Source organism: Notolabrus celidotus, chromosome 7 (genome assembly GCF_009762535.1).
Source record: "Notolabrus celidotus isolate fNotCel1 chromosome 7, fNotCel1.pri, whole genome shotgun sequence".
Lineage (NCBI taxonomy): Eukaryota > Metazoa > Chordata > Actinopteri > Labriformes > Labridae > Notolabrus > Notolabrus celidotus.
This window is the reverse complement of record NC_048278.1, coordinates 35547353-35619193: the sequence shown is the minus strand read 5'-3', so window position 1 is coordinate 35619193 and position 71841 is coordinate 35547353. Positions and strand designations below refer to the sequence as shown.

Here is a 71841-nt window from a genome sequence, read left to right as displayed (position 1 = left end):
CAATGATGTCATTGCTTTGCTGAGTGGGCCTTAAGTTAGCAGAGCTAGCACCACCACAACTCTAACCCTATCTCCATTATACCCAAAGTTGTATGAAGGCTGTATCTGGTTAAGGCTGATTTATACTTCTGCGTTGAATCAACGGCGTAGCCTACGCCGGGGGTCCGCGTAGCTCCCGTACCTACGCCGAGGCCTACGCACGTAGCTGACGTGCACCTCCTCCAAAATGTAACTCCCCGTAGAGCCGACGCGGGCCGCAAGCTCTGTGATTGGTCCGCTCGGCGGCTTTGTCTTTCCCGCATTCACAACACTTCCTGGATCCCGGACATCGGCCGCACATCGGCCGTGTATTTCATCTCCTCCTCTCTCTTCTTCATGTAATCATGTCTGTATGATAAACAGCAACATGTATCAGCTGTAGATTAGCATAACACGCTCTGTATCTCTGTGGAAAAGTAAACAGAGATCGTAGCGGGACCGGAAGCAGGCGGCCGGCTATCAGAGAGACCACACTGCCCTCAGGCGTTTCGGCGGAGAGTTGCTGCGCGACACGGACACACCGACGCACAAGTATGTGGGGCTCATGTCCGCGTCAGCCCCTGCTGCCTAGGGGAGACGCAGAAGTATAAATCAGCCTTAAGTTAGCAGAGCTAGCACCACCACAACTCTAACCCTATCTCCATTATACCCAAAGTTGTATGAAGGCTGTATCTGGTTAGACTGACATATAACCACTCAGCTGCAGGAACGTGTAACCGGTAAGGAGGACTGAAGGCTGGTGGTGCTAGCTCTGCAAGTGTTAGCCACACACTTCAAACCAATTTGACTTCACCTGCACACTGTGTGATCCTGTTTTGATGAAGTTGTGCTCAATTTTGACTGTTTTCTGAGTGTTTTCTTAACTTTACATCAGTCAGTTAACTTGAATCTACAATTTGACACTTCCAAACATTCCTACGTTGGAGAAAAAAACAAGGCACACACAATTAATAAAAATGCATGAATAAATAGAAACAGAATCATCAGCTCCAACTTGAAGTCAACAGAGTAAACAAAGAGGCAGCAAAGCGACGGGTCAGTCCTGTTTGTTAAAAACTTTTTATTAAGATATTCAGATTTTCCTCATTTTTAATCAGTCTGGTTTCTTTTTCTCTTTACAGTAGTTAATGTGCAATTATCTTTATTACTGGGTCACAGTTAGGAATTCACAAAGTTATTGGCACTTGGAACACATGGGGGAAACACTGGCATGTACACGGGGCGGGGCAGGGGCAGGGGGCGGAGTCAGGGCGATCATTTGGATGGGCGGGGGCTGGGCGGGGTCACACGGGGGGGATTTCGGGTTAAGGGATTCGGGGAGCTTGTGTGTTTGTGTGTGTGTGTGTGTGGCAGGGGGGGGTGAGGTCGGGTATCTTCTTTGACATCAGTAGACGCTACTGCATTGTTTGTTTTTGTTTATTTTTATATCCTTTTTTTTTAAGTTTACTTCCAAAAAGCTCTTCTTTATTTCACTTTTTTTTCTGGGTTATGAAGAATAGTAAAGAATAATACCTCATGCTGCGAGTGCACATCTAACAATCAAACTTCGATAGTGCTTCTATGTCATAATGTACAGTTTATATATTTATATATTTATACTGGAAAAAAAACGAGTCAAAGAAAAAAAAAAAAAAAGAGAAGTTCTGCAGAGATATTTTCACCCGACGACACCAGAGACAAAGGAGTAATAAAAAATAGTCATTCACGTTTGCTATGATTGTATATGTAAGCCCCGCCCCCTTCCTGTTCTGTAGCATGATACTGAGGTAAGACTGTGTTGACATGGAGTCCCGTTTCCTGTAAAAACCCTGCGTTTGAATGCATTCAAAATGGTCCGGGTGCGCTCTGCTGAGGCTCCCGGTTTTGTTCCTGAAAACAAAATATGTACCTGCTTTGTAACGGCAGCCACAGCAGTTCAGAAGCTGCTGGCAGCGCTGACATATCTGAGGGGATTAAGGTCTGCTATGGCTGAGAGCTCCCGAGGTAAACTGGTACTTTTTTTTTTTTTTTTTCTTCTTAAAACTGCATCAGTGACACGAAGACACGCACACACACGTCCCGCGACTCGTCCCGAGCGTGCCGGCGTGTGTGCGTGTGAGTTTCCATATCTCAGAGGTTTGCCCGTTTTTGTATTCATTTGTACATTTACAGTATAATTGTGAGTGTATGAGTTGTCTCTGGTGTGTGGGGGGTGGGGTTTTTTGAGGAGAAAGCGGCGTAAATGGTTCTGGATAGAAGACTACAGACCTGCAGGCGGCAGGGAGAGGGAGGGTGAGGGGGGAGGGAAAGGGGTCTGGGGGGGCGATTTTGAGGTTGATGAGGTCGAGCCGCAGCGCCGAGGAAGAGGAGGAGGAGGAAGGCGGCTGACGGGGAGAGGGAGAGATAAAAACACGATCTTTCTTGATGCAAAAGATCAACTTCCCCTCGCTCCTCTGTTCTCAAGTTTAGCCAGTTGTTTTTTTTTACACACACTTAATGACACAGCTTCGTACATTCCTCCAGGGTCTCAGCAGGGTTCCCACACAGGAATACTCCACCCTCTGATTTCACTCTTGTTGCATTCAATCCCTCGCTCTCTGGGGGTTCTCTACATAAACCAGAACTCTGAAGCAGAAAGCTTTTGAGTTTTTAGCTGAGCCACCAAATTTTCCATATTTGGTGGTGGAGACCAAAACGCAGCTAAAAGGGAAGTAAATGTTCCACTTTCACTTCTTTTGATGGCCATAAACACCACGATACGAGTGCTGCAGAAAAAATGTTGGATTTTTTTTTTAAACCAGAACTCTAAAGCTTTCTGCTGCCAACATTTAGCTTCTTCGTTTTTGTTTAATGACCCTTCAAACTCTCTATATCAGTAAAAAAAAACTGGCGCTCAAATTTAGCTGAGCCCCAATTTTTTCTGTATTTGGTGGTGGAGACCAAAACGGAGCTCAAAGGGAAGTTAATGTTCCTCTCTGACTCTTTAAGTGGCCATAAACAACAAGAAACTAGTGCTGCTTCACTACTGGTAAAAAGGTTGGATTTTTTTAAAACCAGAACTCTAAAGCTTCCTGCTGGCAACATTTAGCTTCTTCTTCTTTGCTTAAAGCCTCCACCAAAACTTGATTGATCAGTAAAATAAGCTTAGATGAACTCAGGCTCAAATTTAGCTGAGCCCCAAATTTTACTGTATTTGGTGGTGGAGACCAAAACGGAGCTCAAAGGGAGGTAAATGTGCTTCACTACTCAGAGAAATGTTGGATTTTTTAAAACCAGAACTCTACAGCTTTCTGCGGCCACCATTGAGCTTCTTCATCTTTGTTTCATGCCTCCCCAAACTTGATGTATCAGTAAAAAAAAAGCTTGGATAAACTCAAGCTCAAATTTTGCTTAACACCAAATTTTCCTTATTTGGTGGTGGAGACCAAAACTGAGCTCAAAGGGGAGGAAAAGTTCCACCCTCACTCTTTATGTGGCCATAAACACCATGACATGAGTGTTGCTTCACCACTCAGAAAAATGTTGGATTTTTTAAAACCAGAACTCTAAAGCTTTCTGCTGCCAACATTGAGCTTCTTCTTCTTTGCTTAAAGCCTCCCCCAAAACTTGATTGATCAGTAAAAGAAGCTCAGATAAACTCAGGCTCAAATTTAGCTGAGCCCCAAATTTTCTGTATTTGGTGGTGGAGACCAAAACGGAGCTGAAAGGGAAGTAAAATGTTCCTCTTTCACTTCTTTTGATGGCCATAAACACTGAGTGTTGCTTCACCACTCAGAAAAATGTTGGATTTTTTAAAACCAGAACTCTACAGCTTTCTTCCAACATTGAGCATCAGTAGAAAAGGTCTCACTCAGACTTGGCTGAGCCTCAAATTTTCTGTATTTGGTGGTGGAGACCAAAACAGAGCTCAAAGGGAAGTAAATGTTCCTGTTTCACTCTTTTAGTGGCCATAAACACCACAACATGAGTGCTGCTTCACTACTTGGACTAATGTACGAGTTTTGGTCTACCATATAAATGTCATTTTCTGGATTCAGGGAATGTTCTTGTTCGGATTGTGTCGCCTCATCTCAACTTTGGCAAATAAAACCCTAAACTACGTAGAAAAGGCCACATCGTTCTGAAGATAGAGGCATACATATGATATCTTTTTTTGTGTGCATCTTCCAGAAAAAGGGTGCAGCAACGAGGGAGAGACACCAGATCTCGAGTGGGGCATAAGTCGGGATTGATAACAGCAGTTTGAGTGTTGGAGGGTGGATTCTCCTTTAACATTTTGACTCCTTTGGGGAAATTGAAAAAGGGCAATGTGATTGCAGAGCAGATCGTACATTTCAATACACATAGAGGTTGAACCCGGCAAGCATTTTGATGGCAACCTGACGCAACGTCAAAGTCGTCCATCTTTGTTTCTTTACTGATTTGGGATAGGACTTCAAAATCTGTAAAGATGTTGATTTTAAGAGAATTGTGATTGCTTTGTGTTCTTTTAGAGGAAATCCTTTAATCCGTGAAATGCTTGCAGGGTCATCCGACACACTGTGGTGATTTTTTCTCCCTCAAACCATCACAGGGACCCTGTCTGAACTATCTCCTACCTCCACCCTTCACTGCTACCTCCCACCCTCCTAAACTCTCCCCGTCCCCCCCCCCTTTAGCTCCTCCCCCACCCCCATGCAGAGGAGAGTTTGCACAGTCTTTGCTCCCCACTTCCCACCTGGGGGGAGACAGGTCAATGGGCACATCATCATCATCATCATCATAAACATCATCATCATCATCATCGTTGTCTTTACAGTAAACAACCAATAAAGAGAGAGAAGAGAAAACATACAAAATAAGAAAGGGAATAAAAGTACAAAAAGATAAAAACAACAGAAATAAAGAACTTACAAAAAGAACCCTCACATTACATCTCAACCCCGCCCCTTTTTAAAAAAGTCAACATAAGCCCCGCTGTGTACACCAGCATCCAACCCACAGACAGGAAGTGACACAGTGAGCGTGCTCAGAAAGGTGCAGAGGGCTTTGGCTCTACTGGACAGTCGAGCTCTCGCCCAAAGGTGCTTTTTTTTTTTTTTTAAAGATTATTCCACTCTCTCTCTGTCACTTCTTTTTTTTCCTCTCTGTGGATCGGCAGCTAAGGCGGAGATCGGATGCCGAAAAAAAAAAAAATAGTTCGTGGATGGACGAGTCGGAGAACGAGAAACCGCTGGAGGTGCTCCTTTTGTTGTTGTTTTTTTTTTGGAAGTGAAGTCGGCATTTTTTCAATCTGCCGACAACTCGATCTTTTGGCTTCTTGGTCCGCGTTTGTCGGACGTTGTTTTCTGCGGGTTTGTGTCTGATTTCGTAAGAATGAGCAGCAGAGGCTTCGGCCGTCCGCTGATAAGGTGCTCAGATGCGTACAGTGATCGAGACTCTTTAGTTACAATCGCAGCTTTTTTGTAGGATCACTGCTTCTTGGGAGATCATCGCCCTCTGGTGGAGCTGGCAGGAACTACAGCTCGTGAGGAGCCCCCCCCCCCGCACTTCTCTTAGCTGTAGTCGCCGTTTTCAGCCACCAGGGGGCTTTTAAAAGAAAACATTCAAGCAGCAGTAGCTTATTCTTTGTAAGAAGCTGGCACAAGAACCAGGTCAAGTAAACTTACTTTTGGTCGATTTTTTATAATGGAAGTTTTTGTTTTCTGTGAAGACTTTTTTTTAAAGAGCAGACATTCAGACTTGTAGTCTTTAAATGATGTGAGCCCATCAGCGTTTCATCCGTCTCGACCGTCCATCCACCTGTCAGTCGATCACTTCTCTCTGCAGATCTCACCTCGACAACAGCTGCAGCATCAGTACAAACCAAAACATCTGGTCCAGCATTAAAAACCCCTCCCCTCCCCGCCCCGCCCCCCCAAACAGCACCTCAGTCATACAACAATGCAAAAATATGTGGTTCTCTTTCTCTAAACTATTTTACAGCTAAACATGTCTCCGCCTCCACCTTCTCTTCTTTTTATCGTTTTCTTTTACACAAACTTGGCAAACTCTACGTACGGGTGTTAATGTTTCAAAAATGTTAGTAGCATCTGTCTTAAAAAATAACTCTGGAGGACTACAGTACTCTAAGCTCAAATGTAAAAACAAAATAATATAACAGCAACAGAAAATGAAATGCAAAAAAGAATAAAAGAAATGTGTACAAAGCTCTTCTTCTTCTTCTAAAAAAGCACGACCAAATACTCTTTTCATCGGCTCTGGCCCCGCTCGCCGTTTTTTTAGTCGTACAACTGTGCTCAAACGATAGCTGCCCTACAAAGGTCAAAGGTCACATGAAGGTTTTTCTCTTTCGTTGTTTGATTTGTCAGTTGTTTTTTTTTGCTCTTTGCAGGGCAGTGGAGTGTTCACAACCCTCTTCACACTCGCTCCTTTATTCCTCTCAGCAGCATCGGCCACTGACTTCTAACAACTACCCGCTAACCGCTAACCGCTAACGCTTCCTCTGAATCAAAGAGGAAACTTAAAAACAGGCACAGACGCATGTTCAACAAAAATATTCCTTTTCTCTGTGCTTTAAGAGTACGCCCAATGTTTCTCCTATGAAGCAAGCTCAAAGCCTCGCGCGCACGGGCGACGACCCGAGGTCACGTGAGAACAGCGAAAACCTCCGATTCCTCTCATTATTAAAACACACAGTGACTTTCCAAGATTATAAAAGTGTTTCAAAGTTAACTCTTTTAGGTTTAATACTTCTGCTACAGTGGTTCCCTACCTGTGAAATCACTTTAAGGTGTCGTCAGATTATTTAGAAACCATTCTGGTTTGTTGTTTTGGTCCATTCAAGTCAAATAAAATCATCACATCTCACACTTTCTCACCTCTCTGATCCTTCTAATAGTCTAAAAGCCCCAAATGTAATCTGTGTCATAGAAGACGAAATGAAAAAAGGCGAATGTTTACATTTGGGAGCAGAAGCAGGCGATTTTTTACGACGCAAATCCAGCATCTTCTCTCTTGACTGATTGTATGCAGAACGATGTGAACCACGTTCCTTCCTAACATGCATTTCAACGATGCAGACAGCTCGTGTAAGTTTGATGTCGGAACGCAGCGCTCCAACAGGACAGTGGGGTCAAACATTCGGCCACATGTGCGGCGGAGTTTACAGGCCGGGGGTTAAGAAAAAGAGAACGAAGAGGAGGAAGGTTCGTTTGGGAAGTTTGAGAGTCAAGTTGAAGAAGTCAAACTTTGAGTATTCGTGCCAGGAAAGAGAACGCAAGATCGTGAGCCCATGTCCCGACTGCTGTTTCAGTTTTTTTATCGGGCTGATGACGTCTCCAGTTGAACGAACTTTGGCGTCACGGTCAAGAAAAATACGTGCTCACGAAATGTTTAAATGACGCTTCAAGAGGAAGGACTACGAAACTATTTAGAAGTTTTGGGGCCTTTTAGCATTTTACCTATAAGGACAAAAAGTCAAGATGAAGTCAACTAAGATACATTTCAAATAACGTGATTTTTTTTAAATCTGGAAATACTCCAAAATCCTGGAGTTGGGGCGCTGGTGACCTAGCGGTCTAAGCGCCCCATGTATAGAGGCTACAGTCCTCATCACAGAGGTTGCCGGTTCGACTCCCGGGTGGTCGACCATTTCCTGCATGTCTTCCCCCTCTCTCTACTCCCCACATTTCCTGTCTCTCTTCAGCTGTCCTATCACATAAAGGCAAAAAGGCTAAAAAAAAAAGTTGTGTGAGTCACACTTTAAGTTACGTGCTCACGAAATGTTTAAATGACGTTTCAAGAGGAGGGACTACGAAATGATTTAGAAGTTTTGGGGCCTTTTAGCATTTTAACTATAAGGACAAAAAGTCAAGATGAAGTCAAACAACTAAGATAAAGTTCAAATAACGTGAAATTTTCTAAATCTGGAAATACTAAGAAACCCTCGAGTTGGGACGCTAATGGCCTAGCGGTCTAAGCGCCCCATGTATAGAGGCTATAGTCCTCATCACAGAGGTTGCCGGTTCGACTCCCAGCCGGTTGACCATTTGCTGGATGTCTTCCCCCACTCTCTACTCCCCACATTTCCTGTCTCTCTTCAGCTGTCCTATCAAATAAAGGCAAAAAGGCTTTTAAAAAAAAGTTTCACGGGTCACACTTCAAGTTACGTGCTCACGAAATGTTTAAATGACGCTTCAAGGGGAAGGACTACAAAACTATTTAGAAGTTTTGGGGCCTTTTAGCATTTTACCTATAGGGACCAAATGTCAAGATGAAGTCAAACAACTAAGATAAAGTTCGAATAATGTGAAATTTTCTAAATCTGGAAATGCTAAGAAACCCTCGAGTCGGGACGCTAGTGGCCTAGCGGTCTAAGCGCCCCACGTATAGAGGCTATAGTCCTCATCACAGAGGTTGCCGGTTCGACTCCTGGCCGGTTGACCATTTCCTGCATGTCTTCCCCCTCTCTCCACTCCCCACATTTCCTGTCTCTCTTCAGCTGTCCTATCAATAAAGGCAAAAAGGCTAAAAAATGAAATAAAAAAAAGTTGTGTGAGTCACACTTTAAGTTACCTGCTCACGAAATGTTTAAATGACTCTTCAAGAGGAGGGACTACGAAACGATTAAGAAGTTTTGGGGCCTTTTAGCATTTTAACTATAAGGACAAAAAGTCAAGATGAAGTCAAACAACTAAGATAAAGTTCAAATAATGTGAAATTTTTGAAATCTGTAAAAACTAAAAAACCTAGAGTTGAGGCGCTGGTGGCCTAGCGGTCTAAGCGCCCCATGTATAGAGGCTATAGTCCTTGGTGCAGAGGTCGTTGGTTCAACTCCCGGCCGGTCGACCATCTGCTGGATGTCTTCCCCCTCTCTCCACTCCCCACATTTCCTGTCTATCTTCAGCTGTCCTATCACATAAAGGCGTCAAGTTGGAAAAAGAAGACGGTACAAATAGTATCACGAATGATTTTTAAATGGCAAAGTAAACAAAAGTAAAGTAGGAATTTTCTAAATGTAGCAGAGAGAAAGCCAAAAGCAAAACTCAGATTCAAGAATCTGGAAGTTTTAAAGTTTGATATAAAGAGAGGAACGTTCGTGTTTGACGTTTTAACACTCCTCCTGTGATGTTTTCATTTCGTGCACGTGAACTCAAACTTCATCTTCACTCCTGACCCCGCTGCTTGAAAAACCTCCTCCTCCTCTCATGTCCTCTTGTTCCACCCGGCCTCATAATCTCGTGCACGAATGTTTCTCTGGACTCAAAGACATTTTTAATACAAATATTTAGTGCAAATTTTTTCTCCCCCTTTAAAAGGATCGACGCTCATTATTTCTTTACCCCTCCAGTCTGAGTCCTATGTGGACTCATGGAAGCTCTATCACTCGTCCAGATGTGCGTTATTGTCCGGATAAGTGGGCGCTTGTTTACTGGGGTCGATTTTTCAGGGGGACAAATCTTTTCATCCCACGACCCCACCCGTCTGCAAAAACGCCACGCTGCAAAAATAAACAAGCACTCAGGTATTTATCTGTGTGGCACAGGGGCAGAGAGAGACCATCACCTCCTCCTCCTCCTCCTCTTCTTCCTCCTCTCTGGTATTACCCTCCCCTCTCTCTCCCTCTCTCTCTCCCTCTCTCTCCTCTCACTCTCGTCTCTTTGTCTGGATTGTGGCTTCGCTCGTGTGACGGCAGACTGCCGCAATGCCTCATCTGTCCTGGGAGATTCTTAACAAACATCTCCTCCTCAGGAAGAACGACACCCCTCCCTCCCTCCCTCCCTCCCTCCCTCCTTCCCTCCTCCCTCCTTCCTCACTGCTCAAGTCTGGGATGATTGTAATTATTTCTTTAACCCCACTTGGCCGCTCGGTTCAAAAACAGTCTGGTCATTTATCGGACGTCACGATTGGCCGGCCTCTGTTGCGTGGACGATCTGATTCGTCTGCCGCAAGGCATCAAAGGGGGGGACACGGGGACACGGAGACCTTTCCTTTATCGATAGTCTGATTATTTAAAGGTGCAGTACACACTAAATCACAACACATTGTCCCATGAGAGGGGGGCTGGGCAGCACACACACACACACACACACACACACACACACACACACACACACACACACACACACACACAGCTCTGGTCAGATGTACCTACACACACTTATTTGCATATTTGCATTCAAATGACGAACATACACACACGCAGACACCAGCAGTGACATATTTGGCAGCTCCATCTGTTGTTGCAGACAGTACACACTCTCACACACACACACACACACTCACACACACACACAGGGATGTAGATATATGGGTGAGAGTTTGGCGGGGATTTATTTGCATCCTATGAAGAAAATGGAGTCGACAGATGAAGCAGCGGCTGATGAAAAAAAAGAAGAAGTGATGGTTTACGTAATGAAGCGGCGAGGGAGCAACGCTATTTAGCTCTTTCCTTTCTGTGTGTGTGTGTGTGTGTGAGGAGAGAGAGACAGGGGTGAGGCAGGGGAGAGAGATAGTAATGTATACATGGAGGCAGAGAGAGATGTAAACAAAGGAATTGGAGGAAGAGTGGAATGAGAGGAAGGCGGGTTTTGAGTGTCCTGGGATGCGGTTTGTCCTCCTGTCCCGTGCAGAAGTGCAGAAACAGGACGTTCAAAGGAGGTTAAGAGAATAAAAGTCTGATAAAGAAGACTTGATTTTTATTTTTGTTTTTGCATGTGACTGATCTAAATCCAGGAAACAGCTGAGGCATGATGTGCAACATGGCCGCCATACGTCTGCAGCGCCGATACAGTACAGGCAAGACGGCGTGCTGTGGGTTAGATATGTGACTCTGCAGATGTGTGTGTGCGTGTGAGGCAGAGGAGGCAGACAAAAACAAACAGCCACTCATCTCAACCTCTGCGCACATACCACCCACTCACACACACTTACACACACACACACACACACATACATACACAGACCTTGCAGAGCTGAGCACCCAAACCACCCACACACACTGTGACAGACATGCGCAGTGCTCACGTAAAAAGCCAGACACACACGTATGCAGCACATAGATCGAGACGCAGCAGCAGTATTAGGAGGCATGCGCACTACACACACACACACACACATGAACGCACACACACGCACACTGTACCACTGTCTGAAGCTCTTTCGAGTGAGGCGGCAGACATTAACATGCCATAAATGGAGATGGAGGGAAGGGAGCGGGGCTGCATACATACATTAATATGCACACACACACTTCCACACACACACATTAAAAACACACCCACGCATTATGTTCGCCCACACACACACAAAGCCTCTACAAACAGCTCTGAAAAACCCACCCTGCAACAAAACAGCACACACACTTACACACACTTACACACACACACATCCGTATGCATGCATGCATTCACACCAAATCATCCAAGCGTCCCAGCCACCCCCCTCCCTCCCTCCCCCCTCCCTCATTCATCCCTCCTCTCTAGGGAGGTTCACACTGTCCTCTCCTTCCCTCTCTATCTCCAGCACATTTTTTTTTTTCCTCATTTAAGGCGTCGGTTATTTTTTTTTTTTTTAAACAAAGCATCAGAATAAAAAAAAAAGAAAAGAGAAAGATTTGAAACAAAAACAGAAATGTGCAAACTGTCTCCCCCCTCCTCCCTCCATCCCTCCTCCCTCACAATCCCTTTCCCCTCTCCTCTTTCTTTATCTCACTTCTCACTTCTTGAACTTAGTGAAGCCTCCACGGATCGTACCATGTGCTCCAGAAAAAGAGGGCGAGGTGACGAGTGGGTTCAAGACACACACACCTCTGATTCACCTTTCACCCTCCCTCCTTTCTGACTTTAGGACCATGAGGTGCTCGTTTGGCGTTCTTTGAGTCGTAGCCTCAGAATAAAAAAAGGTGATATACTTGTAAATATATAAAAAAACGTAAACATCTTTCCTCAAAAGCCGGGCTGCAGAAATCTCTTCATAACACTGTTTTACAAAACGGGTTCAAGACGAAGACGAACGGCTCTTTCCTTTTCTTTCTTTTGGTTCTTCTCTGATTAGATTATGTGCAGCGACGTTTCTCTTTTCAGACCCTTCACCTTGAGGATGCGTGTGTGTGTGTGTGTGTGTGTGTGTGTGTGTGTGAGTGAAAACATCAAAAAAAGAAACAAACAGTGACACACACACACTTCGTGTACGGCAGCCAATTTCTGATGCCGAGGTGGCGATAAGGTGCTTCAGGTTTTGTTTTGTTTTTAAAAAGGAAGAACACGAAAAAACAAGCCGAATGAATCAGAGTCGGGAGAGTTTCGTTTCGTATACGAATCTGAGATGCAACAAGTCCTCTCCTGTTCGTGTCTGAATGTGTCAGCTCTAACATTTAGAAAACACTCACGCTGGGAACGTCAAATCCAATGTCACGAGTCCTGATGGTGTGAAAATCAGACGACTAGATCACTAAAGGCTGGTTTATACTTCTGCGTTGACGAGTACGTGAGCTTTGATGTGTTTATGTTACGCTGCAATGCCACGCAGAAACACTAGAGGGCAGTGTGGTCGCCCGTTTCCAGCCCTGCTATGTTTTCTGTTTAGATTTTCACAGTGACTCTGAGCGTTACACGTTGATTTAGTGCTGATAGCAGGGGTGCATCTCGCTCGGCTGGAGGTGAAGCTTTCAGCAGTGTGTCTGCCCCCTAGTGGCTGGCTGCAGTATAGGTCAAAAAATCCGTAGTAGTCAAACTTTAAAAAATAAATACACGTGGTACGAATGTTTCTCACATCTGTATGCTGTGGTGATATGTAGTTAGTATTTGACTGTTTTGTGTCCAAGGTCTCTTTTTCCTGAAAAGTTTCTTCTTCATTAGTTATTAGAGGTTAAAAAACTGGGTTTTACTTCCTGTTTCCTTTGATTCACAGACGCCTTAGAGGGGAACCTTCAAAGGACACACAGCGTCTTGTGACGCTACGCTGTAAGGCGGAGCGCTACTTATTACAGTGGCTTCACAGGCTCTGGCTGCACAATGGCGGCGCCCAGGAGCGGGATTTTTGGCTTCAGAACCGTACAACGGGAAGAGGCGGAGCAACGCTGTCCATTTGTATTTACAGTCTATGGCTGATAGATGTTGCTGATCATCATACAGCAGTGATTACAGGGAAGAATAGAGAGGAGACGTCGGAGGAGATGAAATGTATGTCCGATGTACGGTGATTCCGGAAATGTTGTAAATGCAGGAAATGCAATGCCGACGAGCGGGCCAATCAAATCGAAGCACAGTCACATTTTGGAAGGGGGTGAATGTCGGCTACGTGCACAGGCCTCAGCGTAGCTACGGGGGCTACGCAAACCTACGATTCGACCATAGACTGTATAAATAATGGACATAGTATCCGTGACATCACCCATTTGTTTCTGAAGCGCTATTTTGAAGCCAATCATCAACGGCGGTAGCCATATTGGAAATGTTGAACTCAACATAACTGCTCTCGAGTGAGTGTGACGTAAAGAGGCGGGCTTTGAGCCTCCTCGCCAACAGCTACAGTGTTCCCGCCTGTCAATCAAGTCAGCTGTGCCTCATGTAATGGAAAAATCGTAATCTAAATATCTTTGAAATTGCAGTGTTATGATAAAATTCACCCCCCGTACAGTGTGAGCCGATAAAGAAACGAGCTATCCAGACTACACTCGTTTTTTGTACCAGGCTGTTAACGTGTTTATTTCTGCTGTGAAGATCGGCTTTTTTGAATTGGTGTGTATGTGGTTTTCGGTAGTTCCGGAGCCAGCCTCTAGTGGACACTCGATGAACTACAGTTTTTAGCACTTGTGCATTGGCCTCATATTTTTAAACTGGTTTTTGCAACTTGGGAAGAAAAGAGAGGAGATGAAATGTACGACAGCGATTCTTTTAAATGCTTGAAATACAGTGCCGACAAGCGGACCAATCACACGTCAAAAAGACACATAGTTACATTTTTGAGGAGGTGCGTGTCGGTTACGTGGGTCGGCCTCTGGCGTAGGTCTAAGCAGACCTACGATTCTACGCAGAAGTCTAAACCAGGCTTCAGATTAGCTAGACGTTCTATAACAATGACAATAGCAGCAAACTAATTCTCTCTGGGTCCTTTAACCTGCTGTAGATATCTTCTGTTGCACCAACTAATAGGCTGCACATCTTTCGTGCACGAATCCTTTCTTAATGATTGAATAGTCGGCTCACTTTGCTCCCCCGTCTCTCTTTGATGTCATAAAAAGCGACTTCATGTGGACACTCTGGGGTTGATTTAAGATTAAAAAGCTGCAGTCAGAGTGAATCTTAATCTGGTGTAACGGGGATTTTGAAGCTCAGATCAACCGAGGACCTTAAAGTCACTAGATGAAAAAAGTTCCCCCGGAGCTCTAATACTCCGATTGAACAAAAAGGAAGCCGGCAGGTCTCTGCAGGCCTCTGGTGGATTTCTGGAGGTCAAACTTTCCTTCAGAGGAAACATCTCTTGTAAGCTCTGTATTCTTTTCGAATAGCTAATATTCAGCCGCTCGCACACGCCACGACTCAAAAGAGGGGATGTGACAGCGGTTTGACTCTCAGGGTTGTTTCTATGCCAACATTCTTCTTCTTCTTCTTCTGCAGCTTTCTTTCTTTCCAGAATAACCCTGACATGAAGCCAAAACTTTCACTTTCTCTCACCGCATTTAAAAGAGGTGTGAGCGTTTACATGTGACGGGCCTCTCTGCTCAGGCTGCGGTGCGATTCCCCTTTAAATTCCCACGTTGCTCTGGTGTACTGTAGCTGATGCGGCTGACAGCGCCCAAATGCGTATTAGCGTGTCTGTGTGCTCACCGCAGTGATGGGTGAATGAATCCACTGAGCGTGTGTGTGTGTGTGTGGAAAAAACACACACAGTCTGGCCTCCCCTGCTCTCTCTCTCTCTCTCTCTCTCTCTCTCTGCTGCAGCACACACACACACAGAGCTGTACTCCTTTTTTTTTGCGATGTAGCGATGCCTGAATTAGCACCTTTGTCCATGCCAGGCGAGCGCGCAGCCAAGCAGCAGAGCCCGAGGAAACTTGTGCTGCTCGCTAGGCCTGACTGTGAGGAGTCTGAGGGGGGGGGGGCACGGTTTAAACAAAAGAACATGACTGCTGCTGCATCCTCACACACTCACACACACACACAACTCTTCCCTCGCTCTTTCCTTCACATCATAGAACAATCAGGTGATAAAGACAGGGATATAAATTGGAATTCAGCTTCTCTTTTTTCTGTTTTTGTGCATTTTTAAATAAAAAAACTCTCCCTCTCTCGTTTCTGATTAATTTGCATCATTGCCATCTTTTTTTTTTTGGGTGAACTTTTTGCTCCATTTTTGTCTCAACACTCTTTTAAATGCAGATTTGTTACAAGTCCAAATTCATGTTAAAAAAGAAACCCATCTAAGAATGTCAGAAAAAACTCAACTCAACCTTTTTAGCTTGCACTATTGGCATTTTGTTTCTGTGAACTTTTTTTGCTCTGTTTTGGTCTCAACACTCTTTTAAATGCAGATTTTGTTATAAGTCAAATATCATGCAAAAAGAAACCCATCTAAGAATGTCAGAAAGCCAGAGGAAACTTGTGCTGCTCGCTAGGCCTGACTGTGAGGAGTCTGAGGGGGGGGGCACGGTTTAAACAAACAAACACGACTTGCTGCTGCATCCTCACACACACACACACACACACACACACACATAACACACACAACACACACAACTCTTCCCTCGCTCTTTCCTTCACATCATGGAACAGTCAGGTGATAACGACAGGGATATAAATTGGAATTCAGCTTCTCTTTTTTCTCTTTTTGTGCATTTTTAAATAAAAAACCTCTCCCTCTCTCGTCTCTGATTAATTTGCATCATTTTTTGGGTGAACTTTTTGCTCCATTTTTGTCTCAACACTCTTTTAAATGCAAATTTGTTACAGGTCCAAATTCATGTTAAAAAAAAAACCCATCTAAGAATGTCAGAAAAAAGTCAACTCAACCTTTTTAGCTTGCACCATTGGCATTTTGTTTCTGTGAGCTTTTTTTGCTCTGTTTTGGTCTCAACACTCTTTTAAATGCAGACATGTTATAAGTCAAATATCATGCAAAAAGAAACCCATCTAAGAATGTCAGAAAGCCAGAGGAAACTTGTGCTGCTCGCTAGGCCCGACTGTGAGGAGTCTGAGGGGGGGGGGGCACGGTTTAAACAAACAAACACGACTGCTGCTGCATCCTCACACACACACACACACACACACACACACACACACACACACACACACACACACACACACACACACACACACACACACACACATAACACACACAACTCTTCCCTCGCTCTTTCCTTCACATCATGGAACAGTCAGGTGATAAAGACAGGGATATAAATTGGAATTCAGCTTCTCTTTTTTCTCTTTTTGTGCATTTTTAAATAAAAAAACTCTCCCTCTCTCGTCTCCGATTAATTTGCATCATTTTTTGGGTGAACTTTTTGCTCCATTTTTGTCTCAACACTCTTTTAAATGCAAATTTGTTACAAGTCCAAATTCATGTTAAAAAAAAACCCATCTAAGAATGTCAGAAAAAACTCAACTCAACCTTTTTAGCTTGCACTATTGGCATTTTGTTTCTGTGAACTTTTTTGCTCTGTTTTGGTCTCAACACTCTTTTAAATGCAGATTTGTAATAAGTCAAAATTCATGCAAAAAGAAACCAATCTAAGAATGTCAGAAAGCCAGAGGAAACTTGTGCTGCTCGCTAGGCCTGACTGTGAGGAGTCTGAGGGAGGGGGGACACGGTTTAAACAAACAAACACGACTGCTGCTGCATCCTCACACACACACACACACACACACACACAACACACACAACTCTTCCCTCGCTCTTTCCTTCACATCATGGAACAATCAGGTGATAACGACAGGGATATAAATTGGAATTCAGCTTCTCTTTTTTCTCTTTTTGTGCATTTTTAAATAAAAAACCTCTCCCTCTCTCTCGTCTCTTTCTGATAAAAACATAGTCGATTGTACTCATACCGCAGGAAAAAACAGTGCATTTATCATTTATCACGCGCAAAACTCTTTGACAATCATCGGCGACATGTTTCCTCTCCCTCAGGAGCCTTGGCAAAAAAAAGAAAAAAATCACACACTGGAAAAAAGAAGATTTAAAACACAAAATAAGAAAAAGGGAACGTTTTTAGTCGTTTCTATAAGAGCTGGTAGGTCCATTTCCCAGCATGCTCGGCGCAGGGTTGAAGGGCAGAGGTCGAGGATGTCATAAACCATGCCAATATACATATTAATATTCATCTCGACCCCCTCGCCTCGTCGACCCGGCGCTCAGAGAGCGACACAAACAAATAAAGAAGAAGGGGCTTCTGTACGAGCTCGCTCACCGACGCATACATTCAATATCAAAAAACAACAGTGTTACCGGAGTTTGGTGAAGGACACGTCACTCTCTCCTAACAGGATCACCCTCCCTCCCTCTCCCTCCCCCAGGGAATGTCTGTGATTGGTTATGGTCACAAAAAAAAAGGGCATCTGTGATAAACACACTTTTTAAAAACGTAAACAAATGAAAGGCTGAAAGGATCAGGGGGGGAGCGAGAGGTCGCAGAGGAAGGGAGAGGTCAAGGGGGGGGCGAGGTCGACCTCCTTCCTCTGAGATCTCTCGCTTTCTCTCTCTGATGGAACGACCAGAAGAGAGGCGTTCAGAGAGAGAGAGAGGGATAGAAGAGTGGGAGGGAAAGCAGAACAGACTGACAAAAAAGAGGAGTAGAAGAAGAAACAGATCCCCCGAACGCCTAAAGTGGCGTCAAAGGGGGACGAGCGACAACTGTCAACACGACTACCGCTCCGTACTCATCATCCCCCCTCCCTCTCCATCGCTCTGTCCATCTGTCCATTCATCTATCTGTCCGTTCACTCACTCAAAACAAAGTGCTGCCGTCTCCTCCCGCCCCCTGGAGGGTGTCTGCCTGCGCAGCTCCGACTCCCGCGTCGTTATTGTTGGCGGCCGCCGCAGCAGCAGCCGCCGCCGCCGCCGCCACAGCTTCCAGAGAGGCCGGGTCGAAGCCTTGCTCCGCCACCAGACCGTCGGCTTCCATCTTGACGCTGTCGGCCAGGAAGGCGGAGTAGGCGTCGCTGTCGGCCATCAACAGTTTGAGCTTGGGGATCCAGCTCTTGCGGACGACGCGGCGGGCGTTGGTGCACATGTCGGCGGCGATGGCGTTCATCTCGCTCTCCTTGAAGCTGGGCGCAAAGTTCTGGCAGTAAACTGGGAGGAAGAGGAAGAGTTAAGGGAAAATGAAAGATTGATCTGGGTCTCAGTTCCTAAACATAACCCTGAAATGATTTCTCTCCCTGATGCGTCTGAAAACCAAACAGAGTCACTTCTGCTTTCATGAATCACCCGGAGGTGCTCACAGGTTTGTTATTCTTATCCTCCTTTTTCAGGAAGTGTGTCCGGATTAATGAAACTGCTGCTTTGAGCTTCTCGAGTCCGACCTGTGTGCAAGGTGACGACCTGTGAGCTCGGCCACGCTCCGGATCAGACACGAGGCCTGGCTGCTTGGATGCAAATTGGCCGACTGCACGCCACATCGGTCCAAAACAAATATGAGTGCTGTCTGATTGAACCGCAGTGAATGCTTGAAGAGCCACAGCATGATGCAGAGTTGTAATAATCCCAAAAACATGCAAACATGCTCAACCTAATTAATTTGCATCATTGCCATATTTGTTTGCGTGAACTTTTTTCTCCGTTTTGGTCTCAACACTCTCTTAAATGCAGACTTGATATAAGTCCAAATTCATGTTAAAAAAAACAACAATTAAAGGTGACATACTATGCTCTATTTCATCAATATATATTGGTCTAAGAGGTCCCCAAAACATGTCTTTAAAGTTTATGCACAAAAAAACACTTTGAAATCAGATTCTGGTCTGCCTGAAAAACCCCTCTTTTTCAGCCCTGCTCAGAACACTCTGTTTTCTGTGTCTGTGCCTTTAAATGAGAATGAGCTCTCTGACCACGCCCCCTCAGGAAGTGGATGTGGCCTCAGCTCTCCAGCACATTGATCTAATGTTTACATGTTGGCTGAATATACACGGCTGCTCACAGACCCGCGTTACTTCAACCCTCTGAATCTGATCCAGAATCTGATCCTGACGGAGAGGCGCCTGCAGCAGGACCTTTCTGAAGGATTGGTCACAGATTTAGTGTTTCTTGTTGTTTTATTTATCAGTATGTAGACGTGTGTCTTGGTACACAGCTACAGCTATGAACATGTAGCTATGTGGCTATGCTAACTAGCGCTAGCACTTTTCCATGAAAAATAAAAATTATCCACTAGATCTTCAAATCTGCAGGCGTGGGGAGTAAAACCGACCTTTGTGTTTATTAAGACAGCCTACAACTAGCATGCCTCCCTCCTAAGCTCCTTGTTAGCACACGTGTGTGCAGGGAATGAAAAACGGAGGAGGGGATTCAGTATTATTTTATACAGTCTATGGGCTGAACAAGCTCCGAGCTCTGACTTCCTGTTACAGACCGGATGGCGTTGTGACGTATGAAAAACACTGAAAACTGAAACGGCTCGTTTCAGCACACATTTACAGAAAGGTGGAGAAATCAGAACAGGGGCAGAATGGATTCTTTTCATTTTCGGGGGGGTTTGTAGACAGGGACACATATTTCAGGGAGAGAACCATTAAAAAGTCGATGTTGCATGATATGTCACCTTTAAGGATGTCAGAAAATGCAAATTAATCAGGTTGAGTTGAGTTTTTTCTGCCATCTTTGTTTTTCCATGAACTTTTTGCTTCATTTTGGTCTCAACACTCTTTTAAATGCAGCTTTTCAAACGTGCAACGAGCCTCAAACCTCACCGACTCACCGTGTCTCTAGAACAAACACTACATGACTCGTGACTCACATTTGACGGCGTGCAGCACTCTGTTGTCCAGCGGTTTGCGACTGGGGTCGTTGGTTGAAGAGCGGATGCCGGTTCCACAGCTGTTAGCCAGAGTGCTCCTGAGCAAGACAAACACACATCCACGACATTTATACTGAGAAGTCATTCTGACAGACGACTTCTCAAACACACCCCAAGATGTGTCGTGAATAAATAAACGGCGTTGGACTCTGACCTGTCGAAGAACGCGGCCAGCAGGCGCCGCAGCAGCACTTTGTGGCGGGTGCCGGCGCTGACGTGGCAGTTCATGAGCTGAGCCCGGGAGATGAACACGGAGGTGCCGCTCACCAGCTCCAGCTTCTCGGCCGGGTCACCCTCCTCGTACAGCTTCGGGTGGCAGCGGTTGCCGATCTGGCTGATGAGCTCGGCAGGCAGGGACGCCAGATCTTGCCGGGACCGAGCACCTCGGCCTCCGCGTCCGCCACCGGAGTCTGGGGCCAAGTCTGGAAGAGCTTCAACCCGCTCACCGACCACTGAGGAAGGAGGAGGGTGGAGACTTATTAGGATTTTACAACATTCAGATCTGGGTAATCTAACTTTACTAGGGACAGTGTCAGAGGAGTTACAAGACCTCACTTAATCAAGACCTTTCTGGAGTCCCTGAGCTCCCTTGTCTCGTAGGTTCCTCTGGATCTCTGCTGCTGTGGACGTGCCAGACTCCAGCTGCTACAACTACTACTATCCGTCTCCCCACAATCCTCTCTCTCTCTCTTCATCTCCCTCTATCCCTCTCTCCAACACAGTCTCAGCAGATGTGTGTCTAACATGAGTCTGGTCCTGCTGGAGGTTTCTGCCTGTTAAAGGAAGTTTGTCCTTGCCACTGTCACTTGCTAAATGCTGCAAAGTGCTCTGCTCGTGGTGGATTAAGATGAGATCAGACTGAGTCCTGTCTGTAAGATGGGACTGGATCTTATCCTGTCTTGATGTTGGGTCTTTGTTGATAATAGAACATAGAGTCCGGTCTAGACCTGCTCTGTTTGGAAAGAGTCTGAGGATAACATTTGTTGTGATTTGGTGCTTTATAAATAAAGATTGATTGATTGAAACCCCCTGATGGTTTACTTATGGGTCATTAGAGAAACTAATTTCTACATCTTTAAACCTGGGGTCTACCTCGGGGTCTATCTTACTTCAACTGAATTTTTGGATTGCAGGGAAGTCATTTAACCTCAGAGAAGAAGGTCTACTGTCTCTCTCATTTAGTGTCTTTCAATATTTGTGGAGAGTTGGATCCAAACTAACCACTAAATATCTCCAAAGTCACACATTACCACCAAAAACCCACCAGTCCAGTCAAAGGTAGACCAGCAACTCCTGTGTCCTGGTGCTAAAATTGCAGTTTTGTCAATGAAGACTGGTGGATGAAAAATACAACCATGTATTCTTAGTAAAAACAGACAATGTTGCTTGTTTTGTAGTGACTTTGAGTCCAAACACTCTTAAGTGATGTGCTTTTCACCTTTCTTTAAACTACTGTAGGATGAGTTAAACTCTACCTACACAAAATCTGGGGTGTAAAAATACATGGATTGCCCCTTTAATGGCCCTCACACTCAGAGCTGAGGTTTAAGTTGTAGAAGCTGTAGGAAACTCTAGTACCTTACCTCCTCATGATCCAGCTCAGCAGATTTTTTTGAATTTGAATTCTGGATTAAATTTAGTCGTCCAAACAGCTCCTTGCAATTTGAATATCTTATTTAAAGAACGATCTAATGTTCCCCTCGATACATAAACTATAAACAATTCATAAGCTTCGGGGAGGAGGCTTCCCTTTCATGCTTTCTGTGTTTAGAACATTTCCTTCTCCACAACATCCTGAGAAGTTTTGGGGATAAACAAACTCTACACGGCCGGTTCCTCTGAACGCGCCGCAGTCAGACTTTTCAGATCAGAAGACAAAATAAAACCTTCACATGAAACGCTGTGAACCTGAGGTGAACTGGAGGTGCGAGCGTACCTGCCGCTCCTGCGTTCAGCATGCTGTACATGGTGTACATGTTGCAGATCTGTCTGTACTGCTCCTCCGCGCTGTCTTCTGCGATCTCATCCTCCTCTTCGTCGTCGTGGTAGCTGATTGGCGAGTCGCTGGTGTACATGCTCAGTGTGCCCGGGCTGGTGCCCTCGGGGGTCCCGGTGCTGTTGTTGTTGTTGGTGTTGTGGTTGTTGTGGTTGTGGTTGCTGTTGATGACGGCTCCTCCTCCTCCTCCTACGCCGCCCTGGTTTGCACCGACGACTCCGCCGCCCATCATGGCGGCGTTGGCTGCGGGTCCGCGAGCTGAGGCATCCTGGTTAGTGTTGTTGGAGGAGGAGGAAGACGAAGAGGAGGAAGAGTAGCGTGCGGCCTTCCTCATCCCGCCTCCCCCGCCCCCTCCAGACCCCCCTCCTCCGTCGCGGTTGCTTCCTTCCCAGAGCCGCTTGGCCACCGGGGTGCAGACCACTGAGTATGGAGATCCCTCCTGCCGAAGAGAACGAGGAGAAACGTTATTTATCTTTTATATATTTACAACATTGACAAATATAATAAAAATACAATAATTGGCATAACAATAAGAATCAAAAGAGGTTCCTTTAATACTTTGTGGCCAAAAACGAACTCACTAACTCCACCACAAGTTTGAACGATACTCAAAACTTCAACCCTCAAAAAAATGCCGCTTGAGGCGTCCCTCAGGGTTCTGTTTTAGGACATGTACAAATCTCAAATACACCTGTATGCTGACGATACTGTCATCTACATGCATGCTCTCTCACAGCAGTGCAGGAGCTTCAGGTGTCTTTACAAACAGCTTCACTCAGTCACTTTCAACAGCTGACTGATTTTCACCTCTGAAGGTTAATGACCCTTTGAGAGAGCGACCTCTTATAAATGCTTGGTCACATGAAAAGACAACATGCTTTCATTAAACGTACATAAAACCAGTCCAGTTATTTTCAGTGCCAGGAACAAATCTGTGGAGTTTGTAAGAATGCATCCTCCTCCACTTTAAGGATCCTTGATTAAGTGCATCATGTATCTCATTACTCTTCATTACTAACACAAGATTGCATTCTTTGTGATGAGGTGACAGGCGGGACAACAGCTCTGTATGGTTTTTATTAATAAAGCGATACTTGGAAGTCTTCCAGCTTATCTTAATTCAGCTCTACAGGATACCAGTTACGATCAGAGACTGTATAAGTAATAGACGTAGTATCCGTGACGTCACCCATCTGTTTCTGAGGCGCTGTTTTGAGGCCAGTCGGCGGCCATATTGCTGCTGTTGAGCGAGTGTGAGGTAAAGAGGCGGGCTTTGAGCCTCCTAGCCAACAGCTACAGTGTTCCCGCCTGTCAATCAAGTCAGCTGTGCCTCTCATAATGGAAAACCTTGTAATCTCAATATCTTCTAAATTACAGTGTTATGAAAAAATTCACCCCCCGTACAGTGTGTGCCGATCAAGAAATGAGCTATCCAGACTACACTGGATTTTTGAACCAGGCTGTAAACATGTTTATTTCTGCTGTAAAGATCGGCTTTTTTGAACTGATGTGTATGTGGTTTCCAGCACTTCCAGAACCGGCCTCAAGTGGACACTTCAGGAACTGCAGTTTTTAACACTTCCGCATTAGACTCAATTCTCGCGGGCGGACGTTGCTGCTTGGTTACGATTTTCGCTGATATCTAATATGCCGATATTTGACCGATACGGATACCGAAGAACACAAAGTATCTCTTGTACATGGATTTACCTGTTCATCTTATTACAACATGCTTTTTGTTTTAGAAACAGACAAACATCTCACAGGATGCTAACGACGTTTAGTAAACTCCTGGTGCGCACATTAAAAATGGTAGCGTTGGGGCACCATTGGCCTAGCGGTCTAAGCACGCACCCCATATACAGAGGCTATAGCCCTCGTTGCAGAGGTCACAGGCTTGATTCCAGCCTTGACCATTTACTGCATGTCCTCCCCCCTTCTCTACTCCCCATATTTCTTGTCTCTCTTCAGCTGTCCTATCCATTAAAGGCAAAAAATGGTAGCATTGAAGGAGAGATTGTTTTGCTCCACCTTGCATCACCTGTGCTTTACAAGTTGTATGTTTCTGATGCTTCAAAATACCTCAATACAGGCAGCATGTTGAGGCTCGATGTAATTATGCAGAAGCTGTCATTGTGGAGGCATAATTTATGCATCACATTATCGTCCGTACGTGTCAGCAGAAATGTTCATATGTGCTGATACAGATAAATAACTTGTTAATCGGCCAATTCAATTCTTATAATGTTTAGCTTTTCACTGCACCCCCAAGTTTTGACTGATCTGGGGAAAACTGCCTTATCCTATAACGCACCTTGGACATGGAACAATCTTTGAGAAGAGCTTTAAGAAGACAGTCAAAGAACATGGTGAAAGATTTTCCCATGTTGTGTTGTTCCTCAACGTGTATTTGATCTTATACGGCTGCTGTCTCTTGCAGGTAGATTTAATTAAAAACATAGATTAAAAATGTCTTGTCTTCATCATCAAAGACAAAAAATGGACAAATCTATGGATCTGTTGTCTATTTGAGCTACACAACAGTCTAAATAAAAGTGTGATGCTGATCACACCACTCTCACTGAAGCCTCTCCCTTGGCAGCAAACACACTGATATGCAGATTATCACCTGACATCACATGACGACTATTTTTGAGCTGCAAACAGATGCTTTCCTGAGAGTTTCTCCACATCGTCCTTCATCTTGATTCTTCACGACGTGACTCAACACTTTAGTTTATACGGAGAGTTTAAATCTTCAGTTTGAGGGTGGAGAAGTTTGGATTTAGAGGTCAGTGTGGAGACTTTACCTGGACGTACATGTGCCAAGACAAGGAAGTACGTTTCGGCCAGTGGACCCAGGGTCTAAATTTAGTTCAGGGGTAGATAATCTCCCCCTAAAAAGCCCCTGCTAGGGAGGTTGTACTTTTCAAAGGTCCCTGGACTTTCAGGGGGCAGGGCCTGCAATGCTGAGCGTGTCTGATTGGTAGGTTAACCTGCAGTGTTTTTATTCCACCCGCCATCCACAATAACATCACACACATCTGTGATTCACTTGATTTCTCTTTCTTTCATTAGTTTTTATTTGTTCTATCTTTTTTGTATGTGTGTGTACTTTTCAAAAGAAGAAGCTGTGATTCTCTTGATTTAGCAGCTTGTAACAGTAGTCTTCTCTCAGCCCACCGTGAATGCGTCTCTCCTCCCGGTGTTCCGCTTTTAAAAGTGACCCTGTAAACTGGAGACCTTCAGCTGAACGTGTCAGTGTTTGTGGAGATTACACAGCTGTTGAAACACAGAGGGAGTTCCTGGGAATGCAAACTAGTTTAGTTTTTATTAAGATTTCAAAATATCCTCATCAGATATTTAATGATCGTCTAAAGACGTTTATGAGGGATGCATCCGGCTGAGAGTCTACGGTTAACAGGGTCGCTGTTTAAACCAAAACACCGGTCGATCTCTGCCACGGCTTTTTGAGTTCAAAAGGATTTTAAAGCCGTGTTGAAACGTCTTTGCTACTCGCGCTTATCTCCTCTCACGTGTTGATTCAGTGAATCCATCTGTGATGAAATATAGCACCATCTAAAACAGAGCCAGCTGAGTCTCTTCATGCTAACAGGCTAACTGTTGTGTTGCTCATAATGATACCTGCCTGTCCGTCTGCTTCTATGGTGTCATCTGTGATGAATGGCATTCGTCTTTGTTTTACTGCCCTCTACTGGTGGTGGTGTAGTGCATTTACTTTTTTTTCTCCATACGTCACTGGCCTGATTTGCACAATCTACCCAGGACTTCAACCCGTAGTCCAAACGCAGACAACAATGGGGGCACAGGAACCTTTTAGTAGTTCTGGGGGCTAAAAGACCTCAGAACTCTTGGTGGAAATGCACCTTTAGTGCAGGAGTGTTGAATATATATAAAGGACGAACATTTGACTGAAGCTGTAACGACTAAATCTCTGCAGTGCTTTCTAGTGTTCATATAAAGCTGCTGTTAACTTTCCAAAGTAAAGTGAGACCGCTCTAACCTCCTTCAAAACACCTGCAGCCACAGCTCATTAATATGGAGGTTATATGATAAACACACAAAAAACATACTGACTCTCACCTCCAGCTCTAACGCTCATAAAACGGCTCACTGCACAGTTTCAAAGAGACCTCTGACCTCCAGAATAATTTATCTCCCTTCATGAAAAAGTTTTAAACCGTCTGTGCCGTATTTTGGAAAGAACCTTCAGGTTATGTTTAGTCAAAAACACGGATGTATGGTGTTTGGAAAGCTTTTCAGAAAAGCTGCAACAAAACGTTCTTTCTGTGTCGTTTACTCGCAGCCAGTTTTCCTTGAAAGTTGATCAAAGCCTTTTCTAATCCCAAACTCAAAGAGACACCTACTCAGGTGACGTTAATGAAAGATAAATCATATCAGAACTCTTCACATTACTCAGCGCTGAAAAAACAAGGCAGGAGTTTGTTAAAGCCTCTGGAAATGTAAACGGAATATTTAAAATTCATATAGAATATCAGAATGTAATGTGTAATCAAGCTTCAACAAAAATCTGAGTGAAAACAAACATCCATGACTGAAAAAACTCTGTTCATGAACAGCTGATTTTACAGGTCAGAGCATTTCTCAGGACTGTGTGGGCGTGGCCTAACTCTTTGATTGACAGGTCAAGAGAGAGTTCACAGCCTGCATGTTTGAGCCGTCTGACTCTGAATCTAAAGACATCAAAACTTCTATCATTTATTAGTTTTATCACTCCGTAGTCTCCGGGGCGTCAGGACCATGGGACGCCCTGAGCAGAGGAGGCTGAAGTGTAGTATGTGCACGCAGAGGAGCTCGGCTCCGGGTGTCAGACGGAGCTGTTTGTCTAAACTCTGAACTGTTGCGGGAAAGTTAGTGGACCGGTCCTGTGGAAACTTAGTGGACCGGTCCTGGGGAAAGTTATTGGACCAGTCCTGGGGAAAGTTAGTGAACCAGTCCTGGGGAAAGTTAGTGAACCAGTCCTGGGGAAAGTTAGTGAACCAGTCCTGGGGAAAGTTAGTGAACCAGTCCTGGGGAAAGTTAGTGGACCGGTCCTGGGGAAAGTTAGTGAACCAGTCCTGGGGAAAGTTAGTGAACCGGTCCTGGCGAAACTTAGTGGACCGGTCCTGGGGAAAGTTAGTGAACCAGTCCTGGGGAAAGTTAGTGGACCGGTCCTGGGGAAAGTTAGTGAACCAGTCCTGGGGAAAGTTAGTGGACCGGTCCTGGGGAAAGTTAGTGAACCTGTCCTGGGGAAAGTTAGTGAACCAGTCCTGGGGAAAGTTAGTGAACCAGTCCTGGGGAAAGTTAGTGAACTGGTCCTGGGTAAAGTTAGTGGACCGGTCCTGAGGAAAGTTAGTGAAACAGTCCTGAGGGAAATGAGCCAAGTCTATGTGGGACTGCTTTAGCCACTCGGCCGCGGCTCAGCTCAACCTTTTTTGAGAAGTCAGGAGACGGTCTGAGCAGGAGCAGAGTAGTTTTGTTGAACATGTGTGACTCAGTGTTTCATTTCTGATTGGTTGGATATTTATTATGTAATAATTATCAGGTTAAACCGGCCCCCTTCAAACCCAGTGTTGAAAAACGTGATTGAACATATTTGAAAAATCGAATGAAGTTGAGTTCTAAAATTTTTACTTAGTTTTTAGTATTTACATATGGTCTGAAATATCATAGCTAGAACGTTTCTGTTGATTTGGGTTCCCTGAGGCTTTAAACGACTCATCAGCGCTGAAGACGACGAGAGGACCGACCTGCTGTTGAGATGTGGGCTGAGGCGTGGACACCGCCTGTTCTGTCTTCACCTTGGACACTAGAGGGAGGGGCGTCAGACAGGAGGCGGGTCTTCCAGAAGCAGAGGCACCGACAACACCTACTCCGCCCCCTCCCACTGTTTGGGTGACGGGGCTCTGGGGCTCAGATGTCGGGGTCTCCTCAGTGTGGAGACCCTGGGAGTCACAGCTTGGAGATGAGACCTGGAGGTGGGAGGTGAAGGAGTTAGATGATGTCTGATCTGAGGATTCTGACTCGTGGAGGTTTATTATCTTACATTGAATCAATACAGCCCAGGATCATCTTAAAACAGGCTTCCTCCAGCGCTACAGAGCTCATGTATTCCCTCTCTTTACACTCACATCCGAGCTGGAAGGATTTTTAGTGTCTAATGTAAGTTCCCAATAATTCCTGGTAGCTTGCCAAATCGTCTGTTGGAGCAGCTTGATGCCAAAACGCCCCCGTGTCTGATGGCCAGTATTTTAAGACTGGCAGGGATTGTAACACATCCCGGCGTAGTAAACACTAAAGACAGTATTTCCCCTGACATACTATACGTAACACATCGCTGGGATCATTTTAACTGTGCGTCTGGAGGGAGGTGTTAAGGGCAACTCTCAAGGAAATCAGCGTCTCTCATTAATATGCAGATTTATGCAGCAAGGCACTCCAGATCTAATCACATCATCTGCTTCTATAGAGGGAACCTGTAGTCTCAATTATTCTGAGTCACGAAAACGTGTCTACAAACACCCGCGTGACAAAACAAAGACATGCATAATGTCACACACACACACACACACGCTCAGCAGGACTACCTTGAGGAAAAACTCTGTGCCTTTCTCCATGATCTGCTGGATCTGGAGGAAGCCGGCGGTGTACATGAGCAGGAACTGGTCCCCCACGTTCATGCTGAGGCGCCCCGTGTAGCAGAAGGCCAGGATCTGCTGGAAGCTCTGCGGCTGCACGGCCGGGGGCAGCTCCACCACCGAGCTCTTCCCGCCGGCGTTGAACAGATCCCGGAAGTAGGAGCTGCTGGCTGCCAGCACGGCACGGTGGGCCTGAGGGGTAAACAGGGGTAAACAGGAGAGGTAAGACGAGAGATGAGGGGGTGCGGAGGCGTGAAAGGTGAGTCATGGTTTAATAGAGAAAACACAGAGGACCACAGAGGCTTTGGTTTTGCAGAGAAGTAGCTGCATGGTGTGTTTCACAACAACAGTACATGTGCACATCAGGATTTGGAGGATGTTCTTTCGAATCAAACATGTTTCTTAATTAGACATTTGAGACTAGATGAACAAACATTGACCTCACAATGACGGCAGAGACACCGCTGACTTTGTTCTCAAGACTCACTCAGCATGTGCGTACGAAGCTCTGCAGTGAGATACTATTGACCTGTTAATACCGTACAAGCTGGCACGTACGTTGAGATCCTCAGGCAGACATTTACTGTGCGTTCCAAATGCAGAAATTTGAACAAAAGGGGACAGAGCGTCTGCAGTGAGAGGTCCAACACTCTGGAACAATCAACCAGAACAGATCAGGTCTTTTTATTAGACCTTTATTTTACCAGGTAAAACATGTTTGAGAACCAGTTCTCATTTACAAACATGACCTGAGTCTGGTCTGGTCTGCTGATTCAGTGATCTCTTTTAAAGTTATATTTTTGGGGCTTCTTGCCTTTATTACATAGGACAGCTGAAGAGAGACAGGAAATGTGGGGAGTAGAGAGCGGGGGAAGACATGCAGGAAATGGTCGACCGGCCGGGAATCGAACCGGCGACCCCTGCGACGAGGACTGTAGCCTCTGTATGTGGGGCACTTAGACCGCTAGGCCACCAGCGCCCCAGTGATCTCTTTTAAATCCTTTCTTAAAACAAAATTATATCGCAGAGTCTTTCCTGATTTTACCTGAACATTACTTTATTTGAGTCTAACTGTTTTAAAAATTATACTTTAAAGGTGACATATCATGCAAAATTGACTTTTTAATGGTTCTCTACCTGAAATATGTGTCCCTGTCTACAAACCCCCCGAGAATGAAAAAAATCCATTCTGCCCCTGTTCTGATTTCTCCACCTTTCTGTAAATGTGTGTGAAACGAGCCGTTTCAGACTTCTGTGTTTTTGTTACGTAACAACAATATCCGATCTGTCACGGAGTCAGAGCTCGGAGCTTGTTCAGCCCATAGACTGTATAAAATAATACTGAATCCCTCCTCTGTTTTTCATTACCTGCACAAATGTGTGCTAACAAGGAGCTTAGGAGGGAGGCATGCTAGTTGTAGGCTGCCTTAATAAACACAAAGGTTGGTTTTACTCCCCACGTCTGCAGATTTGAAGATCTAGTGGATGATTTTTATTTGTCATGGATAAGTGCTAGCGCTAATTAGCATAGCCACATAGCTATATGTTCATAGCTGTAGCTGTAGCTGTAGCTGTGTACCAAGACACACGTCGACATAGTGACAAATAAAACAACAAGAAACACAGAATCTGTGACCAATCTTTCATAAAAGGTCCTGCTGCCTTTCTGGCAGAGGTCGATTTTACTCCCCACGTCTGCAGATTTGAAGATCTAGTGGATGATTTTTATTTATCATGGATAAGTGCTAGCGCTAGTTAGCATAGCCACATAGCTACATGTTCGTAGCTGTGTACCAAGACACACGTCTACATACTGATAAATAAAACAACAAGAAACACTAAATCTGTGACCAATCGTTCAGAAAGGTCCTGCTGCAGGCGCCTCTCCGTCAGGATCAGATTCAGAGGGTTGAAGTAACGCGATCTCTGAGCAGCCGTGTATATTCAGCCAACATGTAAACATTAGATCAACATGCTGGAGAGCCAAGGCACATCCACTTCCTGAGGGGGCGTGGTCAGAGGGAAAACAGAGTGTTCTGAGGAGGACTGAAGAAGAGGGTTTTTCAGGCAGACCAAAATCTGATTTCAAAGTGTTTTTTTGAGCATAAACTTTAAAGACATGTTTTGGGGACCTCTTAGACCGATATATATTGATGAAAAAAGCGTGATATGTCACCTTTAAAATAATTGTGTTCCTTTAGAATTCTTTTAGGGGAATGTTTTATTTCTATATCTTGCCTTTTATGGGGCGGCTGTGGCTCAGTGGGTAGAGTCGGTCATCTATCAATCTGAAGGTTGGCGGTTCGATCCCGGCCCCGGCAGTCACATGCCGAAGTGTCCGAAGTGAGCAAGACACTGAACCCCGAATTGCTCCCTCTGTTGTTCAGAGGTGTGTGAATGTGAATGAATGAGAATAGCTAACACTGATGGTCCCTCACTACATAGCAGCCTCTACTATCAGTGAGTGAATGAGTATGAATGGGTGAATGTGACGAGTAGTGTAAAAGCGCTTTGAGTGGTCAGAAAGACTAGAAAAGCGCTCTATAAGTACAAGTCCATTTACCATTATGACCTGCTTGTTTTATTTTGCTGCCCATGTAAAGCACTTTGTAACCTGGCACTTTGAAAAGTGCTACATATGATTATTATTACTCATATTATTATTAATATTGTATTGTTGTTATATTATTATTATGCTATAATTAGAATCGTATTGCTATTATTATTCAATTTTAAGCTATTATTTTTTATTGCTATTATTATTATTTTATTCTTATTATAATATTATATTTATTGCTATTTTATTTTTATCACTATTATTTTATTATTTATATTTTTTTAATTTATTTTTAATTCTATTTTTATTGCTATTATTATTTAATTATTATTATAATATTATATTTATTGCTATTTTATTTTTATCACTATTATTATTTTATTATTTATATTTTTTTAATTTTTTTTTTAATTTAATTTGTATTGCTATTATTATTTTATTTTTGTTATTATCCTTTTTATTATCATCACTAATTTTATTATCATTGTTATTACTGTTACCAATTATTATTATTAAGAAGAAGAAAGGTACTTTATTGATCCCCAGGAGGGAAATTCAATTTTTTCACTCATGCTATTTTGGACATGCTACACATACAGTTTTTTTGGTATATGCACACAAATGCACACACGTGCAGTGAACATGCTTAGGGAGAGAATTATTGGTGACAGGAAATAAACCTGTAAAATATCCACCTCCAAAAAGACTGTCTATGCTTTGATCATTGTTCATACAGACTCATGAAGGCTGCAGCTTCTGTTCTATCTTGCTGCAAAGCTTTATCACAGCAAGACGAATTTGGTCTCCTTAATCTACATAATACCTTAAACATATCCCAAAACAACAAATGTGAAGTGAGTTTATGTTTGAGTTTTGAGGAAAATATCTTTAAAGTTTCTTCTTTAAGTACGTGACGCCTGTAGGTCTGCAGGATAAGACAATAACATGCATACATACATAAAAAGTGCTTTAATAGACAAATATTAGAATGCATGTTTCTATATCTCTGTGCTGATCTTCATCTTTTATGTAGTCCTCTGTGTGTGCAACATGACATGCCCCTCCTGTCCCCTTTGCACCAATCTGAGGGGAGCTGATAGAGAGCTTCAGCTTTATCTTACCGCATCAAACGGTTGCATCATACTCAGATGACCATCAGGAGGTAAAATGCATAAAGTGAGGAAGCAGTGATTGTTTTTGTAATCTTATTTTTGTGAATAATTCGATCTTTTTGGGTACACCTTTCCCCTGAACACACCTGTTCAGCAACCAGTGGATCGTGCAATTGCCAGTTTAACTCACTGCTAACTCTAAACTGTCATAATTTCAAAGTTAGGAAGACTCTGTGCACCTTGAAGGCGTGTCCCTTGACCACGACGGAGACATCGCAGTAGAGTCCCTGCAGCCGCTGTTCGTTCAGACACTCCAGGATGTTGTTGCCAAAGTTAGGGATCGCCATCTGCAGCGTCTGAGCCATAACGCTCTGCCCAGCACCACAGGGTCTGCAGGAACACAGAGAGGAAGAGGTTAGAGCATCACAGAAGGAAGGGGGACCAGACCGAGGCCTGAAGGGAGGAGGAAAGACAGGACAAGATATAAAGGAGGCAAAGTAAGGAAAGAGTGATGAGTGAAATAAAGTAATGCAAACATGACGGAAATGAGGAGGGGAGGAACTTCAAATGGAAGAAAGAGGGTGAGTAAAATCTATGATGATTAATAAATTAAAGTATTTGGTAAACAACTTCAGTTCAAAAGTCGAACTTCCAAATGAAAGAGAATATTGGGCCACCAGCGACAGTTATATAAGCCGCCTTTCTCTTTTTTTAAACCTTGTTTCATTACATCTAATTCACAGTTAATAAACTATTTGGTGCTTTTTTGGCCTACTTTGTTATTTTCTCTCAGTCAAAACACAGCCTGCTTACATAACTCGTCTGCTCCGCTCGTCTCCCGTCACGAAGACGATCAAAAGTGGAGGAAGCTGTCGAAGCCGGGACGTCGGTGAGAGGTTGAAAGCGTCTCTTCTTTAGCGGACATTTGATTTCTGTTTCTAAGCGCGCCGTGGAGGAAGTGATAAGGAAGTATGATGCAGGAGAGGAGAACACAGAGGCGAGTATCTCACTGATCTACCGAGCGAAACAGAAACATTTCGAACGAGATCGTGACCTCCGGGTGATTGATGGTGTACGAGCTTAGAGGACACGCTAAGTTATTGGGCCAGAAGCGGATTCTAAGTGGATGATGCTGAGCTCTTAGCCTGGCTGCGTCCCAAAACAAACCACTAATAGGAAACAATGTGATAGTGATGATGAGCCTTGTTCCTCCGCTGGGAGGAAGACTCGCAGACGAGACCTAGTAACCTCCGCAGCAGGCTTGCTGCATCACCTCGAGCTCATCGGGTGAGCGCTGTGAAGAACGCGCTGTGAAGCGGGAGCCAAGGAGCTAAAGGTTACAGGGAGGGCAGGTCGACTGAGTCTCTCCAAACTTTGATCACACTAACACAGAAACTCCGGCGCTGTTGATGTTTAGATAAAAACTGAAGACAAACTTCTTGCCTCCTGTTTGACTTTGCAGAGAAAGATTTATTCAAAACGCACATTTCCTTCTACTGCACTACTGCACGGCTGTGTTTAGTACTCCATTCTGATTGGTCCACCGGAACAATCCCAATAGATTAAGAAAAAGACGAAAATGGCAGGAGAGGTTAAAGACACAAAAGCTGTAGACCACAATGAAATCTAAGAAACTGAAGATGCCGTGTGAAGTCGACATGGTATGGGATTCAGCGCGTTTGAGGACGTATACAAGACAGCTAAGTTATGAGCTCTGACAGTGATGAGGCGAAAAAACATCCAAGGTCTGGGAGGCAGACACCCTCTCTACTTTTAAGAGTAGGCTGCAAACTTTCCTTTTTTGATAAAGCTTATAGTTAGAGCTGGATCAGGCATGGACCAGCTTTTAGTTATGCTGCTATAGGCTTAGACTGACACACTGGGATCCTGTCTTTCCCTCTCTCTCCTCTCTCTGCCTGTCTCTTACTTTAACTCTTCCTGTCCCATTAAAGTTACTAACCATAGACCTTTCTGGAGTCCCTGTAGCTGGATCTCTGCTGCTGTGGACGTGCCAGACTCCAGCTGCTACAACTACTACCACTACCACCTCTCTCTCTCTTCATTTCCCTCCATCCCTCTCTCCAACACGGTCTCAGCAGATGTGTGTCTAACATGAGTCTGGTCCTGCTGGAGGATTCTGCCTGTTCAAGGAAGTTTGTCCTTGCCACTGTAACTGACACACTGGGATCCTGTCTTTCCCTCTCTCTCCTCTCTCTGCCTGTCTCTCACTTTAACTCTTCCAGTCCCATTAAAGTTCCTAACCATAGACCTTTCTGGAGTCCCTGAGCTCCCTTGTCTTGTAGGTCCCTCTGAATCTCTGCTGCTGTGGACGTGCCAGACTCCAGCTGCTACAACTACTACTATCCATCTCTCTCTCTTCTTCTTCTTCCGCTATCCCTCTCTCCAACACGGTCTCAGCAGATATCTGTCTAACATGAGTCTGGTTCTGCTCAAGGTGTCTGCCTGGGAAAGTTTTACTACACAGAGGTAATCCACTGTGCAGTTGGGGGGTCCTCTGCCTCCATTCATGGAGTGAGATCACTTAGTTCACTATAGTTCAAGTGTTTTTATGTCCAGTAGGAAGTCAAAGTCAGTCAAACTCCAACTCGGTCTCAGCAGATGTGTGTCTAACATGAGTCTGGTCCTGCTGGAGGTTTCTGCCTGTTAAAGGAAGTTTGTCCTTGCCACTGTAACTTGCTAAATGCTGCAAAGTGCTCTGCTCATGGTGGATTAAGATGAGATCAGACTGAGTCCTGTCTGTAAGATGGGACTGGATCTTATCCTGTCTTGATGCTGGGTCTTTGTTAATAATAGAACATAGAGTACGGTCTAGACCTGCTCTGTTTGGAAAGAGTCTTCAGATTACATTTATCCAGATTTGGTGCTGTATAAATAAAGATTGATTGATTGGGGGGGAGTACTTCCATGCAACCAAACTTACACAAACACATGTTTGCACTTGAATCCTACATGCTTTCACTTCAATTTGAGGCACAGGAGCACTTCCAAGAAGTAGGTCACCTGAGAGAAAAGGCGTCAGACCTTCCTTCACAGGTCTGCGTGACTTAGCGGGTCTAACCGTGTCCTTCCCCTGCAATCTTAATGATTGTGCGAATCAGAACGACAGATATCTTCTTCAGTATGTTTAGCTCTTACAAAATGGTGTACAAGTGAGACATGAAGAGAGTGCAGTGTCAAACGCTGAGTAAGAAGCCTTGCTCTGTAATATTTGGGGTGTTTAGCCTTAAGCAAAGGAAGCGAGGCAGGATGATCAAAGCTGGAGGCTCTGAAATGTATCCCCTCGTAGGAAATTATCCATCAACTCGTAAAGAGGGGAATGAAAACAGCCAGGACTCTTTCTGACACGCTGAGAATGGCAGGGTGTTAATTTTGTTAAACCCTCCTGATTGGCTTTTGTAAATGTCACTCTGGGGAAATGAACAACTTCTCACTGAGGGGGCCACATCGCCCGAGGCGGCCGTCCTCTGCCCGGCTCCTACTACAGAGAGAGAGGAGAGAAAATGGTGTTCTGCTTCAAGAGGGTTCAAATTAAACGTGAGAACGGTGCCTCCACTGTGAGAAAACATTAACAATCCACTCAACTAAACAGGCTTTACATTTTATTAAAGATAGAGGTGAGCGACACGGCCAGAAGACGATTGTGACAACTGGTTTTAGATTCAAAATGTGATAAATCAGACGTTATCCTGAGGGTCTGTTCGCTACAATTTAAAGCAACGTTGACGGACATGCACTGAAAGCTGACCGCCATATTTCTTAGCCTGCATTCTTTATTAATTTAAAGATAATTCAAACTAGTTAAACTTTAAACAAAGCAGCTTTATGTTGAATATCAGTGCCTCTCTTTGACTTCTTGGCACACACAGGATGACAGGAGGCTGCGAGCTGAGCTGCAGCCGAAAACTATCAAACATTTTGGGTTCAGATTCCTCAAATGTTTGTCTTTTGCAAGTTTTGATGGAACAAAACCATCCACAGAGGCTTCATCCTCTACAAGACAAGCAGAACACCCAGTGAATGTGGAGTTTCAGGGTCTCCAGTGCTGTCTGGCTGGGCTATGGGGGCTGCTAGCTGAGCTGCTACTTGCGTTAGCTTCCAGATGTTGGGGCACCAGTTTGGGTTAGCGGTTAAATTGCACACCCCATGCTTAAGGGACTATGGTCCTTAAAGTGGGCAGTCAGGGTTTGATTCCAATCCTAGGCCTTTTGCCACATTTCACTCCCCTCTATCTCTTCCCAGTTTCTGACTCTACCTCCGCCTGTCTCTTACTTTAACTCTTCCTGTCCCCTCAAAGTTACTAACCATAGTCGGTTCTGGAGTCCCTGAGCTCCCTTGTCTCGTAGGTTCCTCCGAATCTCTGCCATGCCAGACTCCAGCTGCTACAACTACTATCCGTCTCACCACTATCATCTCCACCTAATCCACTTTGCAGTGGGAGGCCCTTTGCCTCCGTTCATGCATGAAGATCACTGAGTTTTTCTTTCTTCTGGTCTCCCTCTCTTTTCTCTTTTCATAGACCTTTCTGGAGTCCCTGAGCTCCCTTGTCTCGTAGGTTCCTCTGGATCTCTGTCATAGATTCCTTTTTTGGGTCTCTTTCATTCTTTCTTTCATTCCCTTTTTCCTTTGATTCCTTTCTACTGTCTTTCTTTCCTTCTTTTCTGTTCTATCCTTCCTTTCTTTAATTTCTTCATTCTTTCTTTCTTTCTTTCTTCACTTCTCTCTATTCTTCTTCCTTCCTTTTTTCTTTCTTTTTGATTCCTTTTTTCTTTGAATCCTTTCTGCTGTCTTTCTTTCCTTCTTTTCTTTTCTTTCATTCCTTTTTCCTTTCTTTCTTTCTTTCTTTCTCTCTTTTCTTCTTCCTTCCTTCCTTTCTTTCTTTCTTTGTTTCTCTCTTTTTCTTTCCATGTTTCTTCATCCTTTGTCTCCTTTTCTTATCCCGTCCTTTATTCTCCTCTTTTTCTTTCTTCTGGTCTCCCTCTCTCTTCTCTCTTTTCTTAGACCTTTCTGGAGTCCCTTAGCTCCCTTGTCTCGTAGGTTCCTCTGGATCTCTGCTGCTGTGGACGTGCCAGACTCCAGCTGCTACAACTACTACTATCCGTCTCCCCACTATCATCTCTCTCTCTCTCTTCATCTCCCTCTATCCCTCTCTCCAACACAGTAGGTCTCAGCAGATGTGTGTCTAACATGAGTCTGGTCCTGCTGGAGGTTTCTGCCTGTTAAAGGAAGTTTGTCCTTGCCACTGTAACTTGCTAAATGCTGCAAAGTGCTCTGCTCATGGTGGATTAAGATGAGATCAGACTGAGCCCTGTCTGTAAGATGGGACTGGATCTGATCCTGTCTTGATAATGGGTCTTTAGAAAAAAAGTCACCAGGACATCTACAAGTACAAATACAAGAGTAGTTCGAATTTCTGCACCAATTTACAACAACAACCCTAAGAGGATGGATTTCAGATCCTTTAATAGCTACCACACATACAGCAACGTTTAATCACCAAGCCGATATCATCAGAACACCTCGGCATGACAAACGACAACGTCTCTCCATACTGTGTAACCTCACAATCGTTTTTATGGATCCGAAATAAAAAATTCAGACAAGGCAGGTTGTTTTTTTTTTTTTTTAAAGACTACAACTCTCCACAAAATACTCTCCCCTCCTGGCATTTACACCCTTTAAATAATCCAACAGTGTAAGAGCTACTGGAGGTGCACATTTCCTCCTTAGCCAACATTTAAAGGCTGTGGTTGTGCTGTGGAGCTTCCAGGTGTGAATGTGAAGCAGGGGGGCTGTAAGTGTGCATGCTCAGCAAACCTTCCCTGGTTGATAAATAAAGGCTGGGAGTATTAAAAAAAAAAAAAGGCAGCTTAAGCAGTCCTGAGCCCCAGCCTAACACCTACGTTAAGGGCACCGCAGAGGATAAAAGGGCCATCAGCATTTCATCATAATTAATTTTAAAGTTTATAGCAACTAATTAATTTTGATAGATACGCTCATAACAAGTGGGGCAGAGGAAAGCATGCCTATTTACAATCCCAGCACTGCTCTTTGCTTAGAGAGCGTTTCGCTTCATATTTCAACGTTTAAAAGATGAAAAATGATGGATTTAAAGTCCAGGTTAAAAATAAACCCTCAGAATCGGCGTCCCTGAGTGGGACTGAGATACTTAAAATTAGCCTCCAGCTTGTATCTTTATGTGTATCCACTGTGTAAACTGCCTCTATAATGTTATTAAGCTTAATTAATTGGGTAGCCAAAACAATTAGATTGCAGACTGCTTATTGGATTGGGGAGCACTTTGTACAATTTGTTCTGAATAACATTTCCATCATATCTAAACCAGAGAGAGCTTAAGAGTATGAATTAGCTTCATTTTAAATGCTTATTTTCTGCAAATCAATACCGTTTTGACAAAACCAAGTCAGCGTTTAGGGGCCATTGTGCCTCTAAGACACATTACTGCGCCTTGACAGTTTGTGTCGATGCAAACAAAAATCCATATGCATTACTTTAACAGATTTATTATTCAACTCAAACGGCTACAAGTGTTGTTTTCCGTGCTTCTTTTGGATCTGCACCAGGGTTTGTTTACATACATTACTCCCACTTGGATTAGGATGCCATGAACTTCACTGTAATGTGGGGGGTTTTTTATCTCGTGAGAACAGGTTACAGTAACTGCGTGTGTTGCTGAAAGTTAGGATTCAAAGTTCCTGGTTTTGTTTTCATCTCTGGATCAAGACCGTCTGACCTACACACCTCCAGAGGCCTCGAGACCTTCCACACGACCGATAGTGTACGTCTGAAGATGTTTCCAAGTGTTGAAATGTGCAACAGTATAAATAATAAGTGGGCGGATGAAAAGACAAAGCCTTATGTCCCACTGTAATAAAAGGTGTGAAGCAGCATGGCAGGAAATTCTATGTGTGACTATTTACACCAAGTGACAAAACAAGAGTTTCCACAGAGCCCAGAATCACGGACAAATTCCACTAGATCTGGTCCGATCCGCCTCTGATCCGTCACAGCACCAGATCTGATAGGTTTCTATTCTGGTCAATGTGTTAACTTCCACTGGATCCAAACCACAAGGTTTGAAATGACAACATTTGAACCACTGTGGATTACATTTTTATGCCTGGTCAAGATCTTAGTCCATATTTTTATTCGTTACTTAATCACTATTGATCTTATTTAATTAAATAAATAGTGACAGCGTCAGATCTGAATCCTCTCCCTGATTATACTCCTGAAATCATGTGCGTCACACTTCAAGTGTCAGAGCTCTGTAATGTGCAGACGTCACTGGAATGTAAAGAAGCCATGCGGCTCCAGCAGCCTGTCGTCCTGAACAACGACGATGTCAGACGTGCGGGTGTTCGTGCGATACGCCTCGATTACTGCTGAAGTCTAAAGAAAGAAAAGTTCTCCTCTCACATGAGTAAAGTGCACGCCTCATTTGTGTTCGGCACGCTGAGATGTCATCCAAGGGTATCCTATCGGACACCTTTCACTCCTTACGGGTCAGAGGTCACAACAACTTCCAGGGAACATAAAGGGGGAGTTAATTCACACCACTTGACCCTTGCCCTGCAGGGCCCCAAGTGAGCCATTATGTGCCCTGACTTAATGCTAAACTGCATGTGCCTCTCTCTCTCTCTCTCTCCCCCGTCTCCTAGTCCCTCTCTTACGGTGGCCCTGAAGTGCAAATCAGAAAACACTACAACATTAACCAAACCAGAAGAAGTAGGTACCAATCAGCAACGAGTCACGTCCCCCGAGGGTACCTACTTCTTCCCGTTTGGTTAATGCCGTAGTGTTTTCTGAATTGCTGTAGTGTTAATTTTGGCGGCTATTTTAGATTTAGTGTTAAAGCTGGGGTTGGTAATCAGATTTAGATCCACTTTTTGTTATACTGGTTAAATGATCTTTATGTCCTGATGGTAATCAATACATAATGTGTTCTTAAAAAAGAGGTAAAAAAAAGCTGCTATCTACAGCCGGAGTAAACCTGAGAAAACACCAACCAATCAGCCTTTTTTGGGTGCCAAAATTTTAAACCATTCAAATCCCGTCCTGCTGTTCTGCCCACTTCCTGCGCGTACATTTCCCCGGTGTGCACTCTGAGTCCCCGTCTTCTGCCGCTGCTTCCCCTGACTCTACTGACTGCCCCTCTCACTCGACCCTGGGCCTGTCCCCTCTGACCCGATGAGGTGCTTTGCTCAGGACTGTAGTCCAGATCAGAGTCTAGAAAGCTCTCACCACGGGGGCTCTGACAAGCAGAAGAATGAATGACGTTAAGTAAGTCCTACAGAAATGTAGATGTACTGTAGGGTCCATCTGGACGCTGTAGGGATGACGAGCCGATTCTTGAACACGTTGATCTTTAATAACCGGTCACTGTCGGCCGTGATCACGCCAACCAACAAAACAACAATCAATGTTTGAATGAATGAAGAACTTCTCCTCTTGTCTCTCCTCTCTCCCGCTCACACACTCTACACCTCTCCTGATGCCTTCACTGACCGTCAACACTGTAGGAATTAAGAGCATCTACACTGAACAGGTTTAACAAACAGTAGAGCTGTTACAGTATTATATATGTATTATAACTTTTCTCCTGATATCGTGTCACCAGTACAACTGGATAATGCTAGCATGATAGTTGTGAGTGCTAACAGCAGCCATGTTTGTTTGTGTTTTTAACTTTCACTATGATAATGTTTTGGTGAGGACCGGTTTTGAATCAGTCACGATCATATGGTCGAGAATCAGCGGCGCTCGTGCATGTGAGGGGGGGGGGCGTCGTTTTGGAGGAGCTCTGAGGGAGGAGGGGAGGGGTTAGACGGAGTCCTGAGGAAATGCTACATTTAAATTCATGCTAGTTTTCCGAGACTGCCAACCCCAGCTTTAAGATATAAATGCCTGTTAGTTTTAGTCACATTTGAGTCTTTTCAGCCTTTTTTAGTCCTAGTCTAGTTTTAGTCGATTTAAACTCTAAACATTTGAGTCTAGTTTTAGTCTTTGATTTTTCCAAAAACATTTTCTCTCTTTAAAATAATTCATGTAGTGGATCAGATATCAGTATCAGGGTTATACCAAGTGTTCAAATAGTCAATATTTCACTCTTTTAACACTTGTGTGTAATATCTAAAGTTAAATGATTTAGCCTCTAACTAGATATTTTGATTCTCTTGATTCAAATAAAAAATGCCATGAACACAATATAAGGGCTGTAGTGCACTTTTACGACGGTCCCTGAATGCACCTGCACTGGACAGACAGTCAGTTCACGGCACTCTGAAATGCATCTGCATCTTTCAACAAGGAGTTGATCCAAACTTACTAAATGTGTCTGATGTTTCACCAAACTGGATTAAATCAAGCTGTAGACGCCGAGCTTTTTACAGTGATAGCAGTAAAAACGTCAAATCATAAACAGACGTCCCCCCGGTTGTGTCTTTGTCACTAACGCACACCGGGGGGTAAAAATCCTCAATGAAGATGAGACAGATGCATGGAGGTGAGGAGAGCTGGTTCATAAAGCACACCTGCTGCAGGTAGAGACCAAGCTAACACTGCTAACCCTCAGGTAATAACTCAGCCTGTCACAGGAAGTCATCACTTTTATTTCTAAAGATTGGACGCACGGCGGGGGAAACATGGATTCTTAATGTCCGATGGTCAACCACTAATGTTAACGTCTCGTCAACGAAAACTAAACATACGTTCGTCAGAGTTTTTATTCTAAGTGATGCAGTTTAGTGCGTCTTAGTCTCGTTTTCGTCATGACAAAATTAGTCGTTGATGAACATTCATCGTCATAATTTTCGTTAACGAAATTAACACTAATTTGCTGTAGTGTTTTCTGAATTGCCGTAGTGATTTACACTTCAGGGCAACCTAGGAGAGAGACTAGGAGACAGAGAGAAGGAGAGTGAGAGAGAGGCACATGCAGTTTAGCATTAAGTCAGGACACATAATGGCTCACTTGGGGCCCTGCAGGGCAAGGGTCAAGTGGTGTGAATTAACTCCCCCTTTATGTTTCCTGGAAGTTGTTGTGACCTCTGACCCGTAAGGAGTGAAAGGCGTCCGATAGGATACCCTTGGATGACAGCTGAGCGTGCCGAACACAAATGAGGCGTGCACTTTACTCATGTGAGAGTGTTTTCTGATTTGCCGTTGTGATTTGCACTTCAGGGCCACCGTGTGAGTGTTTGTGTGAGCTCTACAACTTTTAGAATCCACCTTCAGTGCTGCAGAATCAGACTTAACTTTAAGCAGACTCAAACCACATGCTGTAGCTAGTCTCCAAATTAAAGTGACTTCATCACTGCTGTTAGCTTGCAGGCACATAATCAGTGGTGGAAAGTACACAGCTTCATTACTTAAGTCAAAGTATAGACCCTCCTGATCAAATATTACTCCAACACAAGTGAAAGTTGTTAAGTCAAATTATTACTTGAGTTAAAGTAGGGGAGAACGGGGTTGGTTGTCACACGGGTTGGTTGTCACACTCGTTATATCTCACCACCAGGGGGCGCTGTCTCTCAAATTGTGGTATGGACATTTCCAGAATTAGGATCAGAGCTCACCTACATAGTCTTCTCTGGAGTAAGACAGCTGAACTTGAGGTGAGAGGACTTTTTTGTGTTTTTCATGTCAAATTGTAAATATTCAGCTCCTCAGTATTTTTCTTCTAGGCTTTTAAACGATGGGTTTATAACAAAACAAATGTTACCCTTACAAAGTGTGAGGGGAAAGCTAGAGTTTAGATTTTTATTAGCTAGCTAATACTTGTTAGATGGTTGTTAGCCTTGATGCTAGCAAAAAAATCCAGTTGGGGTTGGTCGTCACATGCAACAACTAGTTGAGTCGGCCGTTATTGTTCGGCCTATTTGTTTTGTTCTTTATGTTGTTATATAGGCTGGCCTAAAGATGTGTTTCCTGTTCATGGTCCTTGCTCATTTTATGTTAAAATGCATTAAGTTATGTAGGCCTATCACTTGTCAGTGCAATTCAACTTACAAATTTAGTTCTGCCTTCTTGCCTTTTTTGAAATACCATTGTGACTACCAACCCCAAAGTGTGTGACAACCATCCCCGTGATGGGGTTGGTTGACACTCCACAATGTCTGGAGTGTCTTTGATAGTTAATTGCCTCTTTGTTACAATGGCTACGTTTACATGAGACTCTTAATTCCTCTTTAATTCCGAATTAAGATTAAATTCTCTTTAAAAAGATTTTAAATGACCATGTAAACACCTCATTCCGAATGAAAATGATCATTCCGAATTAAACTTAAATCCGATGTAAGTGGCTGGTTTATTCTGATTTTAAATCCGAGTTGAATAATTCCTCTATCATGTATACGTTCATTCCGCTTTAAATTAATTCCGGTCGTTCTGCTCATGCTCGTTCCCTTGTCCTGTCACGACGACGCACATACTCCGCACTGGCGGGCTCATATTTCAGGCTGAGGTAGAGCAGCTGTTGCACTAACCGGCTTTGAATCGCCACAGTCCGGTCTTCCGCCTCCCTTCTCCGGTCCTCTCTCTCTCTTATCCTCCTCAGCTGACGAAAGTGAAGCAGTACGTTTGTGTCGAGCTGCTTTTTAACAACTATAGTCAAAATCAAAGCGAAATTTGAACTTATTGTGTGGTCTTCCATGTTGTAACCGAAAATGAAAGAAGCAGGAACTGGAGTCTGTTTTCTTCCGGTAAACGTAATTACGTCACGCCCACCCCTGTCCAATCAGAACCCTTCCCAACCCCCAGACCTTAAGAGGAATTAAATAAAAACAATTAAACGTGTTTTCCATGTAAACCTCAATTCGGAATAACTATTTCCATGTAAACACGAAGGAGAAAACTTTAATTCAGAATTATTTAATTCAGAATTATTAATTCAGAATTAAAAAACATCATGTAACCGTACCCATTGAGTTGGAAAATGAGAGGGATACACATTTCTAGCCAACACCTTAAGCTTCAATGTAATGTAGGAATGACTTTTGAAAGATGTTTTGATGATGAGAAATCATCAAAACAGTAAGAAGTGTGACAACCAACCCCGTTCTCCCCTATATATATCGGCCCCTTGTCACCGATTTCCGATCTAAACCACTGAGACAAACAGAACTACACAAACACAGTTTACTGTCTTAGGGGTCAAATTTCAGAGAAGAGAAGAAAATTCATGAGCTTACTTTAAAGCAAAAATTAGAGCAACTAGAGCACTGATAGAAATGAAGGGGGGTAAAAAGTACAATAATTGTTTTCTGAATGTAGAGGAGTAAAAGTAATAAGTTCCCCCAAAAAGTACAGGTACTCAAAACATGTACTGAAGTACAGTACTGAAGTAAATGTACTTTATTCCTGTCCACCACTTCACATAATCAATAAAAGCAACTATTTCCATCACTGCTGACCCAAACTTGTGATATTAACTTCAATCACTTCCTAATCATATTCAGCTTCCTGCTTCAGGAGGTTAAAGGTGGCCTATTAGCAAGTAGCAAGCTAAAGCTAAGACTAGCACATGTAAAAAAAAAAAAAAGCCCCTCCATATAAAGAAGCCTCACGAGCCTTTTATTACCCGTAATAAACTCCATTCTTTGGGTAACTCAGCTCCCACTCGTGGGCTTTAAAACGTGGCTATAAGGAGCTGAAACTTCCCAAACCCTGAATGTTATTTAAAAACTTTTCTCCAGCATTTTGCATGTTCTCAAATGTCAAGGTGGCACCACCGTACTCATGGAGCTTTTATTTTGAAAGTAAGTAGTTATAATGGACTTCAACATATGAAATAATTCAGGGGACCCTACTAATTGTCATGGCTGAGTTAAAAGGTTTGTAGACATCTCTTAAATAATAATAGAATAGCTTTTATCAACTTATAGGTGGACTCTAATGGGATAATTCCTAAAAGATTCAGTTAGAATAAATGATAGGAAAGTACATATGTTTTGGTTGCGCCACCTGACATTTTTTGGGTGTTCAAGTTAAGAAAAGGGTAAAAAAATATATATATTTAAACACTTAAAAAAAACATAATGTGTTCAAACTAGCCTTGTTTGAACACATTATTCCAGACACAAAAATATGCATTGAAAACATTCTAGAAATACTTTCAAAAAATAACTTTTTTGAGGCTTATTTGTCAACGACCCGAACACAGAAAAGCATAGAACTGAGATGAATAGATCGGTCATATGGATCGGCACTATATATCGGCCCCTTGTCACCGATATCCAATGTAGCTTTTTGAGTCCGATCTAGCCTTTTGAGTCTGGTCTAGCTTTTTGAGTCTGGTCTAGCTTTTTGAGTCTGGTCTAGCTTTTTGAGTCTGATCTAGCTTTTTGAGTCTGATCTAACTTTTTGAGTTCGATCTAGCTTTTTGAGTCTGGTCTAGCTTTTTGAGTCTGGTCTAGCTTTTTGAGTCTGATCTAGCTTTTTGAGTCTGATCTAGCTTTTTGAGTTCGATCTAGCTTTTTGAGTCTGATCTAGCTTTTTTAATCCGGTCTAGCTTTTTGAGTCCGATCTAGCTTTTTGAGTCCGATCTAGCTTTTTTAATCCGGTCTAGCTTTTTGAGTCCGATCTAGCTTTTTGAGTCTGGTCTAGCTTTTTGAGTCTGGTCTAGCTTTTTGAGTCTGGTCTAGCTTTTTGAGTCCGATCTAGCTTTTTGAGTCTGGTCTAGTTTTTTGAGTCCGATCTAGCTTTTTGAGTCTGGTCTAGCTTTTTGAGTCTGGTCTAGCTTTTTGAGTCCGATCTAGATTTTTGAGTCCGATCTAGATTTTTGAGTCCGATCTAGCTTTTAGAGTCTGGTCTAGCTTTTTGAGTCCGATCTAGCTTTTTGAGTCTGATCTAGCTTTTTGAGTCCGGTCTAGCTTTTTGAGTCCGATCTAGCTTTTTGAGTCTGGTCTAGCTTTTTGAGTCCGATCTAGCTTTTTGAGTCTGGTCTAGCTTTTTGAGTCCGATCTAGCTTTTTGAGTTCGATCTAGCTTTTTGAGTACGATCTAGCTTTTTTAATACGGTCTAGCTTTTTGAGTCCGATCTAGCCGATGTCCGATACCAGGATCGGATCGGTGCATCCCTAATACAAGTACGGCTAACTATCTAAAAGAGTTCCTGGTTCATTATTCATCTTCATATTCCCTCAGACATACGCAACATCCCTTCTTCGTTGTCCCCAAAATCCATAAAGAAATTGGTCGCAGGTCATTCAATTCAATTTTTTTTATGCTTTTCTCTTTGTTGATGCTGTCTATTGTCATGGTTTTGTTCAACGGTGGGGAGGGAGAGCTGTCTGTGTTTGTGTATTTGCGTTTGTTGTTATTTACTGTTTTGCGTGTATTCATTTGCTTTGTGTTTTTGTTGGGACCCCCTTGAAGACGAGATGCTGCATCTCAAGGGGCTATCCTATAATAAATAAATTACTAAATTGCAAATAAATCACTGAGGCTTACAGAACTACACAAACACATTTTACTGTCTTAGGGGTCAGATTTCAGAGAAGAGAAGGAAATTCATGAGCTTACTTTAAAGCAAAAATTAGAGCAACTAGAGCACTGATAGAAATGAAGGGGGGTAAAAAGTACAATAATTGTTTTCTGAATGTAAAGGAGTAAAATTCATAAGTTCCCCCAAAAAGTACAGATACTCAAAACATGTACTGAAGTAAATGTACTGTATTCCTGTCCACCACTTCACATAATCAATAAAAGCAACTATTTCCATCACTGCTGACCCAGACTTGTGGTATTAACTTCAATCACTTCCTAATCATATTCAACTTCCTGCTTCAGGAGGTTAAAGGTGGCCTATTAGCAAGTAGCAAGCTAAAGCTAAGGCTAGCACAAGTAAAAAAAAAAAACAAAACACCTCCATATAAAGAAGCCTCACGAGCCTTTTATTACCCGTAATAAACTCCATTCTTTGGGGTAACTTTGGAGGCTTAAAACACAGCCTTGAGCTCCCACTCGTGGGCTTTAAAACGTGGCTATAAGGAGCTGAAACTTCCAACACCCTGAATGTTATTTTAAACATCAAAATTCATCTCACATGAAAGTCGAGCAAGAGCCGAAGTCTCTCCCCGGAAGACCGACGACACCTCGACAGGGAGAGAGAGAGAGCCCTGCCGGCAGGAGGGCAGTGAGACCCGGGCAGAGAGCTCTCTGTGCCCCCGCCGTGTGCCAGCCTCGATGCCCGGGTAAGGAGTCCTCGGATGGCCCGGGCCGGTTGTGTGCAACAACAAAAAAATGTGACTTCAAAAAAAAATCTGTATTTCGTGTTCCAGATTCCCTCTGAAACTGCCACAAAAATAGTCCAGGCAGGGGATGAAATATTCAGCAGTGTCCTCCTCCCCTCTCTCTCTCTCCGTGTACCGACTCCCTCCTCTTCCAACGGCCGAATGGCAGCCACCGTTTCGGGACACACACGCTCTGTTCCCCCCCCCTCCTCCTCCTCCTCCTCCTCTCTCTCTCTCTAAAATGTCGCTTATGATATATCACAGCTATTCATTATTTATTTAACCTCCACTTCCTTTCCTTTTAACTCTCCTTTTGATTCCTTTAAAAGTGTCAATCTGTTTTATTTCACCACACTGGAGCAGAGAGCGAGACTAGCCCTCCATCTTTACCCCGACATCAACAGGTCATCCCGGGACACAAATGCGCTGCAACTGTGGGCGAGACAGACGGAGGGATCCGGCATGGCGAGCCGAGAAGAGAGAGGGGAAGAGGAGGGGAAAGGAAAGTCTAAAGAGGGGGGGGGTGGCTGTTTAAATATAATATTTAACCCCTTTACAGACAGGACAGGGTTATATTAAAGGAAGAGAGGTTCGTGAACGCAGCAGTTTGAGTCTGTTGGTTTTTTAGAAAGTTCTGGAAGAAGAAGAAGAAGAAGCGGACTTGTTAATTCACTCACCGGGGGAGAGAGGGGGGGAGAGCCCGCAGCCCGCGGCGACGAGAGATGGGATTTATGGCTCTTTGAAAGGAACCGGATCTTGAGGAGCCGTTCTCCTTTCAAAGAGCCGTTCAAAAGACTGGGGCTCTGAAGTGCAGTGGCGCATCCAGCGGGGTGGCACTGGCACCCCTTACAATCCAATTGGCCACCCCAAAATCCTAAATTATAATTGGCTGTTTGCCTTGTCAGAGGTGGGGTTTCTGTTAAAATCTATAATTTGGGGATGAGTTAAAAGGCTGGCAGCAGATGCCCTAAAATGTGACTTTGAAAAAAAGATATTTTGTAAGTCCTTAAAGAATTATGATTAAAAGATTTATGCCATCTTTGTCATGTTCAAATCTCTACAGCAAATCAGAACATTTTACTGCAAATCTGAAAACACTAAGGCAATTCAGAAAACACAACGGCAAATTAGAAAAAACGCTACGACAAATCAGAAAACGCTACGACAAATCAGAAAACACTACGTCAAATCAGAAAACGCTACGTCAAATCAGAGAAAACGCTACGTCAAATCAGAAAACACTACGTCAAATCAGAGAAAACGCTACGTCAAATCAGAGAAAACGCTACGACAAATCAGAAAACACTACGTCAAATCAGAAAACGCTACGTCAAATCAGAGAAAACGCTACGACAAATCAGAAAACACTACGTCAAATCAGAAAACGCTACGTCAAATCAGAAAACGCTACGTCAAATCAGAAAACGCTACGACAAATCAGAAAACACTACGACAAATCAGAAGAAAGAAGAAGAAACGTAACTTTATTATCGGTGCCTTGCTCAAGGGCACCTCAGCAGTGCCCAGGCAAGTGAACCAGCACCTCTCCAGCCACCAGTCCACTTGCCAAGCTTCGTCCATGCTGGGACAAGAGCCAGCGACTCTTCGGTTCCCAAGCCAAGTCCCTATGGACTGAGTCACTGCCGCCCCAACACTTCGGCAAATCAGAAAACACTATGACAATTCAAGAAACATATAGCCTACTATATAATATGTAATATCTTCGAAATTGCCTTATTAGAAAAAAATGAATTCATCAGTATTGGACTCATATTTTTAGACTGAAGTTTGCCGCTTCATTAAAACAATGTAAACAATAACAAAGTGTAGACAATAAGTGTGAACAAAAGACTCCTGGGGCACGCAGGTGACACGTGAAGGCAGCGTGGGCAATCTGCATATAAAAACGGCTCCTAAATGAACGGCTCGCAACTGCGAATCAGTTCGTTCGTTCACTTTTCAAACTCCTCCCCTCAGGTACACAAAAACATCCAGACACAGTTTCTTCCCCCAGGCCGTCACACTGATGAACACTTAACACTGTGTCATAAACCAGCTACCACATGGACAGAGCCACCTTCATCCTTGCACTATTGCACGTTATCCCATGTTTGTCTATTGTTTCTTTTTACTGCACTCGTGCCTTTTGTACTTATATATATATATATTATATATTTTTTATTAGTGCTTGATTTTTTTAGTGTCTGTCTATTTATGTTTGTACAGGGAGTACACAAAAATACCAGAGTCAAATTCTTTCTATTCTTGAGATGCATTGTGATTAAAGTTCTATCTGATTCTGATTCACTTAATAAAAGAGTCGTTCAAAAGCCCGACTCGTCTGCGAACGTCCCATCTCTAGAGTGAAGCCGGTGAAGTGGTTAAAGTTTGCTCTGTCCCTGTGAGCCCATCCCCCATAGTCCACTAGAACAACTTTACCACCACATCCCCGAGAAGGAAAACAATAAACAACAAGAGATACAAAATCCCTGCAGACCGCACACCATCCCTCTATCCGAATTTAGGAAGGTACCCCCCACCACACACACACACACACACACACGCATACACAGACAGGGACAGTTTGGCTCTGAGGCGGCGGACAACCAACCGACCCGTCTCAACAACCGAGCCCGGATTGGTGTCCTCGTTGACCCGCCGTGCTCCACTTACCCCCTCGGCTGTAGTCCGCTGGAAAGTGGATCTCAATGAAGGACCCAGTGCAGAATAAGCGGTCTAGTGTCTCCCTCCGCCTCGCTACAGGCAGCCATTCATTGTGACTGACTGTATGTATGTATGCTGTGTGTGTGTGTGAGTGTGTGTGTGAACCAGCAGCCGCACACAATTCATGCATACACGTACATACTTGCACATGCACGCACACGCACACGCACACACATGAAAGGCGAGAGGAGGAGATGAGCGCGGAGCTATCGAGGAGGGGAGGAGGGTAAGGGGGTGGGGGGGGGAGGCAGAGGAGCCAAAGCGGGGATTTTTTTTTTTTGGTAACTCTCCCAGGGGTTGCAGACAGATCGCAGAGCTACCGATCGGCTGGACAGACAGACAGGTAGAGAGGCAGACAGGTAGGGAGGCAGGCAGGCAGACAGGTGGGGTGGCAGTAATAGGCTATGCATTGTCTCAGTATTGTTCTAGAATTTACAATGCACCTTATGTGCTGCAAATTTGGACACAAATGCATGCACAATAAGCTGTCTGCTTTTCATAACAGTGCTAAGATACAAACAAACATTTTTTATTCAATGTAACTTATGTGAGGGTGCAAGTGCATGGAAGATATCCTGCAAAAACATCACTCTGGACGCGTAAAAATATTGCTCAAACTTATTGCAATCAATAGGTTGTAATGCAAACCAAAGTTAAAGATGTGTAGATATGACAACAGTTAAATGAAATAGCATGTTTCCTTATGGGGGAATTCATATCCAGGTTCATATTTTAACTTGGCACAGGTGATCATCTGTATGAGTGATGCAGAAAAGTTTTCCTTTGTGCAATAAGTGGAAGGACTGTGAGTTTTATCCACTCAGAATAAAGCTGAGACAGATTAATATCATGTATATTTTTTATTTTGATGCTCATATTTGATGCTTTTAAATAAAAGAACACTCTGTATTGTTTATTTTTGTTTCCATGCATCTTCACCTGTCTACCTGCTTCTCTACCTGCAGACAGGCAGAGAAGCAGACAGGTGGGGTGGCAGCAGACTATGCATTGTCTCAGTATTGTTCTGGAATTTACATTGCACCTTATGTGCTGCAAATTTGGACACCAATGCATGCAAAATAAGCTGTCTGCTTTTCATAACAGTGCTAAGATACAAACAAACATTTTTTATTCAATTTAACTTATGTGATGGTGCAAGTGCATGGAAGATATCCTGCAAAAACATCACTCTTGACGCGTAAAAATATTGCTCAAACTTATTGCAATGAATAGGTTGTAATGCAAACCAAAGTTAAAGATGTGTAGATATGACAACAGTTAAATAAAATAGCATGTTTCCTTGGGGGTGAATTCATATCTAGGTTCATATTTTAACTTGGCACAGGTGATCATCTGTATGAGTGATGCAGAAAAGTTTTCTTTTGTGTAATAAGTGGAAGGACTGTGAGTTTTATCCACTCAGAATAAAGCTGAGACAGATTAATATCATGTATATTTTTTATTTTGATGCTCATATTTGATGCTTTTAAATAAAAGAACACTCTGTATTGTTTATTTTTGTTTCCATGCATCTTCACCTGTCTACCTGCTTCTCTACCTGCAGACAGGCAGAGAAGCAGACAGGTGGGGTGGCAGCAGACTATGCATTGTCTCAGTATTGTTCTGGAATTTACAATGCACCTTATGTGCTGCAAATTTGGACACCAATGCATGCAAAATAAGCTGTCTGCTTTTCATAACAGTGCTAAGATACAAACAAACATTTTTTATTCAATTTAACTTGTGTGATGGTGCAAGTGCATGGACGATATCCTGCAAAAATAAGTTGTAATGCAAACAAAATGTAAAGGTGTGTAGATATGACAACAGTTAAATAAAATAGCATGTTTCCTTAGGAGTGAATTGTTACCAAGGTTCATATTTTAACTTGGCACAGGTGATCATCTGTATGAGTGATGCAGAAAAGTTTTCTTTTGTGCAATAAGTGGAAGGACTGTGAGTTTTATCCACTCAGAATAATGCTCACTTAGAATAATGTCATGTATTTTTTTATATCGATGCTCATATTTGATGCTTTTTAATAAAAGAACACTCTGTATTGTTTATTTTTGTTTCAATGCATCTTCACCTGTCTACCTGCTTCTCTACCTGCAGACAGGCAGAGAAGCAGACAGGTGGGGTGGCAGCAGGCTATGCATTGTCTCAGTATTGTTCTGGAATTTACATTGCACCTTATGTGCTGCAAATTTGGACACCAATGCATGCAAAATAAGCTGTCTGCTTTTCATAACAGTGCTAAGATACAAACAAACATTTTTTATTCAATTTAACTTATGTGATGGTGCAAGTGCATGGACGATATCCTGCAAAAATAAGTTGTAATGCAAACAAAATGTAAAGATGTGTAGATATGACAACAGTTAAATAAAATAGCATGTTTCCTTAGGAGTGAATTGTTACCAAGGTTCATATTTTAACTTGGCACAGGTGATCATCTGTATGAGTGATGCAGAAAAGTTTTCTTTTGTGCAATAAGTGGAAGGACTGTGAGTTTTATCCACTCAGAATAATGCTCACTTAGAATAATGTCATGTATTTTTTTATATTGATGCTCATAGTTGATGCTTTTTAATAAAAGAACACTCTGTATTGTTTATTTTTGTTTCCATGCATGTTAAAAAAATGTGTGTAAATGTACTGCGTGGGATTGTGGTGTGAGGAGTAATGCACTAAAAGAAGTATTCACACTGAAAGTAATCAGATTACATGTGAAGGAGTAACTGGATTACTCTGTGATTGAGCCCACGCGCCCCTGCGGGCAGGTAGACAGGCAGCCGCGTCCCCAGCCGACCCGACTGTCTGAGCCCCACCCACCAGTCCACCCACTCGACCCACTCTCTCTACTCACCGGAGTGTCTTCTTCTCCCTCGGGCGGCGGAACCAGCCTTCTGTGTGTTGACTCCCTCACGGACAGTATATAAAAGCTGGTTCGATTCCCGCCGTGTTGAAGCGCGCGTGAGAGTGCGTCTAGACTCCGGGCAGGTGAGCCCTCTCCGGGGCCTCGAGGCGCTGCGCACAGTGAATACTAAACAGGATGAGACTGCATTCAGGCACTCAGGCTCTGCGCTCCCCGCTCTCTCTCCGTGTCATGCCAAATACTATTAACTCTATAATTCTCCTGTGTCAGATGTATAGCGCCACGCTCTCTGGGCATTTATTGTCACAGCGCCCCCATCCAGATGTTCAGGCGTGTGTGCATATACAGTTACAGGCTGCAGGCTGCAGGCACGCTCTCCCTCCCCATGTCCTTTTTCTAGAGGAACTGGGTCTAAACCGCGGATTCAGACAGTGTGTGATGGTGCAGGGTGAGACAGCACGAGTACAACTCTTCAATGTATGTGGTGTTTCAAAGTAGGTCATACATTTATGACGGATGTATTGTTTATGAGGCAGAATAAGGCTCATATAAAGTAGCAGAGTCACCTGTAGTAGTCCTCAAGAGTCAGACTGTTTGTTGTACATAGATAATTCTAAGTATTCTGCACTTGTGTATATAGTTTATTATTTGATTTGATTTGATTTAATTTAATCTATTTTTTTTAATTTAACTTTATTTAATTGTATTACATTTTTTAAATTTTATTTAGTTTTGTTTGATTTAATTGAATCTTATTTTGTTTAATTTAATTTTGTTTTGTCTTATTTAACTTTATTTAATTAATTTTTGTATTTAATTTAATATTTAATTAAATTTATTTTTTTGTTTAATTTAATTTAGTTACATTTTATTTAGTTTAATTTTATTTTGTTTTATTTTGTTTAATTTCATTTGATTTGTTTTATTTTGTTTAATTTCATTTGATTTTGTTTAATTTCATTTAATTTGATTTTGTTTAATTTTATTTAATTTTGTTTTATTCAATTTAATTTTGTTTTGTTTAATTGAAATTTATTTAATTTAATTTTAATTTCTTAATTTAATTTTGTTTAATTTTATTTTAGTTTGTTTTATTGAATTGAATTTTGTTTAATTTTAATTAATGTTATTTTATTTTATTTTATTCATATTTATATCTTGTTTTATTCCTTCTTTCTATTAATATTTTCTTCCTTCTTGCTCATATAAAAATACTGTTTATAAGAGCATACTGTAATAATGGAATCCCCACACCTATTCTATTTTATTTTATTTCATTTTATCTTATTTTATTTTTTGTTTGTTTTATTTTGTTTTATTTTTATTTTATTTTTATTCATATTTATATCTATTTTTTTCCTTCTTTCTAAACGTACATATTGTTTATAAGAGCACACTGTAATAACGGAATTTCCACCCCTGGATAAATAAAGTATTTCTGATTCTGACTGCAGCCACAGTCTTAAAATTACAGACACCACAAGTCCCCCACACCCCTCCTTAAATAACTATTCACCATAAAATGACTCAACTTTTTCATTATTTGGAATTTTCACCTTCTTTTAGGCGTGCAATTATTCAAGTTACCGTCTCTTTATTTTCATAATCAAACAAACTCAGTATAAAATAAGAGAACCATTTAAAAACAAATCTCTAAATGTTGATTTTGTCTAAGCTCTCACTGCCCCAAAAGTAGCCTGAGGAAGTAGTTTAGCATTTATCGATTATAGAGTTTTTTATAAATTGAAAAGAGAGGAGAATATTAAAAAAAAAAAACAGACATATAATGTTTGAATAAGGCAAGGCAAGTTTATTTTAATGCATTATTCATGCATGTGCCAGACAGAAAAGTAGACACTTAAGGGCAATACAAGAAATAAGACATTAAAGCTACAGTAAGGAGTTTTTATCTGGTTATAAAACAAACTGAAATCAATACTGTTGACTATTAATGACCCACAAAAGAGATTAGAGGTCCTGCTTTGATCACAGGAGGCGCCTAACCATCCTCCCTATGTGTTTTACTCTGTGTGCAGTGTGTGCAACGGGACAGCAGCAGCTCAGTCTGTAGGGACTCAGGAGTCAGGAAAGTTTGAAAATCAGGCAGGGAGCTTGAGTGGAGCCAGGTCACCTCCAGGGCCGGGCGAGGTGCCCTTGAGCAAGACTCTGAATCCACAACTGCTGTAGACACTCCTCTGTATGCAGCCTCTTTACTCTGACGCCTCTTATTAGGTGCCAGGGGTGTGTCCAGAGATGCTGCCAGGGATGGAATAAACCCCCCTTGAAATCCTAATCTATGATTGGTTATTTGTCTTATAAGAGGCGGGGCTTATGTGAAGTTTCACATGTTGCTAGCTGTTTCTTTGCCTTTGAATGTGGCGCATTTTCTTGTGTTGTACTTAAAATTTTAATAAACACATCACATCTGTTTAGTAAGACAGAAGCATGAGTGCGAGGAAAAGGAATCAATCCTTCAAATATTACAAGCGACCTTCTGCATTCTGTGATCTGTCAAGATTACATTCAGATTGATTTGTTGACTCTGATCTTAGACCTTCATGAACTGAACTGAAACGTTGCCACCAATAAAGATAAGATAAGATAAGATATTACTTTATTGATCCCTGGGGGGAAATTTGGTTGTTGCAGCAACCCAGACATAAACGATAATAAGTTTAAATAAGTAAAAATGAAATAAAAGGGGCGCTGGTGGCCTAGCGGTCCAAGCGCCCCACATGCAGATGTCACTGGTTCAACTCCCTGCCACGACCATCTCCTGCATGTCATCCCCCACTCTCCACTCCCCACATTTCCTGTCTCTCTTCAGCTGTCGTAAATAAAGGCAAAAAGCCCCAAAAATATAACTTCAAATGTTAAAATTAAGATAGAGTACATACAAATATTATATTTTTTTGAAAGTTGTACAGAGTGCATGATTTCTGCTGTTCTTACTCCTCTCCTATATTAATAAGTGTGTTAGTGCACACATGCTTTAGGCCACCCTTGCATGCTTCAGTGCCCCAGGTGGGCTCAACCTGTAGTCAGAAAGGTCTAGACTCTCTCCTGATTGGTGCATGTTCAAAGGATTCCTGTTTATGCATGTTTGAGTGCATTTCAGCTAATATGTGTAGTATGTTTCAACAGAGTGGAAAAACTAAATTAAAATTACATTTAAAGGATTTTTTTTGATTGGTAGTGTATATATTTGGTTTGGGAGAGAGACCAAAGACAAATTCACTAACTTGACTTCATGATGAAGGATAATCTTTATTGTCCCTTAAGGGAAATTTGTCTTGGACAATGGTACAACCAGTGGCTACAATCACAGTCCATGCATCCATCATACTGTTACACACAACACATGAAAAAGCACACTTTACAATGACAATGAACACAATCAAAGGAAGACCTGCAGGCCCACACTGTCACACCAGTAATGTTAGCTTATATTGCACTACAATATTGACCCTTTTGACAAATTTAGTATTGCAGTGTATTCAGTTACATTGTTTTGTGCTTACTCTGAATGGTAGTTGGGCTTCTGTGTGTGTTTTCTTTTAAAGTGCATAATGTTTGTTGCAATGTAGTGCATTGTCCAGGCTGTTTGTTTCTCCTCTCATATAAAAGACAGAAAACAGATGCTAAAAAACACTGCAACTTTCAGGCCCATGCAGTTTAGGATCCCTTATTTTTGCAGCTTAACCTTCCTGTTATGTTGCGGGTCAAATTGACCCTTTTTAAAGTCTATCTTAGGCAATATGCGTTCCAAACTAGCTACATGCAGAATAAAAAACTGGGCAGCATGTGACAGAAGAGGTGTCTTGTTTTAATTTATCAACATCACTTCATAAAAAATTAAATGTCATGCAAAACTTTTGTATTTATATTAAGGGCTTTCCAATGTACATTTGAAAAAAGTTTTAAAATTAATTTGAATGAAAAAAGAGTGAGTTATCCTCATTTTTTCCTTTTTTTCCCTTTTTCCTTTTTTTCCCTTTTTCCTTTTTTTCACATTTTTCCTTTTTTTCACTTTTCTTTTTCCTTTTTTCCCCTTTTTTTCCTTTTCTTTTTCCTTTTTTCACTTTTCTTTTTCCTTTTTTCCCTTTTTTCCTTTTTTTTTTTTTTTTTTTTTTTTTTTTTTTCTTTTTTTTTTTTTTTTTTTTTTTTTTTTTTTTTTTTTTTTTTTTTTTTTTTTTTTTTTTTTTTTTTTTTTTTTTTTTTTTTTTTTTTTTTTTTTTTTTTTTTTTTTTTTTTTTTTTTTTCTTTTTTTTTTTTTTTTTTTTTTTTTTTTTTTTTTTTTTTTTTTTTTTTTTTTTTTTTTTTTTTTTTTTTCTTTTTTTTTTTTTTTTTTTTTTTTTTTTTTTTTTTTTTTTTTTTTTTTTTTTTTTTTTTTTTTTTTTTTTTTTTTTTTTTTTTTTTTTTTTTTTTTTTTTTTTTTTTTTTTTTTTTTTTTTTTTTTTTTTCTTTTTTTTTTTTTTTTTTTTTTTTTTTTTTTTTTTTTTTTTTTTTTTTTTTTTTTTTTTTTTTTTTTTTTTTTTTTTTTTTTTTTTTTTTTTTTTTTTTTGTTTTTTTTTTTTTTTTTTTTTTTTTTTTTTTTTTTTTTTTTTTTTTTTTTTTTTTTTTTTTTTTTTTTTTTTTTTTTTTTTTTTTTTTTTTTTTTTTTTTTTTTTTTTTTTTTTTTTTTTTTTTTTTTTTTTTTTTTTTTTTTTTTTTTTTTTTTTTTTTTTTTTTTTTTTTTTTTTTTTTTTTTTTTTTTTTTTTTTTTTTTTTTTTTTTTTTTTTTTTTTTTTTTTTTTTTTTTTTTTTTTTTTTTTTTTTTTTTTTTTTTTTTTTTTTTTTTTTTTTTTTTTTTTTTTTTTTTTTTTTTTTTTTTTTTTTTTTTTTTTTTTTTTTTTTTTTTTTTTTTTTTTTTTTTTTTTTTTTTTTTTTTTTTTTTTTTTTTTTTTTTTTTTTTTTTTTTTTTTTCTTTTTTTTTTTTTTTTTTTTTTTTTTTTTTTTTTTTTTTTTTTTTTTTTTTTTTTTTTTTTTTTTTTTTTTTTTTTTTTTTTTTTTTTTTTTTTTTTTTTTTTTTTTTTTTTTTTTTTTTTTTTGGGGGTTGTGACACTTTTGGATAATTGAATATGCCCCGGGTCAAATTGACCCTGGAATATTATCGCTGCCCCTAAGAAACGAACATAACAGGAGGGTTAATCCAGCCGAGCTCACTTCAGTGACTGTCTCAAAATGAAGCAAATAACAGAATAAAAGAGGGGAAATCACAATTATTAAAACCTTTGTTTGTATTGCACGTGTACGCAAAACTAACCACCATGTTTTAATTGTTGTCCTTCAAACTCACTCACTCCACAACGACCCAGATGCTCTTTATTCTCCCCTTAAACCACTCAGCTGTGACCTGCAGTGACCTTCTCCTCTCCAAGGCATTTTTATCTTCTCACATTATGGGTCTGGGATATTTTGGTTAATCCATAGGCTATGTTTAGCCTTTTCATCAGAATGCATCACAGACTTCGGGCACGGTGAGATTAAATTAGATTATTCATGAAAGCACACTGATGTGTTTTCCAGTCTCCTCACATGTTCACTGAGGGGGGGGGAAGTAGGCCAGCAGTGTGTGCTGTGCGTGTGTGCAGAGGCTGACTGATCGACCCTCTCTCTTCCTCTTGTCCTTACATTACACCGTTTTCCCTGACAGTGCACGCATGCGCCTGGTGGGGCGGAGAGGAGCAGACAGGCGACGGTTCGCGTTTGTACAGTTTTGGACGCGCGGGCTACCGTAGAGGAGCTCCAAAGATGGCGGCTTCCATGTGTTAACGTGAGAGTTGACTGGAAACAGAGCCAGGACTGACTGCTGGAGTGAGGAGAGAGTCACCACAGAACCACTAATATCTCTTTTAACATAAAACCTGTCGACTAGCAAGGAAGGCGGTGTCCTGCTGCAGGTGTTGTCACAGGTAAATATGATTAAAGTCGTAGTTTAGCTAGCAAAACGGCTTAGAAATGAGCTAAAGATGAAGCTACAGGTCTTTACTCTTACTAGACTAATACTAAAACGACTTTTTATGGATTTATGCATCAAAGTATTGTACAAAACACTTCATGACCTTCAGTGAATTATTATATTTTAATGTATCTCTCTAAAAATGCAGAATTAGCTGATTCCCTGCATCATATATCAACGAAAGAGGCTAAATTGTGCTAAATAAGCAACTTGTACATCATAAATCGAGATCTGGAAATGTCCTGATTTTGCCTTTTCTAAATTTTAACATTGTAATAGGATAGTTAAGCAACATGTCATACCTAAAATGACTCCAATCAACCTTAAATCAGCTGTATTCAGGAGTAAAATGGCACAAACACTGATAAAATGAGCATTAGTAGGTGGTATTATTTTAATATTTCCTAGTCAAAATCAGCTTTTCCCAGCTTACAGTGTTAGCTAAGTTTTATCTGTGTCCAAATAACTTTCAAAGAGTAAATTAAGCCTTCATTTCATCAAGGCTTCATGACTGTAATTCTCTGTATTGTGGTTTGATGTCAGTGTCAATGCTGCTGCATGTCAAAGTATGACAACATAACACAGATTTGATCCACTCGGCATCAGCTTCCTGTACATGTCAGGTTTGGTTTTAAAATAGTTTTGATAGTTTGAAAGGCTTTAAATGGATTGGCCCCTTCCTGTCTTGCTGATCTCCTCCAGGTGAGGTCAACCAACCGGTGCAAGACTTAAAACTAGAGGGGATCAAGCCTTAGGGGTGGTTGCTCCTGAGCTACTATGTAGCTGTCTACCTGTTGCAAAAGACCTACCTCTTCTTCAATCAAAATCAAAACAATGTATCCGGAAGAAAAAATAAATTCTAGAAGAGAAAAGGTACAAAAAAATGCAGATTATACAAGTACAAATATTGCGAAATTGTATATTATACAAAGCAAACAATACCCTGAATGATTTTAAAAAGAAATGAGTAAGAATGTGAATATATTTGTTTATTAGCATGAATAGCCTTGCAACTCCCACCCTTATCGTTAGCGTCAGTGTTAGCATTAAAGGCTAGGAGGTTGATTGGCTCCTTGTTTGCTCTCCAAAGTGCTGATTCATGTTTGGAGAATCTTGTGTTTTTTCTTTGGCTTCATTCAGTCTGAATGCTTCTCTCCTCCTCCAGACGGTGAACCTTTATGTTGGTGCGGTCAGCTCGTCTGCTCACCCTCATCATCTCCCATCAGCTTCACCCTTCCTGCATCCGTCCAGCCGCACACACGATCTGTCACAGACGGGGACTGAGATCCATGGAGCCCCCTAAAACTGCCCCGGGCTCTGAGAACGATACCTCCAAACCTCCTCCTCCTCCTCCCACTCCTACTCCTACAGCTGAGGTCAAGACTTCTGCTCCAACAGACGCAGCATCTGAGACGGAGGAGAGACTTCCTGAGGGGCTGCTACCTGGAGAGACGGTGGTGAAGGAGGGAAAGGCGGCCATCTTGTTTCCCAGTGCCAACGAGGTGTTTTACAACCCGGTCCAGGAGTTTAACAGAGACCTGACGTAAGCATCAACACTGACTGCTTCTGTGACCTCTTTCTCTTCTTAAGGCGTTTTTCGACCGCAGGAACTTTACCCTGAAACCCAGGGTCTAAATTTAGTTCAGAGGTAGATAATCTCCCCCTGAAAAGCCCCTGCTAGGGGGGTAGTACTTTTCAAAGATCCTGGGACTTTCAGGGGGCAGGGCCCGCAATGTTGAACGTGTCTGATTGGTAGATTAGCCGCAGTGTTTTTATTTACTCCCTCCGTCCACAATAACATCACACACACATCTGTGATTCACTTGATTTCTCTTTCTTTCATTAGTTTTTATTTGTTCAATCTTTTTTGTATGTGTGTGTACTTTTCAAAAGAAGAAGCTGTGATTCTCTTGATTTAGCAGCTTGTAACAGTAGTCTTCTCTCAGCCCATCATGAATGCGTCTCTCCTCCCGGTGTTCCGGTTTTAAAAGTGACCCTGTAAACTGGAGACCTTCAGCTGAACGTGTCAGTGTTTGTGGAGTTTACACAGCTGTTGAAACACAGAGGGAGTTCCTGGGAATGCAAACTAGTTTAGTTTTTATTGAGATTTCAAAATATCCTCATCAGATATTTAATGATCGTCTAAAGACGTTTATGAGGGATGCATCCGGCTGAGAGTCTCCAGTTAACAGGGTCGCTGTTTAAACCAAAACACCGGCCGATCTCTGCCACGGCTTTTTGAGTTCAAAAGGATTTTAAAGCCGTGTTGAAACGTCTTTACTACTCGCGCTTATCTCCTCTCACGTGTTGATTCAGTGAATCCATCTGTGATGAAATATAGCACCATCTAAAACAGACCAGCTGAGTCTCTTCATGCTAACAGGCTAACTGTTGTGTTGCTCATAATGATACCTGCCTGTCCGTCTGCTTCTATGGTGTCATCTGTGATGAATGGCATTCACCTTTGTGTTACTGCCCTCTACTGGTCTGGTGGTGTAGTGCATTTACTTTTTGTTTTCTCCATACGTCACTGGCCTGATTTACACAATCTACCCAGGACTACAGCCAGCAGTCGAAACACAGACAACAATGGGGGCACAGGGACCTTTTAGTTCCTGGGAAAGTAGTTCTGGGGGCTAAAAGACCCCAGTTACACTTTCCCTCTCTTGAGACGTTCATCATCATTCGTTTGTAGTTTCAGAGATATTCTGTCAGCAGTCAGGACTGAACACCTTCTGGAGGGATAAACATCACACTCAGCGAGGGAGGTCATTCTCACTGAGTCACACACGGTGACATATTTTTGATTCTGCAGCCATATTTTACTTCACCATGACGCCCTCCCTGATTTGAATTGCATGCCAACAGCGTACCTTTCCACCGTCGCTCCATAAATCATGTCTGAAGATTAAAGCAGAGATCTGTCTCAACACACTGCATGATGATATATATGAGTATGAGGAGTGATACTGGGTTTGGATGAAAGCAGCTCTGTTGTGTCTCCTGTAATGATGTATAACCTCCTCATATAGACGCTCGTGTTCTCCCTCTCCAGATGTGCCGTGATCACAGAGTACGCCCGAGAAGTGCTGGCTCAGCGCGGGGTGAAGGTGGTGGTGCCGGGGGAGAAGGAGAGGGTGGTGGTCTCTCTGTCGGAGGAGACAAATGAGGCGGACGATCAGATGGAGCAGATAAACCAAGCGGAGGAGCCGGCTGTAAATGCAACAGTGGGGGAGGAATGTGAGGTAGGTTTATTAGATTTCACAGAGTGGTTTGAAAGCAACAGGTTGGGGTTGCCAAGATTATCTTAGCATGAAGAGGTGGTTGATTTAATTGAATTAACATAAGAATGTCAAAAAGACGAGCCAGATTGAAAGATCCATATATGGTCATTTAACTTCCTGTGCAGTTAGTATCACCAAACCTGAAAAAATCTAGTACAGCCAGATTATACAAGGTGCAGCATGATGGCGATTTAAGATTGAAAAATGTGGCTGAGAGAGAAAGTGGGCTTGTATTAGTGTTATAAACTGCAGTTCCTCGAGTGTCCACTAGAGGCTGGCTGCAGAAACACAGGAAACCACATACACACCCATTCAAAGAAGACGATCTTTGCAGCAGAAATAAACACGTTTACAGCCTGGATCAAGAAACGGTTTAGGTCTGAGTAGCTCATTTCTCTACACACACTGTACGGGGTGTGATTTTTTTTATAACTTGTTATTTTTGAAGACATTAAACTTGCGAGTTTTGCCCAAATAAGGGCACGGCTGACTTGAATGACAGGCAGGCCGCCTCTTTGCCTCACGCTAGCTCGGACGAAGTTAGGTTGAGTTCAGTGTTTCCAATATGGCACCCGCTGACGATTGACTTCAAAACAGGGCTTCAGGAACAGATGGATGACGTCACAGGTACTATATCTATCTATTATACAATCTATGGTTAAAACCAGGATCTTAAACTGGACTCTGAATTTGATTTGCAGTCAATGTAAGGAGAATAAAATGGGGGTAATGTTGGTTTTTGTACTGGACCTTGTTAACAGTCTTGTAGCAGCACTTTGGATCACTTCAAGAGAGCATTTATTGAGGCTGACTATAAAGGAAATGGCAATAATCAAGCCATGGAGAAATAAATGCATGAGCTAGCGTTTCTAACTCTGACCGTGAAACCATGGATTTAATATTTGCAATGTCTCTTAAGTGGAAGAAACATGAACGGGTGAATGATTTCATGTGTCAAAAATGACACTTAGAGGACACCCTCATACCCAAAGTCTGACTCCCAACACACAACAGAACAAATGAAGGTAAACCACACCAAAGTGCATATTAGTAGAAATCATTAAAAAACCATAAAAGGAAGGAAACATAACAGAGACTCAACACACATGATGGCTCCTACGATTGTTAAAGGTGACATATCATGCAAAATGGACTTTTTAATGGTTCTCTACCTGAAATATGTGTCCCTGTCTACAAACCCCCCGAGAATGAAAAAAATCCATTCTACCCCTGTTCTGATTTCTCCACCTTTCTGTAAATGTGTGTGAAACGAGCCGTTTCAGACTTCAGTGTTTTTGTTACGTAACAACAATATCCAGTCTGTCACGGAGTCAGAGCTCGGAGCTTGTTCAGCCCATAGACTGTATAAAATAATACTGAATCCCTCCTCCGTTTTTCATTACCTGCACAAATGTGTGCTAACAAGGAGCTTAGGAGGGAGGCATGCTAGTTGTAGGCTGTCTTAATAAACACAAAGGTCGGTTTTACTCCCCACGTCTGCAGATTTGAAAGATCTAGTGGATGATTTTATTTGTCATGGATAAGTGCTAGCGCTAATTAGCATAGCCACATAGCTATATGTTCATAGCTGTAGCTGTGTACCAAGACACACGTCGACATACTGACAAATAAAACAACAAGAAACACTAAATCTGTGACCAATCCTTCATAAAAGGTCCTGCTGCCTTTCTGGCAGAGGTTGGTTTTACTCCCCACGTCTGCAGATTTGAAGATCTAGTGGATGATTTTTATTTATCATGGATAAGTGCTAGCGCTAGTTAGCATAGCCACATAGCTACATGTTCGTAGCTGTGTACCAAGACACACGTCTACATACTGATAAATAAAACAACAAGAAACACTAAATCTGTGACCAATCCTTCAGAAAGGTCCTGCTACAGGCGCCTCTCCGTCAGGATCAGATTCTGGATCAGATTCAGAGGGTTGAATTAACGTGATCTCTGAGCAGCCTGTATATTCAGCCAACATGTAAACATTAGATCAACGTGCTGGAGAGCCGAGGCACATCCACTTCCTGAGGGGGCGTGGTCAGAGAGAAAACAGAGTGTTCTGATGAGGAATGAAGAAGAGGACTTTTCAGGCAGACCAAAATCTGATTTCAAAGTGTTTTTTTGAGCATAAACTTTAAAGACATGTTTTGGGGACCTCTTAGACCAATATATATTGATGAAAAAAGCGTGATATGTCCCCTTTAATATAATTGATGCCAGTGAAAGATGAACTCCTGGGTTAGTAACTAATGGTGATCGTAGCAAGACGGTTCCTGGTTTCAAATCCCCGGTCAGACAGGTGCCTCTCAGTGTGGAGTTTGGGTACTCCGGCTTCCTCCCACAGTCCAAAAACATGCTCACCGGGTTAATTGATCACTCTACATTACCTGTAGGTGTGAGTGTGTGCGTGAAATGTTGTCTGTCTCTACATATTAGCCCTGTGATTGGTTGGCGACCTGTCCACCTGTGTACCCTGCCTGCTGCCTGATGTCAGCTGGGATAGGCTCCAGCCCCCATGACCCCAAACGGGATAAGCAATCAAGATAATGGATGGATGGTGGAAGATTAGAACACATTTCATAGATTCTCATTGAGGGAAATATAGAATTTTACAGTCAGAAAAGGTCAAAAGACATAAAATGTAAAAATCAGAACGGATGTAAAGAGAGGTAAACAAGAGGAGTAGACCTTTTTATTTAGTTGATTTTAGTGCTCTGAGGCTTGAAGTGTGTTTCTGTCCCAGCGGGGTCTCCCACTCTAAAAATACTCCCTGATACCAGCGCACAGCCGCGTGTAGCAGTTTGTATAGGGCCGCCATCAAATGAGTTATGTTAATGCTGCAGCGTTTAATTTCACACTCGGCTGACCCGAAGTTTCAGAGAGAGGAGGAGATCCGTTCTGACACCCTGGAGGGTTTTATTGTGTCGAAGTAATCCTGTTAGATGACAGCAGAGGACTGAGTTTATCCTATTGTTTACTCACAGGTGAAAAGGCGTGTGTAACTAATGCATGATCAGATTTGGTCTTTTTGAATAACTGATATATTTGTGGTTAAAACATCCTGCCGATGATGAGATCTGAAATGTATCTCTAAGTGGAATATCTGCAGAAATATGGAAGGTGTCTGTTAGAAGAGTTTGATTTAAATACACAGAGGCCGCTCTGGATCCCTCCATCTCTCTGTATTGTTATCATAAAGAACACATTCAGGGAAGGATCCATCTTCTAGAGCTCTAAATAACCTCATGCTCTCCACCACCCCACCAGAGCTGAGTAAATCCTGGGACAATCTTTCACACCCAACAAGCGTGGAATGAGCTGCGAGGCAGACTTACTTTCTGGGAACCCCTCACCCTCACTTGACCCGCTCAAATTCAATCAAAGCATTTTTACAGATAAGATATAAATGCTCTCACAAATCCAAGACTGGATCTCTTAAGACTATTATTCCTTTTGACCCGTGTGTGCTTTGTGTTAGTTTCTAACGTACGTTCCTTTCTTCATTTCATGGTAGATTTTAAACCAGTCAGGCACCAGTCCTCAAACTGGGTAAAGCGTTTGATCCTGATGGGGATAACACTAGTTTTACAATGTTTGGGTACCACCATGCCTCGGTTCAAAAGGCAGCAAGCAATGAGTCTGCTAATAAAACCTACAAATTATGAAGGTCTTCATGAAAAGAAGACCTTGTGAAAAGACTCCTATCAGTGAGGACTCTTTAAAGTCAGCCTGCGACCTCATACTGCACACAGTACTTCCTGTTATAACTTCAATAACCTGGGCCCGTTTGCACGTCCAGCCATTAGCGATGAAAACGGGCCGTTTGTACAAATGGTGAAAACAAATGGATTAGCGGTCTGCATGAGCCAGGTTAACGCCTCAACAGAGCATTACATTTAATGGCGGTAGACCCCACCATTACAGGTGCTAACAGCAGGATTACCTCACTTGTTCGGCTGTTTAAAGGTGACATATCATGCAAAATTGACTTTTTAATGGTTCTCTACCTGAAATATGTGTCCCTGTCTACAAACCCCCCGAGAATGAAAAAAATCCATTCTGCCCCTGTTCTGATTTCTCCACCTTTCTGTAAATGTGTGTGAAACCAGCCGTTTCAGACTTCTGTGTTTTTGTTACGTAACAACAATATCCGGTCTGTCACGGAGTCAGAGCTCGGAGCTTGTTCAGCCCATAGACTGTATAAAAATACAACTCAACCCCTCCTCCGTTTTTCATTACCTGCACACATGTGTGCTAACAAGGAGCTTAGGAGGGAGGCATGCTAGTTGTAGGCTGTCTTAATAAACACAAAGGTCGGTTTGACTCCCCACGTCTGCAGACTTGAAGATCTAGTGGATGATTTTTATTTGTCATGGATAAGTGCTAGCGCTAATTAGCATAGCCACATAGCTATATGTTCATAGCTGTAGCTGTAGCTGTAGCTGTGTACCAAGACACACGTCGACATACTGACAAATAAAACAACAAGAAACACTAAATCTGTGACCAATCCTTCAGAAAGGTCCCGCTGCAGGCGCCTGGATCAGATTCAGAGGGTTGAAGTAACGTGATCTCTGAGCAGCCGTGTATATTCAGCCAACATGCAAACATTAGATCAACGTGCTGGAGAGCCGAGGCACATCCACTTCCTGAGGGGGCGTGGTCAGAGAGAAAACAGACTGTTCTGATGAGGAATGAAGAAGAGGACTTTTCAGGCATGCCAAAATCTGATTTCAAAGTGTTTTTTTGAGCATAAACTTTAAAGACATGTTTTGGGGACCTCTTAGACCAATATATATTGATGAAAAAAGCGTGATATGTCCCCTTTAAAGGATGGAGGACATCGTGCTTATGCGTTACCATTGAAGACGTAATATGCAAAGACAACAGATATTTAGGGATCGAACGAATCCTTTGGAAAAGTCTGACGATGTGGAAATCGAAAACTTAGATTTAGGAGATGTGACATAATTCTGAGGTAACCTACCAGCAACACAGTGAAGTGAATCCTTCCCAAACAACTCCATCAACAAGTCCTCATCCTTCAATGGGGGGGACAGGTTGGTCCTCCACCTGGACCACGTTGGTGGTGGTGCTTGTTGCACAAAGCCGCTTTCATGTTGCTTATTTTATTTTGTAGGTCTTCTACTGAGCGCGCTCAGAAACACCACAAGCATTTACCCGGTTCAAGATCTGAAGCCAAACTTTCCCTTTCTCCTTGTTTGTTCTCTTTGAGGATTGACTTGCTGATAATCGCTGTTTGTTCATTCTATATTCTTCTAATCAAATGTCCATTTCTTCTTCTCTCAGTCACAGCAGTACCGCTCCCCATGTTTATTGTTGTTTATGCGTAGTAGGCATGCACAATTCTAATAAGTTGGATCAGGGTTTTCCAGGAGGTTCCCTGGTGGACATATGACGTTTTGCACCAGCCTCGCTTTCATGGTGCAATTAGTTAATTGGCCAATTATTTGCAGTCGTGTATGCGGCTAACGCTACGGCCAAATAGGCCGTTCCATGGCGGTACGTTAAGACTGATGGTCCCGTTTGTGTAATGGCTGGATGTGGATACGGGCCCAGGTTCCTGCAGTTCTGAACTCGCCCCTCTCTTCTGTTCCAGCATGGTCTTCGTGTTCTCGAGGGGCTCGCTGCGTCCGGTCTGCGCTCGGTGCGTTTCGCTCTGGAAGTCCCCGGCCTGAAGAGCATCACTGCCAACGACTTCTCCGCCAAAGCCGCCGCGCTGATCGCCAGGAACGCCCAACACAACGGCGTCAGCCACCTGCTGAAGGCCAGCTGCAAGGACGCCAGGTAACAAGGCTGTGAGCGTCAGAGGAGTCTGCTGATGATGCTGCTGCTGCCTCCACCACTCACTTATCTGATGTTTGTTTCTCTCATCCTCAGTCCTCTCATGTCTTCACCTTTCACCTCTTGTTCTTTTCATCCCTCTGCTCCTGTTCTCGTCTCCTCTCCTGTCTCTTTTCTTTCTCTCGTTCCGTGAACTCTTGTGACCTTTTCTCTATTTGCCTTGCATGTCTTCATGTTCCTTTTTTGTTCTGTCCTTTTCTAGATCTGCCTTAACTCTTTGTTTATACTCTCCTCTCTTCCATCCCTCTTTCCTTCTCTTTGATATGATTTCCTGTCTTGGTTGTTCTTTTTAATTCTCCTCCTGTCTTTTATATGTTCTGCAGTATGCTGATGTACGAGAGGCGAGGGAAGAAAGAGCGCTACGATGTGATCGATCTGGATCCCTACGGCAGCCCCTCTGCCTTCTTGGATTCAGCAGTGCAGGCCGTCGGTGAAGGAGGTGCGTAGGTTTGGTTAAGCTCTTCTTTTTATCCTTAATGCAATTTGTTCTTGCAGCAAAAGAAAAGAAAGACAACATTTTTCTTCTGTGCTTGTGACTGTGTGCATGCGACCATCACCATCCCTCTTAGAACTCTGGCCTATCTTTTATTGACCGCTAATATCATGTTCTGTAAAAGAGGGCGTGCACACCTAGGAGGGCCAAAAAATAAATAAATAAAGTAAAAGAAAGAATACACAAAGATATATAAAGGGACAGGGAGAGAGAAGGAGAGAGAGACCTAAGACACTTAGATGGAGAGGGACCATCTCACCATGACGCCAAAAAAACTCTGTGCGGTGATACTAATGATTAAGCAACCCTTAGTGTCCACAATCATTACTGAAGCTTGGGTCGCAGAGGGTTGCCGCCGTGCTGTGTTCTATTTGTGTGACAAGACCACCACTGGTGCAGATGATACCACTTGGGTCAGATCAGCCGAGCGGTTCGGCCCAGCACCCGGGCCGTGAGAGCAGGCAGGCCGGAGGACCCAACGCGCCGCGGGAGACCCAGGCCAGGGGACAAGCCAAGGACCCAGACCGGAAGCAAACAGGTACCCGCCGGAGCACCCAGGTCACCCAGCAGGGGGAAAGGGGGGCGAGGGGGGAGAGATCCCGCAGCCCCCCCAACGAACACCTCCACAACACCGCCCCCACAGCCCCCCAAGACAGAGCCAAAGGAGCCACCAGGGCCGAGGGGGCCCAGCACCAGGAGCAGACAGCCAGGCATCCGGGCAGGACCTGGACCAGAGCCCGCCAACCGGTGCGCCAGAGTGGGGGGAAGGGCGGAGGCGGCAGGGCCAATCCCCCCCGCCCCCCCCAGCCGTCCCGACCACTCCCCCCAGCCACGCCCCGCGAGTGAATAGATAAGGCCGTGGGTGGCATGGAGGGACACCCCAATGGCTGCCGTAGTAACACCCCCCTGCTGCGCGCCACCCCACCCCCCAAAAGAGGACCGCGAGGGAACCCCCCAGGAGACCCGGCCCCAGCTGGAGTCATGGTGTGGGCTGCTGTTGCATCTGATGGCTCGAAGTCTCCTTTGGTCTTCATTGAGGAGGGTGTGAAGGTGAACAGCCAGGTCTACCTTCAAATGCTTGAAGAAAAAGTGTTGCCATGGTGTACCAATGCATCAGGAAACAAGTATATCTTCACACAAGATGGTGCACCCCGCTCACACATCCAATGTCACACAGGCCTGGTGCAAAGCAACATTTTTCTGGCTTCTGGGACAAGAACACGTGGCCTCCGTCAAGTCCTGACATCAATCCTGTGGACTTTGCAATCTGGTCTATCCTGGAGAGGGAGGTCTCAAGAGTATCTCACAGCAGTGTCACCGCTTTGAGGGAAGCTTTGATGAAGTCATGGTCAAAACTTGATGCAGAGACAGTGCGGCGCTCATGCCAGGCAGTTCCAAGTCGTCTCCAGGCTATGATCGAGGCAAAGGGTGGCCATATTGAGATGTACATTTTTTTTTTTTTTACTCTTTTTGAGTCTCAAGTTGAGTTTTTTTGAGTTTTTTTCAAGCTGTCCTGGTTTTAAAATCACCGTCAAAATAAAACCAGAAAACAATTTACAATCGAGCACAACCCGCTCTGTAAAGGCTGTCACTTATGTTCTCTGCCCTTTTCTTTTGCCACCTGTGCTGCCTCTCTCTCTCTCTCTCTCTCTCTCTCTCTCTCTCTCTCTCTCTCTCTCTCCCTCTCTCTCCTCTCTCTCTCTCTCTCTCTCTCTCTCTCCTCTCTCTCTCTCTCCCTCCTCTCTTTGTCTCAGGTCTGTTGTGTATAACGTGCACAGACATGGCCGTGATGGCAGGAAACAGTGGAGAGACCTGCTACAGCAAATACGGTTCAGTCTCCATCAAAGCCAAATACTGTCATGAGATGGTGAGTGCACACACACAAACACACACACACACGCACACACACACAGGCTGCACATGAGACACATGCACAGACATGTCAGCGGTTTGTTCTCCCCATGTCTTGATTCTTGGTAAATAAATGTGTGTGTGATGTGTGTGTGGGTGTGACAGGAACATCAGTAAATGTCACGGGCTCTGGCCTGAGGCTGGTGAGCCTGGTGTGTGCGTGTGTGTGGTTGTGTTTGTGTTGTTATATTTTTAACTCTTGGTACAGACATTTGTTTTTCAGACAGACTCAGGTAGAGGAAAGCTGCAGACATTTACCCACTCTTGGTTTTTTAATTGTTATTATTATTATTCCTAAGATGAAGTTGAACACAGCTGTTAGTGGCAGCAGATGTGGTTTGTGACTGCAGCTCCTGATACAGGTGCAGGGTTGTATTGGCTGTAAACACTCCTTGTGGGCATGTTTTGTTATGACTAAAACTAATCATAAACTCATTTAGTTGATGACAGAGCAGCTCAACAAACTAGTTTTCAATTACTTGATTAAAAACATTATAAAGTGATGTCCTGACTCCATACAATACACTGTACAATATCCCTGTATCTCCTTCAATCCAAACACTTTTGTACATAGATAATTCCAACTATTCTGAGCTTCTTTATATACTTTATTATTTTATTTTATTTATCTTATTTGATCTTTATTTTATGGGATCTGTATTTCATTTTATTTCTATTTTATTTCTTTATTTTATTTAATCTTTTATATTTTATTCTGCTTTGTTTTATCTTTATTTTATTTCCATTTTATTTAATCTTTAATTTATTCTATTTTATTAGTCTTTATTTTATTTAAACTTTTTTTGATTTGATCTTTATTTGATCTTTATTTGATCTTTATTCTATTTTATTTGATCTTTATTTTATTTGATCTTTATTTTATTTATTTATTTTATTTTATTCTATTTTATTTTATCTTTATCTTATTTAATATTTATTTTATTTCTGTTTAATTTAATCTTTTATATTTTATTTTATTTAATCTTTATTTATTTAATCTTTATTTTATTTCTATTTTATTTCTTTATTTTATTTAATCTTTTATATTTTATTCTATTTTAT

The 71841-nt window shown here is 42.5% G+C and overlaps 2 protein-coding genes across 4 annotated transcripts in view; one reads left to right on the top strand and one right to left on the bottom strand.

The window, feature by feature from the left end:
- Nucleotides 1-16998: 16998 nt before the first annotated feature.
- On the bottom strand, nt 16999-50486 carry nacc1b (nucleus accumbens associated 1, BEN and BTB (POZ) domain containing b). Of its 3 annotated transcripts, none has more exons than XM_034687083.1 (8): nt 50286-50486; nt 32581-32731; nt 28622-28864; nt 27785-28006; nt 21954-22452; nt 20172-20469; nt 19958-20055; nt 16999-18297 (listed from the first exon to the last, which is right to left on the bottom strand). In XM_034687083.1, the coding sequence occupies exons 2-8, from the start codon at nt 32704-32706 to the stop codon at nt 17951-17953; spliced, it is 1833 nt and encodes a 610-aa protein (XP_034542974.1). In that variant the 5' UTR covers nt 32707-32731; nt 50286-50486; the 3' UTR covers nt 16999-17950. The 3 variants fall into 3 exon arrangements, with proteins under 3 accessions (XP_034542974.1, XP_034542975.1, XP_034542973.1); XM_034687084.1 differs by lacking the exon at nt 50286-50486 and adding an exon at nt 48290-48372; XM_034687082.1 differs by lacking the exon at nt 50286-50486 and adding an exon at nt 47426-48168.
- Nucleotides 50487-58965: 8479 nt separating this feature from the next.
- Nucleotides 58966-71841, top strand: part of trmt1 (tRNA methyltransferase 1) — a 26932-nt gene continuing 14056 nt past the window's right edge. Inside the window, exons 1-6 of the mRNA XM_034688154.1 lie at nt 58966-59168; nt 60381-60758; nt 62271-62460; nt 68131-68318; nt 68699-68814; nt 70623-70735. Coding sequence (XP_034544045.1) covers nt 60394-60758; nt 62271-62460; nt 68131-68318; nt 68699-68814; nt 70623-70735 — 972 coding nt within the window. The 5' untranslated portion in view covers nt 58966-59168; nt 60381-60393. The remainder of the gene's footprint in view (nt 59169-60380; nt 60759-62270; nt 62461-68130; nt 68319-68698; nt 68815-70622; nt 70736-71841) is intronic.

Coding starts and splice junctions, on each gene's coding strand:
- nacc1b (XM_034687083.1), bottom strand. CDS start 32,706: ATGGCTCAGACGCTGCAGATGGCGATCCCTAACTTTGGCAACAACATC. Junction 28,007..28,621: donor GCACAGAGTTTTTCCTCAAG/GTAGTCCTGCTG, acceptor TCCCACCTCCAG/GTCTCATCTCCAAGCTGTGA. Junction 22,453..27,784: donor AGCCCACATCTCAACAGCAG/GTCGGTCCTCTC, acceptor TCTCTTCGGCAG/GAGGGATCTCCATACTCAGT.